The sequence below is a fragment of the Pogona vitticeps genome, chromosome 2, assembly GCF_051106095.1.
Source record: "Pogona vitticeps strain Pit_001003342236 chromosome 2, PviZW2.1, whole genome shotgun sequence".
Classification (NCBI taxonomy): Eukaryota; Metazoa; Chordata; class Lepidosauria; order Squamata; family Agamidae; genus Pogona; species Pogona vitticeps.
In genome coordinates, this window is record NC_135784.1 from 181,606,945 (window position 1) to 181,679,033 (window position 72,089).

General features: G+C 45.9%; 1 long non-coding RNA gene across 1 annotated transcript; it reads right to left on the minus strand.

Annotated features, from left to right (window-relative positions):
- Positions 1-10,295: 10,295 nt before the first annotated feature.
- LOC110081763 (uncharacterized) lies at positions 10,296-52,772 on the minus strand. Its single transcript, XR_013542313.1, has 3 exons — positions 52,632-52,772; positions 18,178-18,302; positions 10,296-10,914 (listed from the first exon to the last, which is right to left on the minus strand). It is a non-coding gene; the product is annotated as an uncharacterized LOC110081763 (long non-coding RNA).
- Positions 52,773-72,089: the final 19,317 nt, after the last annotated feature.

Below are 72,089 nucleotides of genomic sequence, written 5' to 3' on the forward strand. Positions count from 1 at the left end.
GTCTTCGCGGCCTAAGCCCCCCTCAGGCTACGGACTGGGCCGCGGACAAGTGGTTGATGACCTCTTCTCTACAAAAATCTAGATGACCATAGATACCATGGCCTTAATAGTGCCAGTATGCATCTGGGCCAGTGTTCATGCAGAAGGCAAAAAGAGCAAACAATGTCATGACAATTAGCAGTCTATCCACTCTCAATGAACTCAGGTGGCTTTTGCGATACTCACGACTGTCCTCTCCTTTGGAGTTTTACCTGTCCATTGCAAAGCAACTTGAATGAGAACTAGAGAGGGGGGTATTTGTATACAAATACGAATACCCCCCCACAGCTGGAGTTAACGTGGGTCCACCCCCTGGGGCCGGACTGTCCACTCACACATCCAGTGGCGAGGTGACCTCACTCACCTTTCCAATCACTCCCGGAGCCCTGCTCTCTTTCTGCTCGGCGAGCAACTCAGCAGCTGTACAGGGAGACTCGTCCTCCCTTCCCTTGCCTGGACTGACTAGGACAGCAGGGCTCCGGGAGTGATTGGAAGGATGAGTGAGGTCACCACCACCAGATATGTGAATGGACAGTCTGGCCCCAGGGGGCGGACCCTCGTTAACTCCAGCTGTGTGTGGGGTATTTGTATTTGTATACGAATACCCCCATCTCTAATGAGAACTCCATTGTGCAAAGTAGGAGAGAACAATCACCCAATCCCTTTTGTTTCCTGGCATGGGTATCTCATGCACTGATCCCTTTGGACACTCCACAGGCTGAGCACATGTTGTGGGAAACCTCTCCTTTGCATCTTCCTCAGCCCAGTCAGCATGGGTGTCCTCTTACGAATCATTCTTCTCTTCCAGCGTCTGTAGAGGCCACAAGGTACACTCAACAGTCGATGGTTTGACCTCATTGACAAAACTCACCGACAGCGTTGAATGTTCCACGAGACCCTTTTTTTTTTGCCTTTTGTGGACGTCTGAATGTATGTGAGAGAGAAAAGGAGAGAGATGTTAAAATGGTTACCAATTTTTTTAAAATATACTGTTGTGGTGAGGAACCACCTAAATGTGTTGGACCACAATTCCCACGGTCCCCAGTCACACAAGAAAATGCTAAGTGAAGACGACAGGGGTTGTAGGTCAACACATCTGGAGGGTGGCAGGCCAGAGAAGGCCGACGTATGTGATGCCATGAGGCTTCTCTGAACCTCAAAGCCCATGCACAAAGCGGAATTAAAACGATGCCACGTACTCTTATGGTGAGAGCGAACAAGACCACACTGGGCAGCATTAATATGCCCTCGTTTCACTCTGCTGCCTTTGTTGCTTTGCAAATGGGGAAAAACTCCTCTGCTCATCCTGTTTTCTGGTGGAATTTGGGTGAATGGAAGGAAAGGTCAAAAGTAACAGTCCAACAAGGAAATGCAGAAGTGGCAAAGGGCTTCTTCCCCTGCTGTGGGATTTCTCCTTGCCACAGAGCTCTTAAAGCCACACAGGAGATCTGCAAGAAACAAAAGGAGAAACCCTCTCCCCCACCCCACCAAGCAGGGGAATCAGTATTTTGCCACCACCTTCACCTTTAAGCAGCATTGGCGGGAAGCCTTTTGCTACTTCCAGTTACAGAGGCTACAAAGGCAGCTAGTTGGCTGCTTCCATGGGACAGACAGCGAATGTAAGGAGCCACTCGCTCTTCTGGCCACAAATATGGCCCCTTCTGGATCACGGTCACCCAACAGTTTGTGAATCGGGTCATACAGTAAGTTCTATTTCAATTATGTTGGTTACAGCCTAGCAAGGAAAACGATGGAGCACCAGCGCCAAAGTCAGGTGTGTTGGTCCTGCCTTGCTGAAGGTTGTTAGCACCCCGCTGGGGAAGGTAGTGTAGTCCAATGGGCACCGTATTGGCCTGGCTGGCTTAAAAGTGAGCCGGTTCAGTTCACTAAATAATCTCGGGTCAGGGGCTTTTCTCTCAGCCTAATCTGTTTTACAGATCAACAAGAATCATCCCATATGAAATGGGGCAATACTGTGTGCCAGAAAGGAAAGCGTGGGATACAAATGGATCGGAAGCCATTGGGCTGTAGGGTTTAAGAGGGTTGGGCTGCCCTTTGGGAGACCCAGCCTCAAATCCCACTGTTATCCTGCATTCCCAGGGAGACCCTAGGCCAGTTACTCCCTTCTTAGCCTTTCCAACTTCACAGCACTGTGGCATCAGGGTAATACTGGGAAGAGGAGAACATCCTCTTGACAAAATAGGAGAAAAAAACAGGTTTGAAATGTGGTTCATAAGTAGTGCCCAGGGCAGAACAAAGTGGAGAAGAACAGGCTGAGTTCATGCAACAAAGCAAGCAGGGTGGCAAGAGGGACGGATCTGCCCTGACACTGTGACGTCATCAGGGACGAGAAAGGCTGGCTCAGAGACCATCTCAGGAAGCTGTTTTCTCCTTTACTTCCTTTCTTACAGAAACAGGGACTACATAGTCCCATAAACTGGAACAGATAAAACAAAAATCCTGCCCTCCACCTCTCCTCTTTAAATAGTGTGTCGCCATCAGTTTCCTGGACACAACAAGATTTTGTGGATAATAATTTAAAAAATGGCAGGTGTGAACAGCTGACAGCTAGAAACAGATCAAACGGACATCTAGAATCCTTCTGCTGCTTCTGTCATGGGAAAAGAATCTCCTTTTTCTGTGCTTCTGTGTAGCCTTGGGCAAGGAGCACAATCCCATAAGTGCCCCCATGAAGAAGAAAGGAATGATCAACCATTTCAGGAGCTTAGTGACCTTCTTGTTTTTATCTCCTTACAGATAACTCTTAACTATCAAAGGGCAAAAACATAGAATACAGTGGTGCTTCGCTTAGCGATTGCTTCGTTTAACGATGAAATCGCTTAGCGATGACTTTTTCGGAGCAATCTTGCGCTCCGTTTAACTATGGTTCCTATGGGCGATTTTCGCATAGCAATGTTTGGGACCATGCTTCGCAAAGCGATGACAGTTTGGGTCCCCCTGTTTCGCTTAACGATGGTTTTGACAGCCTCCTGTTGGCTTTTTAAAAAATGTTTAAAAATGTTTTAAAAATGTTTAGAATGCTTGAAATCATAAATGCACTTAATAAACCCATTGTTAAACTAATCTGACTTTGTTCCGACTCTTTTAAAATTTGTTGTAATTTCCCCCCCCCCATTGAGATGCATTGAATAGGTTTCAATGCATTTCAATTGGGGAACCGTGTTTCGCTTAGCGATGTTTCCTATGGTGATTTTCGCTTAAGGACGGCAATCTGTTCCCATTGGAACGGATTATCTGGTTTTCAATGCATTTCTATGGGAAACCATGTTTCGTTTAGCGATGAAATCGCTGAACAGCGGTTTTTGGGGAACCAATTATCATTGTTAAGCGAGGCACCACTGTATTCTGTAAACAACAACAACAACAACAACAACAACAATAATAATAAGAAGAATAAGAAGAATAAGAAGAATAAGAAGAAGAAGAAGAAGAAGAAGAAGAAGAAGAAGAAGAAGAAGAAGAAGTTGGGATTAGTAGCTAACATGCCTTCCTTCCATAACTAGCGATTTAAGTGCAAAATTGCTATGGCACCTTCATTCTCTTCTGGAAAATATTTGCATGCTGTTGTCCTTTAATCCCCTCCCCCCTTGTTTTCCCTGAGTTGTTTCTGTCATTTCTCATCAAATACAGCATCTGACTCATCTGAAACCTGGAACACAAAGCTTGGAAATGTTAGTTTTTTGGACAACAGTTGAACATGTTATCTCCCACTTGCCCCTTCATTAAAGATTTTGGATCCATGCTTCCAATCGAATCCAGAAATTGACTCTTTTGCATTTTGACCAGTAGGAGGCAATTATATCTAAGTGCTTGACCTGAATGATCTTCATTGACTGCATTTTTATCCTACCCATCCAGTGACAGAGCACCATTCTGGGCGGCTGACAAGGTAAGGCGGCTCAATTTATGGCTCTGGGGCCACAGGCACGTCCTTAAGGCTGTTTTTGTAGACCTAACTTCACTGCCAGTAAAAAAAAAAGTACTATTGTTCCAGGAGCGGTAATTCACCATTTAAATAGGTTGCAACACGCCAATCACCCCACTCCAATAATTTAACACTGTAAAAAAAAATACACATTTTGCAAAACCAGAAGTAGACTTCCAGTCATTTCAGATTTAGTCCTCTCTCTGTGTGTGTCTACCAAGTTTTACCCATTTATCTTCTTCATTTGGGCACACCCCTTTCCTTTATTTCCCCTTCTCCATGCAGAGAGAGGCATGGAGAATGCCTCTGTTATTTTCCACCTGGGGTTGCACAGGTTTCTCCCTGGCTTGTGTTTCCCAATGAGAATAGGAATGGGGTGGAGAACCTGGCATAAGGAAGCAGAGCTTATTGGCAAAAAAGACGGGTTACTTACCTGTAACCATGGTTCTTCAAGTGGTCATTCTGTGAATCCACACAATAAGGGTTAAATCAGCGCCTGCGCTGGTCTCCTCGGAACATTCGAGAGCTCTGTAAAAGAAACATTGTTAGAATGACCTACACTGCGCATGCTCCGCCCACCCAACGCTCAGTTCCATTTATCCGCCCCAGATAACCAGAATGTCGTAGGCATACAGGGACGGATAGTGGGGAGGTTGGGTGGGTTTGTGTGGATTCACAGAATGACCACTTGAAGAACCATGGTTACAGGTAAGTAACCCGTCTTTCTTCTGCGTGGTCTTCTGTGAATGCACACAATAAGGGTGATTAGCAAGCTTGCTTACCGGATGGTGGGCCGTCACTGAAAGATAGAGGTGAGGACTGCTCTTCCAAAAACTGCTTCCTTCTTGGCTCTAACGTCCAACCTATAGTGTGATATGAAGGTGGACGCACGTGACCACGTAGCAGTCCTGCAGATATCCGGTAGGTCGACTCCTCGCAGGAGAGCCATTGAGGATGCCACAGCTCTAGTAGAGTGGGCACGCAATCCCTCTGGAGGAGGGCGATGCTGGACCTCATAAGCTAAAGAGATTGTAGAGACTATCCATCGTGATATTGAAGACGGAGAGGCTGGTAGACCTTTCTTCTGTCCAAAGAAGCAGAGGAATAACTTGGGGGACAGCCTGAACTCTTTGGTGCGGGCAACGTAGAAGGACAGCGCTCTCCGAACATCAAGAGTGTGGAGCATGCGCTCCGTGTCACTAGTCGGATTGGGAAATAGTGTAGGAAGAATCAAAGGTTGACTGAGGTGGAATTCTGAGACGATTTTCGGAAGAAAGGACACATCTGTGTGCAGAACGACTTTGTCCTGGAAAAACTGCAGAAAAGGCTGGTCAGCCCTGAGGGCCGCTAACTCGCTGGCTCTGCGGGCAGACGTGATCGCCACTAGGAAGGATACCTTGAGAGATAGTAGTTTCAAAGAGCACGTGGCAAGAGGCTCAAATGGGGGCCTCATCAAGGCATTCAAAACAAGGTGGAGTGACCATTGAGGTATCAGCGGCTTGTTGGGAGGTCTGAGGTGTGTAAGACCCTTGAGGAAAGTTCTCACAGTTGGATGAGAGAAAAGCTGGGATGAGGGAGAGCCCCTAGGTTGAAAGGCCACGATCGCTGCAAGGTAAACTTTCAAAGTGGACACGGACAATCCGAAATCAAATAGGTGACGAAGGAACTGCAACACGGTGGAGAGAGACGCCGGGGACGCCTGCCACCCCTTTGACTCAGTGAATTTGAGGAAACTCTTCCATTTGTAAGAGTACAGCGTAGAAGTTGAAGATTTTCTGGATCTGTCTAGTACCTCCTTGATCTCCGGGATATCCTCCACGCTGTTAGACGTAAGGTATGGAGATCCGGGTGGCAAATCTTGCCGTTGCCCTGAGTGAGGAGGGATGGGAACGTCGGAAGCCTGACCGAATCCACTGCTATGTCCCTCAAGGTTGGGAACCACGGCTGGCGTGGCCAAAACGGTGTGACGAGAATCGCCTCCGCTGCGTAAGTCCGAAGCTGCACTAGCACTCTCTGAATTAGAGGGAACGGAGGGAATAGATAAAGCAGGCCGATGTCCCATGGGATCATAAATGCGTCGCCGAGAGAGTTGTTTCCTATCCCCGCCCTGGACGCATAAACAGGGCACTTGGTATTGTGGTGCGTGGCAAATAGGTCTACCACCGGAGTCTGCCACCGGAGGCAGAGACGATGAAATACTGCCGCATCTAGCTCCCACTCGTGCATCTGGCTTTTGCGACGACTGAGTTCGTCTGCTAGAGTGTTGTCGTCCATGGCTATGTGGACTGCGACAAGGTATATGTGGTGTATCATGCACCATTCCCAAAGGGTCACTGTTAGGTAGAGTAACGACTGGGAGTGCGTGCCACCCTGCTTGTTTATGTAATAAAGGGCAGTGGTGTTGTCGGTAACGATTTGCACGCCGCGGCCCTGCACTAAGGGAAGGAAAGCCTTGAGTGCCTTGAACACTGCTAGTATTTCGAGGTGGTTGATATGAAGGTTCCGTTCCTGGATTGACCAGAGAGCATGGACGCGATGGGATCCGCAGTGAGCCCCCCACCCCGTGGGGCTCGCATCTGTGGTAACCTGAACGGTGAGACGCAAGGGACGGAACGGCCGTCCAATCCGTAAATGCGGGGCATAATCCCACCATTGAAGTTGTAGCGCTAATTCTGGGGTTACCAGTAGAGGCTTCCTGGGGTGATCGAGTTGGGGATGGAACAGAGAGAGGAACCAACTCTGCAATGATCTGAGCTTGAGGCGAGCGTGGGCTAACGCAGGTGTTGTTGACGACATTAGCCCCAGAAGATGCTGGGCATGCTTGGCCGACACCGTGTGGCCCGGTCGAAACTTCTTTATTGCCCTGTGGAGCTTGAGTATCCTGTCCGTAGGGAGGAAGATCCTGCCCTTGCGGGCATTCAGAGTGGCGCCAATATACTGTACCACCTTGGATGGGCGCAGACGAGACTTCTTGAAATTGACCCTGAGTCCCAGATTGTCGAGAAGGTGAAGTATAAATCGCGTGTCCCTGAGTGCTCTGCGTCTGGACCGGGCGACCACTAACCAATCGTCGATATACGGAAATACATGAACACCATTCAACCTGAGGTAAGCTGCCACTGGCGCCATGCATTTCGTAAACGTGCGAGGCGCCGTCGCTAACCCGAACGGTAGAACAAGGAACTGATATACACTGTCCTGGAAGATGAATCTGAGGAATTTGCGATGGTCTTTGTGAATCGTTATATGAAAATAAGCGTCCTTTAAGTCTATGAGAACAAACCAATTTTTCTTTTGCAGGAGATGAATGATGGAGTCCAAGGTTATCATCCGAAACCGGCGTGGTCGGAGGTAAGTATTCAGTTTTCTTAGATCTAATATGGGTCTTATGCCGCCTCCTTTTTTGGTGACCGCGAAATATCTTGAGTAAAAACCGTTTGCCAAGTCCCGCATGGGTACCTTTTGAATGGCACCCTTCTGCAAAAGAGTTTGAACCTCCTCTTCTAGGACAGGATCGGATGAGGTATACCGTGCCTGACCTAAAGGGGGATATTCGATAAACTCTAGACGGTAACCTGATGAGATAATGTTGAGAACCCAGGAATCGTTTGTTACAACTGACCAGTTTTGGAAATATGGCTGAAGTCTTGTGTCCGAGTCAAAGATACTGCTTATGTTTCTTAGCGGGGGGTTTATAGGACTGTCGCCTCTGTGACGGCTGCTGCGAACGGTAAGTAGAGGCTGCGGAAGGAGGTTGTGACGGTCTTGATTGAGCCGGACCCTTAAAGTGTCGGAATTGCTGTGGGTTTTGGCTATAACGCGGTGGAGACCTTTTCCATTGATATCTGCTAAACTTAGGCTGTGTTTGGATGTAGTAAGATTTAGCTGTTTTCTTAGCTTTATGTAGATCCTCCAGATGACTGTCGGTGTTCTGACTGAAGAGACCGGAGACGTCGAATGGCAAGTCCTCCACCTTGGACTTGACATCATCCAGGATAGTAGCCGCACGCAGCCAAGCGTGTCGGCGCAAAGTAATGGCTGTAACGAGAATCCTAGCGGCTGCTTCAACTGAATGCCTTGTCGCACTCCTCTGGTGCTTGGAGACAGTCTGTGCCTCCTCATAAATGTTGAGAAAGGCCTGGCGATGCTCCTCCGGAATCAACTTTAGACCGGGAAGGATCTTGAGCCACAGTTGTTTATGGTAGGCTCCAAGAGCCGTTTGATAATTGTCCAAACGAAGCATGAATGTTATAAGTGAATAAAGCCTTCTACCAATTATTTCCAGTTTCTTGCCCTCTTTATTGGTTGGAACGACATGGGCTCTGCCGGATGGTCTAGAACAACTGGTTTCCACTATGAGAGAATTGGGGATAGGATGCTTCAATAAAAACTTTGCGTTGTCCCCATAGATCTTATACATGTTCTCTGTGCGCCTAGGTAAGGGTATAGCGGCCGATGGGCGCTCCCAGTATTCCTGGATGATTTTCAGGAGAGCTGGTAAAAGGGGGAGACTAGGCGGGGGGGATCTCCCTTTGGCAGCCTCCCCGAAGAAGAGGTCCTCCTCCGGAGGCGTTGGTTCGTCAACCTGGAGCTTCAAAGACTTGGCCAGCCTAGATAGCATCTGGGCATAAGACGAAAAGTCTTCAGATGGTGACGGTTCATGCGGGTCCCCTGTATCGGACCCAACAGTTTCCCCAACCGGTAAGTCGTGAGGCTGTGGTTGTGTGGGAGGTTCAGAATCAGAGTCGGAAGACTGGGGGAAAAAGGGGTTTTCGTCCTCCGACGATGAGTCATGATGTCTCTTCTTGCCCGATGGTTGGGTAGCAACAGGGGGTGTAACCCCTGGATGTGGTATAGGTGGGGGCAGCGACGCCACGGGGATAGACTGGACGGGTGGAGCAGGTTGAGCTTGCCCTGGCTGTTGAGGATGAGACCCAACTTTCCTGTGGCGTCGACGTCGATGTCTCCTCGGTGTCGATGAAGACGACGCTGAGGATAAATAAACATACTTGACTCGGCGACGACGTCGATGCCGATCCGACGACGTCGAGGTCGACGACGAGGGGGAACGACGACGACGACGATGTTTTCGACGTCTATGCGTCGACTCGGAGGAGGAAGAATCTCCGGAGGTCGAACTGTATCGACGTCGAGAGCGTCGACGCCGCTCCCTGCTGCCTCTCCGGGGTGAGCGATCTCGATCCCGAGAGCGGTGCTTCTTCTTTCCCAGCCTATTGCCCGGCGAGGAAGGCTGTCGGGAGGGCACCGGAGATGTAGACTGAACCGAAGAAGCCCGCCCGGTGGATACAGGGCTGAAAGGGGCTAAACCCAAGCTTGTGGTAGCTTGCACAAGCTGGCTTGGCGTAGGTGAAGCAATGCCAAGGGGTAACAGTGGTTCAGTTTGGCGAGAACGCGGGGGAGAAGGCACCCCTGAGACAGAATTCTTGTCCCTCGAAGAGTCTTCAATGAGGGGAGAAGGAGCCCTCGTAGTCATAGCAGCGGGCTGCGGGGTTGGGTCCTTAGGTTTAGCTGCTGCCTTCCCCTTGTCCTTTTTTCCCGCTTTGGCCGAAGGATCAGCCATTTTAGAAGCGGCTGCTCGTTTTGGCCCAGAGGTCTTCTTGGATGGCTTTGGTATGGGCATATCCGCAGAGCCTGAAGCAGGGGGTTGGGACGGAGGGCCTTCGGAGAGAGAGGTAGAGGACGAGGCCGGTAGCTCCATAGCAGCCGGAGTAGAAGCCGACAAAGCAGAGTTCCAGAGATGGAGCTTTAGTCTCTGCTGCCGCGCCTTGAGAGCCGCTTTAGTAAATGCCTGGCAATGCCTGCAATTTTGGGGAGAATGGGATTCCCCCAAACAGAAAAGGCAGGTGTCGTGGCCGTCCTGGAAGGGGATCTTAGCAGCGCACACGACACAGCGACTAAAGGGCCCAGATGGTGGTGGAGGCATAGGCCCCGGGAGGGTAACGGCCAGCAGAGAAAAGGCGGGAAACAGAATAACTCACTGCGCGAAGCGCGGAGAAGTCCGAAACGACAAGGAACCAAAACGGTAGGCAGAAGAGAAGTCCAAAAACAGTCCAAAAGTCGAAGAATCCGTATAAAAGACTAGTAATCGTAGGAAAAGCAAGAGCTCAGCCGAGAAGAACCACTTCGCACGGCGGAGAAATGGAACTGAGCGTTGGGTGGGCGGAGCATGCGCAGTGTAGGTCATTCTAACAATGTTTCTTTTACAGAGCTCTCGAATGTTCCGAGGAGACCAGCGCAGGCGCTGATTTAACCCTTATTGTGTGCATTCACAGAAGACCACGCAGAAGAATACATGCTTTGCATAATTTTATACGACCATCTGTGATGTATAGGAGCCAGGACTTGCAGGATCAAAGCCCTAAGATTTTCTGTGATGGCATCATCCACTACTCACCCAACCCACCCCCACTTTAGGCTTCTCTGCTTGCTTGGGAGTTTACTGCAATTCTCACAGCAACTGGGAAAGAAAATGATTTGCACAGGAACAATATACAGGTGCAGGCTGTTCCTGTTGTAATGCAAAGTATTTGAGTGTGATTTCACCCTGAATGGGCAATTAAAAGCCATTACCTTTAAAAAATATCTATTCCCCATTTGCTGATCCAATTCAACTGCCTGCATTTTAAGACTTTTCTTATGGGAAATAGGGGCACCATCAGCTATGGAGACTGTAACGATGGGGATCTTCAAATTTACCATGATACCACTAAGTGCCATACAGAAGATGAACATGGAAATGAGCAGCAGGAGAGGGATGATGTGGAAGTCTTGAGCTGTCTCTACAGTACAGCGTAGTTTCAGTTTTCAAGGCATTCCAGCAATGGAACTTCTGCCAGTTCTTCAGGCAGGGATTTTCCATGAATCAGACAGCCAGACAGAAAGGCTGGCAAGGGAGACAGAAGAACAATCTGCACACAGAGAGAGAGAGACAGATTACAGTACATGCATCGCCCATTATCATCACAACCACCATCTCTTCCATCAAATAAATAGCACTCTGAAGCTGCTCAGCCAAAGGGGCGCCACCTGTTCTCCACCTGGTTTGCTCCCCCAGCGGCAAAAGAGGAAGTACACAGAGGAACTCTTGCCAAATATATATATATCTATCTTCCAGCTCTTTTTCAGACAAGGCCATCCAAGAAATGTTGCCACTGAGCAGCATCACAGGAACAGACTTCCTATCTGGTAAGGAGTACAGTACCTAGAATGGAGAAGAGGAGGGAATTTCTAGACTACAAATCCCAGAATCCCCTAGTTAGATGGCCAACTTTGAAAAACTGTTAAGCTTAACAAAAGATCTTCAATGTGTTCTACTCTGTTTTGTTTTATTAAAAACATTTCCTCCCCACCTCCTTTCTCCTAAAAAATGACCCAAAGGAGCTTGCGTCATTAAAAGCACATTATTAAAAGCTAGAAACAGTGAATTATTCAAACGTTAAGGAACAACTAATAATATTATATTAAAAATGTAAGGTAAAAGCATTACAAAAACAGATTTAGAAACAACAAAATATAAACCACAGTCTCTTAGCAGGTGGATAAAACTAAATCTGATTTTTAAAGAAGTTAAATTGTGATTTAAATTGGAATCCACCCTGTCTCCTAGACAGTTGGTCACTAAGGAAACACCTGCCTAAACAGAAAGGTCTTTGCTTGCTTGCAGAAGGACAACAAAGATGGGGAAACAGCCTGGCCTCCTGTGGGAGGGAGTTCCAGAGTCTGGGAGCAGGCACAGAAGGCCCTCTCCCATGTTCCCACCATAGGATCTAGACAGGCCAGAAGTTTTAATGCCCCAAACAGCGTCTCTGTCCTCTAGTGAAGGGGGCCATCATGTTTTGACACCTCCCAGCCCACGTTTCTGGAACAGCTGTGGAATTAAAGTTTGCACCAGAACTAACCAGTTCCTATCTGAATCATTTTGAAAGGCTTATTTATTTTATAGGGAAATAATGTATATTAAGGTGTATACGTATATAAACTGTATCTTGATGATGATGATAATGATGATTTTACTTTGGACAGACCTTGAAGCAGTCCCTATATAATAGGAATCACAATAAATTTAAGACTAAATTTCTGGATTTTGAGGTGGGTTTTTGGAAAACAGGTATCAAACATTTTAATTATATGATAGTCATCATCTCCCACATATTAGAAAATGATTACCCTATTCCCGGATCTTACATTGAGAAGGGACTTGGCCAAATATCAATCACTCAGGAAGGATAGATGAGAGCTACTGTTATATAGGATTAAATCCAGAACTGACCATTCCCATCACTTACAATGTTTTCGCTTAACGTCGTTAAGCGAGGCACCACTGTATGAAGTGGAGTGGCCAGTTAGGGTCTGTACTTGTTCAGCGTTCTTTTCAGCAACAAAGAGAACTGTTGCTCTCTGTTTTAATGCTGTTGGCATGTTTTATATTAAAACATTAACTAGAGTAGACCAAAGGTTTAAACACTTGCTGCAGGCAGTTTTCAACTAGAAATTTTATAGTGTGCATTTTTTGGGGTGGGGGGGGGCAACAATATACCATCCAGGGATTGGTTGTGAAAGGAACTGACAGAAATATTGGAGCTCATCAACAGGAGGACAGAGGGAGACCTAAAAATACAGAATGTTAGTTCTTCTGTTGATGACCTGGGGCAAGCTTTCCCCCCCTCATCTTGTTTAAAAAATTACTCAGAATAACTTGAATGCATACATATTGTATGAGGAAAACCTTGAAATTGAAAGACGTGGTAGTTTTTGATATTTCCTTGTTCAGGTGTTTTACTGTATGTTATTGTTTATTTAGCAAATTTTGTTATTGTTGACAGCTACACATAGACACTTGTTTACATATTGTTTATATACACATGACTTGTTTTTACGCTAGTCTTTGTCTCATTTTTTTTAAAAAAGAGAATAGAAATCAGATCATCAGAAACTTCTGTGTTTTATCTTTCTTTATCTTTTGCATTCTCTGGCTCTTGTGGATGCGCACCTCAACATGGTGAGAGGGGTTGAGTATGTCAGAGACGTTGAGGGCAATGCCATCAAGAGCCAGACTCTATTACAAACATGGACTTCTAGGAGGGTCACCCAAGGCAGAGTGGTCACACCTGAGACATCAGAATAAAACACATTCATTCTCTTCAGGAAATAACAGCCACATGAGCACAAGAGAATGGATGGGTTCCAGTGGTAATGGGGGGGGGGGCACTCCTGAAAGGCAACTACTGGCAGCAGCAGTAGTGGAAGGTGACACAGGTGAAGGAGCTTTCACAGACAATGGTAATGACACTCAAGCTAACTCTTGTTAGTACTATGCAGTAGAAGGCAATGGTAAACCACTACTGGTGTGCACCAAAAAATTTCAGAAGATTAGTCTGTACTTTATAGACCACAGCAAAGTCATTGACTGTGTGGGTCATGAGAAGCTACACATTGTTCAGAAATAAATGGGGGTGCTTCAACACTTGACTGTCCTCATGCGTGACCTGTATTGTGGACAGGAAGCTATCACTGAGACAGAATATGGAGAGACAGAATGGTTTCCTAGAGGCAAAGGTGTCAGACAAAGCTGCATTTTATCCTCTTATCTGTTCAGTCTGTACACAGAACATATCATATGGAAAGCAGGACTAGATTCAGATGAAGGGGAACTGAAAACTGGTGGAAGAAACATGGACAATTTAAGATATGCAGACCATACCATCTTTCTGGAAGAAAGCAGCTATGACTTCAAATGACTTCCGATGAAAGTGGAAGAAGAAAGTGCCAAACCAGGACAGCAGTTGAACATCAAGAAGACAAAAAGCTTGACTTGTGCAGAACTGCACAACTTTAATGTTGACACTGAAGATAATAAAAGAGAGAAAGAATGAGTATACCTTGTCAGTCATCAATCCAAATGGATACTACAGCTAAGAAATCAGAATACTAAGACTCAGAAGGGCAGCAATGAAGAAATTGGAAAAGATCAAGTGTAAGGAAGTGTCACTGCAGATCAAGGCCAAAATCATCCACACTTTTGTGTACTCGACCACCATGTATGGGTGTGAAAGCTGGACAGAAAAGAAAGCTGATAGGAAAAACAAATTTATTTGTTTGAAATATGCTGCTGGAGGAGATTTCAATTCTTGTGCTATTTTGCAGAGAAATGGGTTTACCTAAGAATAACACACCGTTCCAGGCTATGCCTGCTGTAATGAAAAGCATTTGAAACTAATTTTGTAATTAAGCACTCACCAAGCTTTAATGAAAGATCTTCAGATAGTGGAAATGCAATCTTTTAGTTGCCAACAAGACTAGGGAAGAGATGATAAACAGCTATATTCTCCAGCTTCCTCTACACTAATGTGGTGTAATAGTTTCCAACTTTGGGTAGCCCAGGTTTTCTTGGACTACAATTCCCAGAAGTCTTCACTACTAGATGTACTGGCCAGAGTTTCTGGGTGTACACCTGCTGTAGGACAATTAAACGCTATAGTGCAAAAGTAATAAATAAATTTAGAAAGCTCTGTGGAGAATCCATGCAATGAAAACAAATACTGTGTGATTCAAGCACTGGGATGATCTATTCAAACCTGCAACAAAAAGATCCAGAAAGACCCAGAGCAGCCTCAGAACACCAGGAACTCATAAAACTGCATGGAAGAGCGCTTAGAGAAGACCAGCCTTTGGACAGCCTGCATAACCCAGCTTGACCAGCAGATGGCAGTGGCAATTCTCCAGATCCCAGACAAAGTCATCAGCAAGAGGAAGGATTTCTCCAAACTCCTTGTAGATATTCAAGCCATCAAGCTATTGTTTTACTTCATGAGCAACACCACTGCTTAGCCTTTGGGCTAATGCTCCACTTTTATTTATAGGAAGTATTTTTTTTAATCCAGTTGTTCACCCAGAAAGTCTTCTGGAGCAGCTTCCATAAAAATAAGAATTATGCACCACGAAATCAGTTTTAATTTATGGCAACCCCTTCCAGGGTTTTCTAGGTAGAGAATACTCAGAAGCATTCCCTTCTTCTGGGGGGCACTCTGGGACTGGGCAGCTTGCCCAAGGCCACACAGGCTGGCTCTTCTCCTCTCCAGTGAGGAACTGAACTCACAACCACTGGGTCTGCAGCTAGATATCTAACCCACCGAGCTACCCACCCAACTTCCACAAACTCAGTTAAAAAAATGACTGCCTTTGCTCACAATCTAAAGACACCCAGTGCAAAGGGTGGATAGCCTTGCTAGCTGGGACATTCTGGGAGTTATTGTATGAGAAGTGGCCTTTCCCACCTCTAGTATTGTGAAGAGGTTTTTGTCCCTTTGTCTGGAAGATGCTAGGTACTAACTTTAAATATGGCAACACTATGCTTCACTGCTGAGCCTTGATCGGAATGCCTCTGATGTAGAGGGACAGATGGACAGACTGAACCCTATCAGGAGAGGAAACACTGACAGTCTGACTTTTGGTCTGGTACTTGCTGCCACACTTTCTCCTGCCTACCCATCTTTGCTTCGACTTCTGATGATCCAGAGGGACCATTGTTGCTTTGGTTGCAAAGACAAAGGTAGCAGCAGACACGGAGGGAACACAAAGGTATGGCAGAAGAGCAAAAACCATCGAGGGCTGGGAAGGCTAGACATCCCAATAAAGACTGTCTGAGCTCAATCTTCACAGAATGCTAACCGACTGATGGAGAAAACCGAAACAGAACAGGATCATCAGGAATGGCGTGGAGTATCACGGAGGAATGATCAGCCGGCAGGAGTCTACGGCTAGATCACAGGCCTAAGCGGTCTAGCCTCCGACTTCTCAGATCGGCCAGCCCGAGGCCCACAAGCAGAATAGGAAAGCAATAGCACCCTCCTGCTTGTGCCCCCCAGCAACTGGTACTGTACTAAGATGCATCCTGGAGCCACTGCATAGCCCTCCTGACCAGCCACCACGATACTTCAATCCTCCATTAATTTGTCCAACCCTCCTTTAAAGGTGTCTCAGAAAACAAAAATCCCTTTCCTTTTTAAAATATGCAAATAGGCACACAAGAACCTGAGGCAGATCGGGAGCACCTCGTGCAGGTGTTTATGTCAAGAGGGGGTGTTAATTAATTCTGCCCCTGATTATTCTCCCTTTAAATTAATCCCTCGCACAGGGGGCTGAAGAAAGATAAACTCCATTGGCTCCAAGTTTTACACCCCCTACTCACATACAGCAGGCCAAATCCAGACTGGGCCTATATGGATTATTTGTGAGTAAGAAAGATAGGAATGTTTAGTTGTGTGCCACACACAGTTAATGTTTTGAGTGGAGGTTGTCACTCCTGTATTCAAGCCCCATTTGCCTGAACCAAATTCAGTCCAGCCAGCCAGGAGCCCGAAAGCAGCTACTGCGTTCACTGCTTCTAAGCAACTTTGGGCTGTGAATGGACATGGCCATTTTGGACAACGCTACACTGTGCTGAATGCAAAACATGCATACGTATAATGCAAAATGTGCTAAACACATATTTTACAGACAGAAGATGGTAAAACGTATTCTCCATAGAGACAATGGGCTCTTCACAATCAACAACCAAATAATGCTCAGTGTTTAGCTCCCAATGACCAATCACCAAACAAAAACCAGAAACATGTGAATTTCCTTCATGAGAGGACAATCAATTGTCCTTTACCTCTAAAGGCAGCTCTGCCTTCAATGGCGAAGCTGCTATCTTGTCTGTTTATGCACTCTGAGATTAAAGGTCATAATGGCAGCCACTCAAGGAAAGATTCTTAGCTTTGGAGACTTTCAGAGTAGAATTAAAGCCATCTACATCCTTGCAGGTTGAGCCTCCAACCCAGCTGCTCAGCACTTCTGTCAGAAAAGGTAAAGATAAAGGTTCCCCTCGATAATTTGTCCAGTCATGTCCAACTCTAGGGGCTGGTGCTCATCTCCGTTTCCAACCCATAGAGCCAGCGTTTGTCCGAAGACAATCTTCCGTGGTCACGTGGCCAGCGCGACTAGACACAAAACGCCGTTACCTTCCCACTGTGGTAGTACCTATTTTATCTACTTGCATTATGCATGATTTCGAACCGCTAGGTTGGCAGGAGCTGGGACAAGTGACGGAAGCTCACTCCGTTACATGGATTCAATCTTTCGACTGCCGGTCTTCTGACCCTGCAGCACAGAGGCTTCTGCGGTTTAACCCGCAGCGCCACCACGTCCCCAGAAAAGTGGCAACTAAATCAAAGCCTAGAGGATGAGGGGGTTCCTCCACTTGCTTGCCTGCATCTTCCAAAGAGGGGGATGTTAAGATCCTAGAGCAGTGGCGGCAAACCTTTTTGGGCCTCAGTGCTCACACTGAAAAACAACAACAACAACCCAGCAGGTGGCGGGCCGCCGCCGCGGCAGAACCAGAAGTGGTGGCGGTGGAACCGGAAGTGGCAGCAGAAGGGGGAATCCCCTTGAGACCCCACTCTGGATCCACTGCCAGTGCCAACTGCTCCGTATCCTGACCCGCTGCCTGTCGAAGTGCCAGCACCGCGGCTACAGCCACCTCCTGAGGTTTGGCTGCGGGGGGGGGAGGGGAGTAGTGATCCGGCGACTTACGGCTCGCGTGATCACAGAAAGGGCTCTGTGTGCCAACTGTGGCACACGTGCCATAGGTTTGCCATCCCTGTCCTAGAGGCAACTTCATGAAAAGCACAAATACCAAGGATTGAAACCAGCCTTCCCCACTGCTTGAGTTCCCCAACATCTAGTGCCTTCTGGGTATCTTGGGCCACAACGGGAGATGATTAGATTTTTGACTATGGAAGGTGCCAGGCAAACACAACCAGGCAAATGGGGCATGATATAATGCAACCATTATTCCAAGCAAACAGTTTGCTGTTGAGGTCTCAGCAAGACCACCAGCCACTGAAGCTGTTTCTCCCCCCCATCTCTCATGAAAAGAAATGTGAGCTCCTCAGAGGCACCGAGTTGGGGAAATATTTGATTTTTGTACTGCGAATCCCATAATCCGTGCTGTTTGTAGAATTCTGGGAGTTGTAGTCCACAAGCAAATGTTCCCCACCTCTGGCAACAACCATGTATATTTTAACTTGGAGCAGTTTTGCCATTTCCCATTTTCCTGACTTCACAATGCTAGCCTGCTCTCTCCTAGACCTCCTGCCCAACAAACATGTTAAAACATTTTGTGTACTCACTGCAGATGTAAAAGACCATTCAGAACGGTGAGTTTTCTCCTTCTGCTTGTACCTCCCAAATATTCAGAGGCTCGGGGATTCTGGAGCTTGTTGTCCCCAAAAAAAAGAGTCAATTTCTCCAAGTTCTGGAATAAATAACATTTAATTACGTGCTGTGATATCTGTTCCAACTTACGGTGGCTGTTTCCAGAATTTTCTAGAGTACTGTACTCAGAGAGGTGTTCAACCAACAACACTATACTGACAAAAACACAGTTACAGGAATGAATTCTGAGAGGACAACTTAGTTTTATAAGAAGGCAAGAACCTTCCATATTCAATGGATTTTAAATGGGGGGGAGGGGGATTCAACTGGCCTATCTGAAGGTGCCATAACGGTGACTAATGAAGCCAGGGAAATGTTCTGTCCCTTGCTTAGAAGGAGACTGGAAAGAACCAGACTTGCGCGGGGGGGGGGGAATAAAAAAGGAGATGGGGTAGGATCAAAAGGAAGATGAAAAGGACTGCCAGTGGCCTTTTATTTCCTCCCAGGCCATCTGTGTGTTCACATTGAAACCCAAGGTCCCATCAGAACTGAATAAGAAAGCATAAAAGAAGCATAGACTGAATGAGGGAAGAGTGTAGGTTGCTTGTCTAGACAGAGCCGGTCCGATGCCATGAAATCTTTCATTTAAAGAAAAACCCACACACTGCAATTTTCTCTTCTTATCCTTGACATCATGTGTCCAAACACTCAAGACAGTGTTCAAGAGGGGTGGTAGGGACAGGGGTGAATAAATTCTGAACTGTACTCTGTGAATGCATGTGCGCATGCACACGCAGGCGCAACTCTCTAGTCTGGAACCAGCTAGAGCTGCTGCCCAGACATCTCTGTGGGGGATGCTGACGAGATGGAAGAGTGGAGGGAAAAGATAGTTCCCCGCCCCCATTTTTCACTGCTGGACTATCCATATACAGTACCCCTAAAGCAAAAGGATAGCCCTCCAGATGTTGCTGGACTGCAACTCCCATCAACCCTTGCTGAGAATTGTCCAGCACTATCTGAAGGGGCCCACAGGGTCTACCCTCACACTACAGGCTTTAGAGTTGGGCTTGGTTGCCGGACCTGTAGGAAGACCGAGGGGAGAATTTCAATGCCAATACATTTTATTGCCCTCTCTAGCACACAGAAACAGGAGCACGGATCCCTCTTCATTCCTCTTGAAATGTGTGAAGACCCACCAGGAAGAGAGGCATGTTTTTTTTAAAATTACATAATGTAAGTCTCAATTCTAATCTTCCTATGCCATCCTAAATATCTACTATAAAAGCCTCTGATGTCCGCATTCTATGTCATAATGCCACTGCTTCCAGCCACAGGCCCAAATGAATACCCTTAAGAGCTCTTAAGCCAAATGGATCTTCTAAATTTTCCATTTATTTCTTATCACCTGTAACCCTGCCCATCCTCCCATGCAAGGGATATCTGCCCATAGGAGAACTGTACTGGACCACTGTCCGGGCAGCATCTGGTGCCCCATCTCCCCCAGCAGCCAAATGACAGGCCAGCAGTAAAATCAGGCGTTCTTGTCCTTCTGGTGTTCATTTTGAGCCCAGACGTCTCCTCTACAGACCATGAGATGAGTTCCTCTTCCATCTTCTCTAGATTAGGATGGGCAACGTTCGCATGCTGATGGAGACAGCATTTTGCTTCACTTTCTTTCTTACATTTATTCATTTATTTATCTTATATGTCACCCAGAGTAGACTAACATTTGTATGCTGCCCCATTAGTGCAAAAGCACTACTCTGGATGGTTCAACAAAACCAAACATTAAATGTAAATAATAACAAAATGGCAACCAGCCCCTCAAGTGTGTCAATTGTCCCCTAGTGCTTGCCATGGACTGTGCTAGGCCCCAAAATGGCCCCCTCTACCTAAACATTCGCCTCTGGTTTGGGTTGAGGAGGGGCAGTCTAGGCTGAAGATGTCTATATTCTTTAATGCAAAAAAGCTCCACTGAAGGTCTCCCAGCAGCAAACGATAACATCTTTCCCCCCCTTCCTGAAAAGCTTTTCTGACCTGGGAAGAGCTGGAGCATCCGAGGGGGGCCCACAGAGTGTGGGCCCTCACAGGCCACATTTGCCCACCCAGATCTCCTTTGGCAGCCCCACAGGGTTTCTCTTGAGGACAATATTTTCTTTTAAAAGTCCAAACACTTGTACTTCCATATGCCTAAAAACATTCCTTGACTCCCCACTCATCTTGTTTTCATCCCAGAGTGAGAGGAATCCAACCACGGATGGGGACTGACTGGGCTACCTTTCCTTTACCTAGCATAGCTTCAGTTTACTCAGCTTATAATCACTGCTCAATGAAATGAATGGCGAACATTTTCCAGATATGGGAAGTGCCTTCGTAGTAATTCTCAGGCATAAGACTCACTGATCTCAAGTTACTCCTGAGCAGACATGCATCGGCTTTCACTATTAATGTCCCAGGGCTTTGTGCAGGATATAAGTAAGCACTGGGGAAACTGCAATTCAAAAAAGTAACTTTCTCAAGTCTCGAGGATTATCTAAGCTCAGGTAGAGATACTGGCTCACTTACAGTACACACTGGAACCTTAAGCTAAGGAAACCAGATGGCCTAGTGATTAGAGAATGCTGGGCCTGGGCCTTTGGAAAACGCAGGTTTTCATCCTTGGAAAGCTTTGAAACTCAGTAGGTGACCTTGGGCTGGTCATTCCTTCTCAGCCTGAGCTACCTCACAGGACGGCTGTTGTGGGGATAATGAAAAAAGAAGAGCCATGCACACCATACTGACTCCTCTGGAGGAAAGGGAGAATATAAATGTAACAAACATCATTAATGATGATGATTAGAGTTAGAATGGGTGTTTTTTTTAAAAAAATAAACTGTCCGGGGAGGGCTGAGGAAGGGAGAACCTGATGCCTGTGTGATCAGAAATTTAAACTAGGGAGGCCTTTGGTGTGATCGAGCAGGGCTCTTTTTATGTTGCTATGCTAACGAAGGTACTGTAATCAATTACCACAGGGGATCTATCATTGGAGGAAAGGGAGGCCCATCTCAAGCCATCAGTCATGGACCAGGATTGTTAATCACACAATATAACAAGGGGTAGGAAACCTTTAGCTTTCCAGGTGTTTGAGAATTGCAGCCTCGGCAGTCCCACCTCACTGCTCACCCTAGCTGGGGTTTTTGTGTAACAGACCACAAGACACCTGCGGCTCTCCCCCCCACCTCCCCCTTCTGCTTAATATCATCTGCAAAATGAGCTCCTGTTCCACAACCCCCCCTTCCCCCATCCTTCCTATTCCCCTTGGTCTGAGCTTCTGGGAGAGCACAAATCTACAACATTGCCTGTAATCTGCCCCCCCTCTCCTCCCCCCCCCAGAAGAGTGCCTTGGCCAGCTAAAGCATCTCCCCCTCCCCAATCCCTTCCCACACATCTCTCATCGATTTGCAAAATCTGCTCTCAGGTGTCAGGCTCTCTCGAACTGGAGGTTTGACACTCAAGGTAACTTCTGGCTTTTAATGAGCCGCTGATAAAATTGGCATGCATGTGCGCACTTGCGCGCACACACACACACTCCTCCTCTCCCACACTGAATTCCTGGCAAGCGTGGGGGAAAGGTCTCTGCCTGGCACTCTTTGAATTAAGAGGCAGTGATTCAGGAGACCTGCTCTGGATTAATCAGCAGGGGATGCGTTTCCCCCCCTCCCCACAGCCTAGGATTTGGCTATTCTGCCGACAGCCAGACAGCCAACCCCCGTTTAATGTATTCAGCTCCAACAGCAAATGAGAAAGAGGGTAAGGAGCTTAGGGAAACGCTGCGCCTCCAGTGCCCCAGTTCTAAGCAGGCCCCCTAATCCCCCAGAGCATTGAAAAAGAGGGAGGTGCCCACTACTGGGTTGCTACAGCGCCAGTTAAGACTTTGTGGGGGGTGGGGGTGGGGGGCAGGGGGAATGGAGATGGCTCTACAAGGCTTTTCTGATGGGCAAACACACAGGACATGACGCACCAGCAGTTCTCTGAGCCACAGATGGGGAAAGCTTGTTTGGACCACCGTTGCCAGCGTTTCCCCAGCCAACGCAGCAGTTGGCAACATGCGGTCCAACCAAAGTTCACATCTCCTCACGATGCTCTTCCCTGACCTCCTGAGCTGCAGACGGCTCCCCACCCCTCTGCTCCAGAGAGTTCAAAGGGTGTTGCTCCGTTTGCCCGCCTGCTGCATATGTGCCGCCTACTTCTGCATTCAACTGACACAGGTTTTTGTACTTTATACCCTCTTTATATATATATAAAAACAAGCTGGAGGCGACAGAGGGACATGAGGACGGCCAGGCCTTTGTCAAGGCACTTGCAGTTCTCTGGAGCCCAGCGTAGGCAGGCTGCTTTTAAAAGGCCACGTCCATTATCTGCACATGATGGATTCCTGCACTGAGCAGGGATTTGGAGTAAACGAACTCCAAGCCCCCTTCCTATTCTGTTGACAAGTTTAAAGATTCCTTAATCCTTACAACAGCCTTACACGGTAGGTTAGTATCGCTGCTACCCTTCTCTCAGTAGGTACAGCTTGGTTAAAGATACCTGCTGATTGTGTAGCACAGGCAAATGGTGGGTTTCCTGATACATAATGCAGTCGTCTAGCTAGAGACTGGAAAAGTTACTTTTCTGGACTACATCTACTGATCATACCACTTGAGATTTCTGGGAGTCATAGATCAAAATGTCATTTTTCCAACTCTGTTTTCAGTCCAAGGGTAGAAAATGGGTAGCCCTCCAGATGGCAAAAGACTGCAACTCCCATCAGCCCTAACCAGCTAATGGTCAGGGATGATGGGATTCGCAGTCTAACAACATCTGGAAGGAAACATTCCTTTCGAATGATTAAATCCTGCCTCACTTTTACTGTTCGTCTCAATCCCTACATCCTTTTGAAAAGATCCAGTTCTTCGATTCTGCAAGGCCATTGCCACATCTGACACACATACTTTACTACACACACACAGACACACGGACGCACACACGCACACCAGGAAGAGAAACAGTAAACAGGCAACCCTGATGCAGCTCAGTCATAGGTCAATGCCAGTTATGCATTGGTGACCACCAATAAGAACCAGACAGAAGGGAGAGCATTGTCACCCCAATGAACAGTTCAACATAGAACAGGCTGCTTAGGGCATATTGTCAAATCCTATATGCTTCCAAGAAATATTTGAGAAGACATTTTGTCAGCGATGCCTTACCCCGCCGGCAGGGTCCTTTCCACAGAGTTTTCTCTACTGAAAAAACTAGGACTACGAGAAGGGCAGAGTCTTGCCAGAACAGGACTGGGGGAGGAAGGAGGGGGGCACTGTTCACCCTTCTAAAGCTGCAGGCCCTGGGCTAGTGAGAAACGTTGCCAAGTGCAAACCTTCTGGGACTCTCCACCCATTCTGCACATCACACCGAGGCAAACCCAGATTCGCCACCGCCTATAAACTCAGCAGGGAGCCCATTCCCCGGCCGGTGCCTCAGTGTGATATATATGCGCTCGTAAGCACATGCTTCCTGTAGGCTTTTCTGTATCCACCGTGTGACTGTAGACACACAGCTGGAATCCCACAGGAGGAGTAGGAGGAAAAGCTGCTGGAAGTTAGAAAGTGTGATGGTTCAACAACTTCAGGCAAAACAAAAAATGATGATAATATCAAGTCTCCCTCCCTCTTCCTCCATTTTGCACAAAATTTGGCCCCTCTGGAAAGAAATGGGCTTTGGGAGCTTTGTTTTAAGCACTGATGACGTTCAAGGTATATTTTCTGGGCCAAATGCTGTCTATGTTGCTCTTCCAAACTATCTGACATTGGGATTTGCTTTATGTGAGGAAATTCCCGAGGGACAGCCATGTTAAGCTACAACAACATGGTCACATAGCGCAGGATCTGCTGTGTCAAACAGGTTGAATTTGCTGCTGCTGTTTCCTGATTATTATTTATTTTTATTTTATTCATTTATTTATTTATTTTATTTTATTTATATGCCGCACACTCTACCCAAAGGTCTCTGGGCGGCTTACAACAATTAAAATTCAATACAATAAAATATAAAATGATTAAAATACAATTAAAATACAATTAAAATACAATTAAAATTGTCATCATCAAGACCCACAGTTAATGTTATTTCAATTAAAAGCCTTCTGGAACAGGAAGGTTTTGACCTGGTGCCAAAATATCATCAGTGTCAGCGCCAGACGAATTTCAGTCGGGAGGGCGTTCCATAGTCTGGGGGCAGCTGCCGAGAAGGCCCTTTATCTACAAGCCATCCCTCTTACCTCCTTGAGGGATGGCTCTTTCAAAAGGGTCCCCTGGCTAGATCTTAACAGCCGGGTAGCTCATATGGAAGGAGGCGGTCCTTCAGGTATCCAGGGCCCAAGCCGTTTAGGGCTTTATATGTCAAAACAAGCACTTTGAATTGGGCCCGGACAGCAACTGGTAACCAATGTAAATTATACAGAATTGGCTTGATGTGCTCTCTAGCGGCCCCACCACTCACCAGCCGTGCTGGTTATCTGTGACAAAGGCCAATTTGAATCAGTCCAGCACGTTTTGCTCCTGGAGTTTTCTTCCCTGCTATTGGGAAGTTCTACTTTCCTCAAGCCAGAACAAGTTGAACTGAGTTGTCCCTCAGTGATCAGTTGTTTGGCTTCTCCAAAACAAGGGGGTGGTGGTGGAATGACTATGGTTGGTATTCTGGTGACATACTAAGCTGGGCACGGTGTTTTGTACACTCACTCCCATGATCTTTCTCCCTAGCAGTCTTAAAATATTTTATTTTAATTTAAAGCAAAACAATTGAGTTAAGCATTAGATCACTTTATTACTAAACTGATCACCTCTGCATGGACAAAAAAAAAGAGGACAAAAATTGACACGGAATAGAAACAATTCCAATGGACTACAGGAAAACTACTATGTTTCCACAATTAGTATGTGTTTGGACATTATAGAAAACTTTGGGAAACCACCCCCTTTCCCTAATGCTGTGCAACACTTTATAAACAACCCACCAGCATTACAGTGAACCACACAAGAAGAGCTGAGGATCAGCAGAGGGCCAGATCAAAGGAAGGAGGGCTATGGACTGTGGCGCAGATCAAAACACATCAGATTGAAGGGCCAGTGCAGACACTGGCACTAAAATAATCCCACAGTCTCCGTTTCATCACTGAGTCCAAACAGAACTGTAACACAGGCTGCAAAACAAGCTGCAGTGTAGTCGCAGATTTAGTCTGTGGTAGTAAAGCCAAGGATCTTGTGACACCTTAAAGAACAGTAGGATTGCATGTATCGTAGGTTTTCATGAGCAGCAGCCCACTTTTTACCCCAACAGATGAAGTGTAGCTTCAATTAAATGTCCATCTGCTGAGGCTGTCCTCTATAGATCTGAACCAGTGGGCTGCAGACCACAAAAGTCTATGCCAAGTAAAACTTACTAGTCTTTAAGGTGCTACAAAACTCCACTGTTTTATATCCGAGGATCCTGAGAGGAGAAAGGTGACAGTGAGTGCATGGCATGCTTGCTTGAGAATCTCTTTTCCATGATGGGCTAGGAAGAGACCTTAGAAAGTTCCTTTTAAAATACAATTCATTATGTGAGCCCCAAACGTAACTCAACTCGATACCATTGCAATGTTCCCCCCCCCCCCACTCTAACTTTTTACTTTATTCATTGTATTACTTGTTGTTTTCTTCCTCTGAAGTTCTTCTGGAGGAAAAAACAAGGAAAAAATCTAAAGAAGCACAATTATGTTCCAAAGTTTGAAAAATAAGCTACTCAAAATGCCCCCTCCCAAGAATCTTACACTGCCAAACATTTTCGTCCTCAAAAGAAAAATGGGGGGGGGGGGGAAGCATCAGGTCAGCATTGCTCCTTTCACGGGGAAGGACCATAGCATGATTGACATACGCCTTTTGTATGATCTTTCTTTCTCCAAAGGGAGTGTCTGTTGCTTGTAAAACATCATTTCTGAACAGAGAGCCTCTGACTATAGGCACACGTTACATGACTTTCTATGCCTCTTTTTTGGTGTTCTTTCTCCTGAAATAAATTCAGTATCTTCCAAGTCCAGAGCCTGAAAAAGTTACATGCTGATCCGAAGGAGCTAAGCGCTGCCATCCAAAACAAAAGCCAACCAACAAAAAAGTATTCCAGGCTTTGGTTTAAACCCATGTCTCAGGAGCTGGGACAAGCTCCCATCACTTGTCCCAGCTCCTGCCAACTTAGCAGTTCGAAAGCATGTAAAAATGCGAGTAGATAAATAGGTGCCACCTCGGTGGGAAGGTAATGGCGTGCCGTGTCTAGTCACACTGGCCATGTGACCACGGAAACTGTCTTTGGACAAACGCTGGCTCTATGGCTTGGAAACAGGGATGAGCACCGTGCCCTAGAGTCGGACACGACTGGACTAAATGTCAAGGGGAACCTTTGCCCCCTATGACATCAATGCACATCTTTCATAGCAGTCGCACACCAGGGCTCTTTTGCTCTGGATGTAAAGGTCCAGTCATTAGAATGTGTGGATCGGCAAAAGATTCATTACACCAAGATAAATTATTTTTTTAAATGATATTGTGGGCAGAAGCATGCTAATCTGTCTACTCAGAAGTAAATCAGCCCCTGTGCATTCTCCTGGCTTTAGCACGCATATGAACACAGTTGCCTGAATTGCAATAATAAATGCACTTTATTTTTATGTGCCTGTTAAAACCTTGTAAGCGCAACTTGAAATTATACATATACCAGCTGTCCCGGCATTCATGAGATATGACTGAATTAATTTACCTCATATTTTATTGTGCAAATGCATTTCCAATTTATGCAAACATTTTCAAAATTTGACAGACTGCACCGTCAAAGCAGTTCTTTGAAACAGAGCTTGACAAGAGTTTTTTTTTTTAAAAAAGAAATCAAATCATTCAAAAGCATGTATGTTGCCCAGCCATGCAAAAAGAACTCAGCAGAAGCAAAGGGATGCATAAAGTAGAGCCGACATCTCACGAAACTCACAGGCTGCTTCTAAAAATAGGCCACAAGAAGCCCAGCCCTGGCTCTTAAGAGAGGGCTAGAGTGAGGGTGCTGAGCATCCTGGTGCCAGGCCAGGGGTTGAGCGAAGAGAGCTGCCCTTTGCCCATCCTGGAGTTTTTTTCCAGAGGTCCCCACATGAGAATCATGGCCCCATCAAGACAGCCTAGGGCCAGATCCTCCTCTAAGGAGCACAGCCCTCCTTTCTTAGTGCCCCCCGCCCGGGCTGCAGATGGATCCACAGAAGCGTACAGACAAGGCAGCCAAGAGCCTCCAGCGCAAAGATGCTAGCGTGCAGATCTGTTCTGACAGGCGGAAGCCACTGAGATGGTTGCCCTTGGCTCTTGCTGCTCAGGGCTGAGCAAACCCCCCCTCTTTTTTTTGTCCTTCCCCTTGTGTGTCACCCGCCCTGCAGGAGCCTGGCTGCCATTTCCCACAGACTCCCAGAAGGGAAACCAGCTGCAGCTTCTTGGGCTTCTCAACCACACAAAAGGCCTTGCTTCCTCCTCTCAGTTTTCTTACACAGACACAGGCACAGAGAAATGGCATAGAACAGATTTTTCTATAGAGGGGTCCCCTTCCATTTCAGATGCTGGCTCCTGCATCACTACATGTATGCGCTGCAGGCGCCAACATCTGAAATGGAAGGGAGCCGTCCCATAGAAGATTTATTCTACGCTGTTGCTATTTGCCCTGCCTTCTACCCAGAATCCCTCTCACTCCTTCTTGCTTGCTCTCTCATGTGCTTCCCTGAGCATTTTAGATGCATGCGTGCACAAAGCAGAAGGCAGCAAGGAGGAGCAGACACAGATTTGGGTAAAGCACAGCCCTCCAGTTCTTGCTGAACATGGGCTCCCATCAGCTCCAGCAAGCGCAGCCAATGGGGAAGAACCCAATGACATTTGGAGGGCTCTGCTTTCCCCGACCCCCCCCCAGGACAAAAAGGAGTCATGTAGCTCGCCTAACCTCGACCAGTGCAGGAAGCAAAATGTGCGTGGAAATACTGTACCAAAGTGGTCCACCTACCCTCAAGTCCCCAGATTAGGCCTGAGATAGTGGTTAGGCAGTAGTCTTCTCCTATTCCACTTTCCAAACCCAAGATCCTGATCATCCTCATTCCCATCATCCCCCCCTCACCTCCCTTAGAAGTAAAGGCCTGTCCCCACTGCTGGAACAAAACCATGAAGGGTTTTTTTCCCTTTCTTTTTCTGGATTCAGTCTGCAGTCACACGGACTTTAGCCCAAATCCAACGCTTTGGTGGCGGTCTGCGTGTCCTCACCGCCACTGCCATCGTGTGTCCTTCGTGCTGCAACCGCTACTGCCGTCACAACGTCTGCCTTCTATCAGGTACATCCCGCTTGGTCAGAACGGGGGTGGGGAGAATATAAAGGGAGGGGGGAGGATGACGAGGGGGGGAAGAGGTGACGGTAGGCGAGGACGGGTTGAGGTGGGCAAGTGAAGGGGAATAGTACTGGGGAGCATAGGGGCGATCAGGTGGGCGGTGAGCGAGGAGGGATGGTCCGGCAGGTGAAAGGGCAATCGGGTGGGTAGGCAAGTGAGCGAGCGAGCAAGGGTGGTGACTGGGCAGGTCAAGGGGCAATCAGGCCGGGGTCAGCAAACCAGCGAAGGGGTGACTGGGCAAGGGGTGATTGGGTGGGCAGGAGAGCGAGCAAGCGAGGAGGGTAACCTCGCAGGACAATGAGGGGAGGGGGCACAGGGCAGGCTCTGGCTTTTTTTTTTTGCAAGACTGGTGCTTTTATTATTTAAATCCTGCTACCTGGTATTTACAAAAAAATGAGGCAGAGCCACTGGATCGATTCCACATCCACTGCCAAACAAACAGACCTCTGGCAGGGGAGGAGAAAAACTCCGCTGGCACAGAGCTTCATGCAGGCACCTCGTGTATGCGAAAATTTAAATTGGGCTTTTCTAAAGGAGAACCCGGTACAACAGTGGGTTTTATTGTCAGTGGAATTGTGCCCTAAGGCAACCAGAAAGAAGCTGGCAGACAAGTTCCAAGAGAAGAGGTGTATCAGTAGCTATTAACGGTGACTGAAAACCCCTGAATTCAGTGGCAATATATATGTGCCCCCCCCACCTCTCGACTGCAGCAAAGCCACAAGAGGAAAAGGTCACTCAAGGACTCCTCGCAGGCTTTCTGGAAACCATTTCTGGCCACTAGATATCAGACTCTTCAACCTGTTCTACAGAGAACCCCTTCATAGTCTTATATCACTAAAAACCTGCTTTTTCTCTATCTCCTTATCTCACCGACATCTGACATTCCCATGGGATTCCCTTTCCATACAGGATGCATGTTACCATGCAAACCAAATGGAAGAAAAATTATACTCCATCAGTAAGGATGTGCAGAGGGAACTTTCCAAATCAGAACTGGAGCAGAATGTTTTGCTGTTAAAAAACAAAAGGACAGGATGACTGCCAGCTTCCCACCTTCCCATTCTACAGACAGACAGCAAGTGGACTGGTTCTTACTCAGCATCTTCCACCCCAACAGTAACACCAGCAAAGATTGGAAAAGACCAAGTGGCATACGCAGCTGTAGCCTCCCAACAGATGGAATGGTTGAAGTCTTAGGTTTCTGATGTAGCTAAGATATTTAAGGAGTGGATTTATTCATGCCGCCCCCTCGTGAGTTTCCATGACTGAGCAGGGATTTTGAACCTGGATCTCCTGAGTCCTAGTCCAACACTCTGTCCAGGACTCAAGTTTCTTGTCATAAGTGAAAATGCCTTGCAATTTCTACCATCCCAGGAAACAGGAGCAGCTCATGGACTGAGCAAGGGGGCACTGGCTCCCCCCCAAATTCTGGTGAGTGCTCGCTTTACTTCAGGTCACAAACCCCAGAGTTTCATCTCTGTTTTTCAGCCAGAAACTAAATTACTAACAAAGATATACATGAATGTTCCCCCCCCCCTCACAATAGCCTTTAAGCGGGCCATTTCTTGGTTCACATCGAAAACAACCTAATGATGCTTTTGAAGTAGAAGCATCGGCCAACAGGGCACTACTGTTGCTCAGGGTCCACCGAAATGTGTTCACAATCCTCACAGTCTTCAGGAAGAATCCTTGTGTGCCTGCCTGCCTGCCCCCATCAGGGCTACTCCCCTCTGCGGAGATGTCACAGCCGTGATCCAGTCCGGCCTGGCAGGTCACTGCAGCAGACCAAGCTGTCCTCTGCTGAAGCGAGAAAGGCAAAGCTGCCATTTGGACAGGATCTGGTATTCATGTTGTCAGTTCTGACTGCTTGGGCCTGCGTCGCTGTTATGGCTGTTGTTGTTACGGCTGTTATTACGGCTAACAGCATTTCATCTTAGTTTAAAACTTGACAGTGATGATGATTTTAACCCCACATTCCTTTCACCTGACCAAAGCACAGATAAGACTAAACATATCAGCTCTTACATGTAATTTTTTTTGAGGGCTGGGGGGGTACTGCATGGAAGAATATGTCCTCTTCCATAACTCTCCAAGTGGTTCCCAAGACTTTTCACGTAGCAGATTGCAAGCCGAATTTTAGATGCACCGGGCCAATTGGAATTGTCAGTCCCGACTACAATGGGGCCACCGAAAGCATGCGCCTTGTTCAGTTTCCTCTTATGTAAGCCTGCTGATTCAATGGGTCCCCACTAGCTGGTGCAGACAGCTGCGTTTAGCCCACACACAGAGAGCACAAGATAGCCTCCTCTCAAGGTTCATTCAAGAGCATTTCCCTCCTTTGTTCCCATTTCAAGTGTTTTTTAACAATGAAATCTACTAAGTGGGAAGAGGCACCTATTCTACCTTAGTCATTTTCACCACTCCATAGACTTGAATAGATCCAGCAGATATCGGTTGCAGTTAAATCACTCTTCTCCATCCTGTTTCTAAACTTGGAACGTTTCCTGTATTTATAAAATTGCAATTCTTAGACTTTTTCTAAATTCCCCCAACACTTTTTGAACACTTATCAAACTACCAGTCAGCACCTTTGTATCAAATAAGATAAATGTCACTCTTTATTGTATTGCCAAACTATAACTGCGGCAAGAGGTGAAACATACAGTTAACCATGTGGTGTACAAAGCAGTTCTACAAGGTGAGCTGTTCTGAATGGGGAAAAAACGATAGAGAGGAAGGCAGGGTTAAACAGCCCTGTCACTTCAGTCCCACACAGCTTTTAGGAAACTAAATAAATGTTATAAAATGGACTTCCCACATAATATGTAATTTGGCTCCTAACCAGATTATAAATCTGCTTCTTCCTACTGCTTCAGGTGGGAAGAAATGCAGAACTTAACACCAGGGGGTGCTCAAAGCCAGACAAATGGTGGAGGAGGGGGGGATATAGCAAGTCAACACATTTCTTCCGTTTCTGCTGCTATTGTGTGTGTGTGTGTTGGCTGGGGGGGGGGGGGGAAGGAACAAAAGAAAACAGGTTTCTTAGCAAATTAGAAGATTTGATGAAAGGGACGAAAGAGGGGACAGTAGATGCCAAACAAAACTTAAATGAAGTTGTACAGACTTTAGAATCGTCTGTATTAGACATGACACCAGGTAATATGAATGTAGTAGAGAGTTATCCAGTGACCCATGCAGCTTCCAAAATTAAAAAGCATTATGACAAAAATCTTAAGGAGGCAGAGATACTGAAACCAGAAAATTTTATGGTGAAAATATGGGAAGTGAAAAAAATGGATATTCTGTCAGATGGGCTGAAAGACTGTTCAATTCAAAAAGAAACTGAACGATGGGATGTATTGTATAAATGGCAGCAGCTACCAGACAATGTTGGAATAACATAGAATAAAATTAAAGTTAAATGATAAGATAAAAACAGGAGGGTAATCAAATTGTGAAAAAGCAAAAAGTTGATATGTATTAGTAATATGAATTGATTGGATGATGTTATACTTTATGCTCTCCTATCCCCCAAAACCTTTTTTCCTTTCCTATCCCCTCTTTCTTTTTGTACCCTCTATCCCTGTTCCTAAATAAAAATTAAAAATTAAAAAAAAAAAAAGAAAAAAAAAGAAAACAGGTTTCAAGTTCTGATTTGCATTTTCTCTAACTCCATGAAACTCATTATACATGCCAAAAGCTCCATATTCAACCAAATCTGTAGGCCTTATGACTATGACATGTGGATACCTGCCTGCTGAAAGAGCAAGCCAGAGACTCTGGAAGAGACGTGGCTTCAGTGACCTGCATCACTCATTCATCCTCCTGATAATTAGGTGGAAATAGACGTTCACTCAAGCTAAGGAAATACACACAAAAGGGCCTTGCTTTTATCATACAGATGGATAAAAGCAACTTCTTTTTCTTGTTAGATGTTCACGATCTGGCAATGTAGACATTCTTAAAAAGGACACCTAACCCTGCTTGTGGTTTGCATCCACATACACTCAGTCCTACATATGTTGCAAAGCCTCTTGGCTGCGGTACATAAATGGCACCCTTTTTCTCCGGCCGGAACCACGTCCCTGGTGCACTTGAAGTCTTTGGAAGAGGAGTAAGCCCATGGCTGGAACTGTGCTCCACTTCTGCAAACCATCCTTTCTATGAAAGCAGAAGAGGTTCCTCTCTTTGCACTGGCCAAAGGCCAACATTCTCACAAAAGACCCTCCTGGGAAGAACAGCTGCAGCACCCCGACCGCTCCCCACCCACCCCATCCCTATGAATTCGTTCCATTCGAGTTGATGTCACAAGGGAAGAAGCAGAAAACAGGAAGGGAACCCGACGCATTGCTGTCGTGTGTGTGTGTGTGTGTGTGTGTGTGTGTGTGTGTGTGTGTGTGTGTGTGTGTGTGTGTGTGTGTGTGTGTGTGTGTGTGTGTGTAAAAGTATACAAATAATACAAAAAAGACTTAAACAGGTATTCTATTAAAAACAGTAAATAACATCAATACTAAAAACAGATTTAAGAGCAACAGAACACAGCCCTCCATTTGGACTGCAGGCCAATTCATGAAGCTTCAGTTGGCTCGTGCCAACGGGGGAAAATACCAGAGCTTAGAAACATGACTTTTGTTGGGCTACAATTTCCAGAATCCCCCAGCAAATGGCCATATTGGCTGGAGGATTTTGAGAGCTTTGTTGCCCAAGATAAGCAGTTTCTGAAACTTTGGACCAGAGTATTTTCCTGTCTTTCTCCTACTCTGTACAGACCCTAAAATATCATCTGCCTGCTATTTGCCTCTAAACTAGGTCTGTCCACTCTCTTATCACAACTACAATTTCTCTTTCTGTTTGGGCTCTATTTTTCACTGTTTTCTTCAATATTATCCTACTGACTATACAAAGTAACTGTGTAATATATTTTCCTCCGTCAGCAGAGCTTTTGTTTTTAGTGGTATTTCAAGTAACTTTTTTGTTATTATTATTATTTCTGTGACCACCTGTATCAGTCCCTTAGGGTCATTGCTGGAAATGTTCAGATGACTTCCCTTAAGATGCACAGCATGGTACAGGGGTGAAAATTACTCCTTTTGCCTCCTTTCTGCTCACATCCGTACGAACGACAACTGCAATCCTTAGTGGTACTGTAGTTTTAGAAGAGGTAGCCACATGGGTCTGCTAGCACGTCAGGCAAAACCAAAACCGAAATAAAAGAAGACAAAAATATTGTGGCACCTTAAAGATTAACTGCTATATTTTGGTGGGAGCTTTTGTGAACAAGACCACTTTTTCAGACTGTGCATGCACACTCTGGAAAATCTGCTAGAAATATGAGCTTAAGCCAAGCCTAACAGATTCCAGATGGAACCAGGACCAGCTCTATCATGAGCGAGACTGAAGCAGCCACCTCGTGAAACTTATTTGGGATACAGTATTATGAAAGGGCAGCATATTATTAATTACACCATTTGTTAGTATTGTTTTTTTGTTTGTTATTGTTTTATTTTTGTCTTGTTTTTATTTTTGTTTTATGCTACGGAAAGAGATCTGTTGCCTTGGGTGCTGGACAAATTGACCAGCTTTGGATAACATGTGCCAACATTGTGCAGTGAGGCAGAGAGCCATTTGGTACCCCACCTCTGGCATCACAATATCTTGCTACACTGTGTCAGAGTTTTCTGCTTAAAAGCTTGAGCAAGAATCTAGTGTTGCAAATCTTTAGCCTCGGTGCCCGTGAATTTGAATGGGGACCACTTACACAAGCCAACTCAAAACCATGTCCACATTAGGAAAACATTATGTTAGGGCTTGGACGATATGGTTTTGAGAACATCGGATTGCTTCAAGTCATGCAGCAATTGTCCTAAGCCCTGCAAGCCCATATGGCGGACATGGGGAGCCGAGAGAAGAGCTACAGTGTCGGCACAGATGGCCCAGTTCACACAACAGAAGGAACCCTCTCTACCACAACATGGCATAATCGGCTGCTTCCATACGTCCTGTTTGGAGATAAAATATGGAAATGGTAGTGCAGGAATGTACGGCTGTATCCCCAAATTGCTCCTCTTTGGGTGTTTGACAGAGAACATTTCAATTTCATTCTAGTTCATGTGGTTCATTAAGTGGTTATTATAATCAGGACAACTTTGGGCAAACCAAATACTGGACTGCTGGATTGCTCAGTGGCTTCAGTGTCTGGCTGTGGAGCCAGAGCTTGGGAATTCGATTCCCCCACTGTGCCTCCCCTAACAGGGTCTGGGCTCGATGATCGAAGTGTCCCTTCCAGCTCTGCAGTTCAAAGATTATATATTATTATTTGATGGGGAGTTCTGCTAGTTACGTTTCCATTAGCCAAGAAGGCAAACAAAATGATTTGAGAAATCCCTGTCCAAAGTGTTCCATCAAGGAGAGAACCTTAAACACACAGCACATACAGCACTTAAATGCTGAGAAGCATTTAAGGGAACATTTTTACTCTACACAGTTGTGGCAGTTTGATATCGCTGTAATTCTCATGGCTTCATCCTGCAGAATATGTTGTTTAGAATTTTCTGCTAGAGCGCTCTTTCGCACACCCTGAACTACAATACTAGAGCGCTGTAGCAGAAAACTCCGGGTACATGGAACATCAGGAAGAATTCTGTGAGGGCAGGACCTGTTTGGCAGTGGACAAAGAATATGAGAAACACAGTTCAGTAATATTTAGAGACCCATGTTTGGGAACCAATAGCATCAGGCTTGGGTGTTTTATAATTAGGCAGAATGAGCAAGTCATCTTAGGTTATCAGTTACTGCTAGAATAGGAACAGCAGCCAAGGGGCAGAAGTCAAAACACAGGCAGGCCGCTTGGCTCATTCTTAAGTAGGCTTACTGCCCTTACGGCATTGTTTCATCAACAGAGCTGGAGTCAGACTCATTTGCCACTCCACTCTGCTTCTAAGTGTGGCCCATGCATTAAGTGTTCAAACCTGTACAGCCAGGCACCATTGTTTTGAGTTGATAGAGAGGCAAGCTCCAAAGTGTTTTCCTACTGCTAGCTCTGCCATGATTATGCTGTGAGCCTGTAAAAGTTTAAAATATATGAATCCATTCCCTTTTCCCAGGAAGAGTTTGAAGTCATGGTGAAGAGTGATTGTGGCAAAAATGCAGGCACCTACTGGACAGAGACCATGACGTCACCACAAAGACGTGAGGTGCCGCCACCCCTTCCTGAAATAAACTTTTCATTCATTTTTCATGCACGTGCCAGAGTATCCTCACTCTGCCATGCCAGCCACACAACGCTTGTTTCCTGCATTCATGGGACCACCCACACCTTCAGTTCTGCTTATTCCCACGCCACATTTAAGCTTGTTTTTTTTTTTAAAAAAAGGAGCACAATTTTAACCTTCATTATTTCTTTGTCCTTTTCTCCTTCTCTTTCTTGTGAATGCAGATTCATTTATAAACCTGCAATGAAGTGCTGCATCTGTTTTGATAAATTATGCACTTTTTAGAAAGGAGAGGAGAACACGGGAACTAGGTAATCCTGAATCAAATGCATGGGTTACTCTGCAACTTCATGGCACTGTCACTCCATTCCTTTTTCTGTTTCCAAAAATATTTTTTTAAAAAATAAGAATTTAAAAAAACATCTTAGACACGAACCCCTACTTTCCAGCACTGAAGGGTACATTCTGTTTCAATTTTGTAGGCAGCCTCTGCTACCACCCCCAAGCAGTGCAGCTACTACTCTCTTCCACGCCTGTATTGATTCTTCCCTCCTCTCCACTGCGCTCATGCGCTAGCATGGAATCTTCAGCAGACTTGGATGGGGTGGGGGGGGTGAGGGGGAATCCAGATGCAAAAACATACTGTATTTCACATTTTCACCAATGCATGTAAGAGCTTGAGGTTTTTTTTAAATCCACAAACAAACCAAAATAAATCTGGCTATCTCTCATTGCTACAGAAGTTCTAATTGAACAGTGGTACAATGTAACAGGGAAAAACACAGGGCAGGGTCGTTAATAGATTATGTATCAAATGTTACACCCTTAAAATGAAAAACAGGCAAGGTTGACAGTTGTCTCCTTTCTACATTACGTGTGGTGTAAGAGAGAAAAACAAAGCCAGAGGGATGCGAGAAATTTCCAACAAAACCTACAGACTGGGTTGAATTGCAGAACGTTGAAATCCTTCTTTCCACCTCTACAGGTATGATCCATTCTATTAGGAAACCCTGGTTCCTTTTAATTAAAAATATTTTAAACAGAGTTCCGAAGTGGAACTATGACAGTACCTATGGACTCTCAGGGATCCTACCATGTTTCCCCGAAAATAAGACAGGGTCTTATATTAATTGTAGCTCCAAAAAAAACACATTAGGGCTTATTTTCAGGGGATGTTTTATTTTTTGTCATGTACAACAATCTACATTTATTCAGATATAGTCATGTCATCTTCTGGTTGCTGCACAAGGGTGGAGGACATGGTTTCACTTAACTGGGGCTTATTTTGGGGGTAGGGCTTCTATTACGAGCATCCTGAAAAATCATACTAGGGCTTATTTTCAGGTTAGGTCTTATTATCGGGAAAACGGGGTAGGGCTGAGCAGAAATCAGACCTCACCTCACCCACAAGCACATGACGTTTGGCCTCTGCGTACTGAACATGGTGACACACATGGGGAAATACATGCCTCCTCTCTTATTGTGTTACTAGCAAGAAACCAATATAATACCTTTGGGTGTGCAAGTGCATGTGTTGGTGTTCCCAGCAGGAAGAGCCTAGAACAGCTACATTTGGACTACAACTGCCAGCACGAAGCAGGACCTACTAACATTTCCATGCCCTTCCACAGGACAAGCATCAAGCGATTCTTGAAACATGCAGTAACACAAGGGCTAGCACTCCCGAGGAAGAGATCCATAAAGGCGCTTTTAAGGCGGTTCAATTATTTAAAGCGTTCGCCTAAGTAGTTCCCCCCAGAGCAGCTCTTTGGAACAGCGAGTGCCTGGAAACCGTGCATGTCTTCATGGCTCTTTCTCTGCACGTTTTTGTTATGAAATGCCCACACTCACATGCACATTGCCTATCCATGAGCAATGAAGAGTTCAAGGCAGTCTCCCTGCAAGTGGTTTCCTCCAGTGGAAACAGTGCCAGAGTGTTTGTTTGCAAGTGCACCAGCTGAGAAAGACTGCTGAAATTTTAGCAGGCTGGCTGACTCAACCTGGCCCGTAAGCTTCCACCGCAGAAGCACACAGCTCGTGGAAGAAGTCAGATCAAGACTCCGGGGACTGGAAATGACGGGGTGGGGGGACAATTTTACCACATTGCCTATGCAAAGTGGCTGACTACTCCTCTGACATGGATTCTGGCACATCAAGGATGGCCTTTCTGATTATGATTACGTTACCCCTCCCCGAAAAATAATTACAGCCACCTGACTACTTCATTTATGTGTTTATTATTTCAACTGATATACCATCCCATAACACAAAACGCTCTGTGAGAAAGGGAGTGAGAGTGGTCTCCCTCTCACTGGAGTGCTGTCCCTCCTCCGTACAGCCGAGAAGGAGGGACAAATCCTGCCTTGCCTCATCCCCTAAGAGAACAGAGCAGCAAGGGATAGAAACGAAGGAAATAAAAGGAAGAACACAAAAGCTAACCGTTGAAGGGACTCAGGGAAAAATGGCGGGAATAGAAGACAAGAAGAGGGTGGAGATAGAGGCGGAGCAGAACTGTTGCCGCCAGGTTGGGAGTCAGTCCGGATGGAGGATCCCTGGACCAGAGCGTGGGAGAGTAAGGAGGAGGCAGACTATAAGAAAAGAAGGGAGATTCCCCCCCCCCAAGATCATTTTATTGGGGAGAGGCAGAAGCTGAAGAGTGGAGGAGAAAGCTGAGAGAAGAAAAGGAGAAAGTGGAGAGAGAAAGAAGGGAAAGGCTGGGATGGAGAGTGAACGAAATGAGGAGGATGGGATACACAGGGAGAGCCCTGGAAAACCCCACACACATCTTGGATGTCCCATGTGGGTGGATGGCCAGGATGACGACATCATGCCCCTGCTGGAAGCTGAAGCAGGAGGGACAGTGAACCCGAACTTGTCAATGGATTTGGCCTGGTCTATGGAACTCTAAGTGAAAGGAACGCGTTCCTGGATGACGAATGGAAGCCCCTTGCTGATCTGTTGTCAGAAGGAGAGCAACGCTGGAACCATTTTGTTGATACTGGTTCTTTGTTGAGTTCCCCAATAAACATCACACCTGTTTCTAAACCACAAAAATCTCCTGGTTTCTTTGCACAAGGGAAGGAGCCGAAAATCGAACCCTCACACACTCTCTGGGCAGTTCACAGAATAAGCATACAAACCACTGAGAATAATACAGTGTAATATACAGATACCTATCATTAAACAATAAAATCAATCAATCAATCATCTGAATTAGCTAGACTTGTCTTTAGATAAATAAACAATTTAAAGCGACGCTGGACATCACAGGGAACTAGCCCTAATAAAAAGCAGCTTTAAACAGCTCTGTTTTAACTAATGTATTAAAACCTTGAGAGGGAAGGTGTCTGGGGAATGTCTGCTGGAAGTTTATTCCAGAAGTGAGGGGCCACAACCAAGAAAGCTGGGGTCCTGATATTTACTCTTTTGGCTTCCTTTGGTGGCACTTTTTTAAAAACATCCTGGACTGAGAAGAGCAGGTGGGACCAGTAGCTGTTTTGTAGGAGACGTTCCTTAGCTATGGAAGGAGTTCCCAATCCTGTTTATTGGGAATATCCCGATCTCCTGAAATTGTGCCAATCCAGGATTGTCGGGTTCATCCCTGCGAGGGCTCCCATCCCTTGCAGAGAGGCACAGAAAGGGCAACTTCCACGAGATGCAGAGACTCTTTTATCCCTGCAAGACCAATGGGAAAGCAAGACTCTCTGCAGCCTCATAAGGCAAGTCCTCTTGTCACAGAAAGTGACAAATACTGTACCACAAACAGGGCTTGCTGGCAGACAACAGTGGCTCAGTCAGCAATTCTATGTTTTTTTTTAGGAGAACAAAAGATACACACTAACTCTATAAAGCTCCAAGCACATATCCTGTGTAGGTGTCCCATAAACACAACTAGCAGATTTTCCCTCCTGTGGATTTCATTCATATCCTTCTTTCTCCACAGCTATTAACAGCAAAAAAAAAGAGAGAGAGTGATCTGGATGATGGAACAGAATCGGCAGATGCAAAGAAGCTTCTCTGTTCCCTCCCAGAGATCCTTATGTTATCTTGAGTCTAGAGGCGGGAAGAGGAGGCAAACATGACATACAAAGCCAAATACACGAGATTCCTTTCTCCTCACAGGGACAATCAGGCAAAAATTCTCCATTTAAAGATCACTGAGATGCATTCGTATGTACACGGGGTAAATGTTATGTCTGTAGGCACAAGCCATTCCATAACTCCAAAGTCAACATCACACTGGGGGGGGGGGGGGAACACGGACGACGACCCATAGTGGACAAGTTATTTTTTTTCCACTGCCAAAGCAACAAAAAGTCTTATTGTGACACCTTAAAATGCAGGCAAGTTTTATTTGGCATAAGGTTTCTGATGTGCTCTGATGAAGAAGCTACAAAATGGCAGAAAGCCAAATATGACTTTTTATCCTTTAAGAGACCAGTCTGCTTTCCTTGAAGCACAACAATATAGCATTCCCTACTCACCTTTTTTCTTCTTTCTGGTGGCTAAACTGACAACCCAATTTTGGAAACTACAATCCAAAAAAAGTCATTTCACCACACTTCGCTAAAAATAACAGAACAGCCTTTCTTTACACCATCTCCTTATACACGCCTACTTAATGCCTGGTGATCTCATTGGAAGTTACTTCTACATGAGAGGATACAGGATCGAAGCCTTCAAAGAATCCATGCCTCCCATTTCACAAACTCTGAAAACCACACTGGTAATGATTCAAGTTTTACTTGCCAGATGTGTACTGTATTCGCAGCCTATAGAAAGAGCTTCATCTTTCAAATGTTTCATACAGTGCGTATCTATTGAGGTCATATATAATATTATTTATTATTTGAAGATAAAATGGTCCCATCTCAGGCACTTGTGCACACATGTACAGCTGTCCCATAAGGGGTGGCTGCATCTGGCAAACTGAAATCAATGTGCTTGTAGGTATGAGGGTGGGAACGAGGGGGGAAGGAGGCAACGTCCTAAATAAGCCATCTTTTGTCACATGAAAATACAGCTTGTCCCTTTAAATAATCCCACAGGGCTCTAACCAGGGGCCTATTTCCCCTTTTTATAGCAAATTTTGGTGGGTGTGTTCCTTTAAGTAAACCTCCTGGAACTATAAATAAAACTCTGCAGAGCGGTAATGATAGCTCTGTAGCTGTCGAGGTCCACACCAACTCCCCATTCAAAGTCCTTATTCACCACATTGTTCCCCCCTTGCTCTAAAAATAAATCTCAACACTGCCTGGAAGCCGTGTTGCGGGAAGGCAAGCTAGGAAGAGCCACTGATAGGAGCTAGAGCTGACGATGTGCCTCTTTCTGCTGATATTGCTCCAAAATTTTTGCCCCAGCTTTGGCCTGTGGAGGCGGCAGGTGAAAAGGAACCTCTAAACCCCTCGGCTTGCAACGGCCATGTCTTTCTTTGTAGGAAAAGCAAGTTTAAAAGGTTGTGATCTGGACACAGTTCATGTGCTGGACAAAGGGGTGAAGGAATGTCTTCCCAAATTTTCAAAGAGGGTACCCCCTCCTCTTCTCGACAACTACTTATACAACTACTGATCCACATTTCTTTTCGTCAGTGAACATGTCGGTATGTTTTGTTTTCTATTTTTTTGGAAGAGTGCAGAATGCAGCAGGAAACCAGGAGCCGGAGAGAGGGAAAGACAGACCGACTCCTATGAGAAACAGAAAGCAATGTCTGCCATACAATCTGGCATGACGGGGCAACCTCACATGGAAGGAAGCAGGTTATTCTGGCTACAGGAGCATCACTAACCTGCCCTTTCATAGGGTGTCAGTCTTTTCACATCTAGGACCTCTACCTTCAGCAGAGCAACTAATTTTAAGATCTTGCACAGCCTACTTCTAGGCAGTCACCTCTAAGCACTATCAATCAAAAGGCACTATGCAGCTATTTGGTGTTTTAATCTTCAGAGAATTTTCTACGGTGACAAAATGATGGAAGACACAATAGGGAAATATGGAAGAGTTACAAATGGAAGATAAGACTGCCTCACACATTCTATGAATGAAGCAGGCTGACTGTAACGCCTTGCATACAATCCCTGAATTACAGCAGTCCAATGCCATTTTTACTGTCTTGACTTCATTCTATGGAATCATGGGATTTGTAGTCTTGTGAAATACTGAAATCTATCTCCTATAGTTTAGGGGAGTACCCTAGCAGTCCCTAGCAAAGAATATGAAGTTCCTCATCAAACCACAAACCCCAACTACTGCTCTCTGTATCTTATTTTTTGCGAATAGTTATTTTTATTGTTGTGCATGGGGTTCTTTCCTGCTGCCTTTTAAAAGGACAGTGGTGCCTCGCTTAACAATTTTAATTGGTTCCAAAAAAAATCGCTATGTGAAAACATCGTTAAGTGAAACGCCATTTCCCATAGAGATGCATTGAAAACTGGATAATCCGTTCCAATTGGAACGGATTACCATCCTTAAGTGAAAATCCCCATAGGAAAAAACGTTAAGTGAAACCCATTGAAATGCATTGAAGCCTATTTCAATGGGGAAAAAAAATTCACAAAAAATTCAAAAAGACTCAGAACAAAGCCAAATTAAGTTAACGAAGGTTTTATTAGGTGCACTAACGATTCCAAGCATTTTAAACATGTTTTTAAACATTTTAGAATATTTTAAAAATAGCAAAAACGGGGCTGTAAAAAAGAAAGTTAAGCGAAACAAGGGGACCTAAAACTGTCATCGTTAAGTGAAGCATGGTCCTGAAATCGTTAAGCAAAAATCACCCATAGGGAAAATTGTTGAGTGAAGCATAAGATCACTCCGAAAAAGCCATCATTAAGTGGATTTTTCGTTGTACGAAGCAATCGTTAAGTGAGGCACCACTGTATACGGTGATTTTATGCTAATCTTTTTTTTATATAGTTTAGCCTTTGAGAACAATTTTTTTTAGATTTTAGATTTTTTTGTAGCTACTCTGAGAGCCATGGCTGAAGAGAGCAACCAACAAATAAAGAGTAATTCTAAAAACTGTAAATGCATGACCCATTACTGAAATAGTGGCAGTACCACTGAAAATCTGCTGGATCTCTCCTTAAATAGTTATGATGTTCAAGCAAAGCTCAAAGTGTTGCCTTTTTCTTCTTCTCTTTTTGGATGACAACTCTCCAAATCTTCCAGCCAGCGTGGGTGAAGGATTCTGGGACGCATCGTCCCAAAAAAAGTAATGCCGCCACGCTTTATACAGTGCAAGGATGCAGAGGGGTGGATCTTTATGTAGTTCGATGTACCCATCTACCACACATGCACTGTCAAAAGCATCAAAGCTCTGCCGTTTCTCTCCCTCACCTTTACCAGAAGGGGTGGGAAGCTCAAAGCTTTGTAACAGCAACACCTGTTATCATGACCCAGCATTCCAGCTTTGCAAGGAGGGGAAACTCCAGCCTGCAGGCAGGCCTAATCTGCTCCCCAGAGGTTCCTGAAGCTTCCCAGCCACCACAAGCCCTTCTCACATTCTCACACCCCTCCTTCTTGCATGCTTCCTGGCAGGAAAGAGTTAATCTGACATCTAATTAGAATAGTCTGCAGCTTCATCTAGACCAGACTTTGTCTTCAATAAGAGCCAGCCAAACACTCATATGCAGTGGGGGGGGGTTGAGGAGGGGGTGGCTTTTCCCCATAGTTTGTCCCCAGCAAACCAATCAAAATCTAAATGTATTATCCCACCCACCCCTTACATAGCTGCTTTTAATGGTGCCTCTGCTTTCCAGAAGGATAGTGCCTAGCATGACTGTCTTTCACCCTTCTCGCGTTGTCTATTTGTTCTGGAAGAAAGAAGTACATGGGAGAATCATATGATAATTACAAATGGAAGATGTTAGTTGTGATTGCACAATGAAAGCCTCGTCAAGAAAGTTTCTTTCTTTCTTGAATACAACTCAAAATATTGCTCAGCCAGCCCAGCCACTGACCATGTTGGTTTAAGGATTCTGGGAACTGCAATCCAAAGAAATAATCTTCTCTCTTAAGCTCTGGGAGTAGCAAACCTGGTTGGTTAGTCATCAAGGCCAAACAGGCATGAAAAGCATTTTCAAATTGTAATGTGGGCTCCCTCAAAACCAGTTGAAAGTGGAGAGGCATCATAAAGCAGACTGACAAAGGTGAGAAAAAACATTTCAGGTGAGCTATTTTACAAGCACCTTCACAGCAAACAAAAGTGATGCAGACTTCACTCCTACAAGCAGGTTGGTGCAGACACGTCCTTCCTCCCTGTGGGATCAGCTTTTATCCTCCTTAATGAAAACAGGAGATCGCTGGCATGAGGATGAACCTGGCCCCAGAGGCTCATTCTGCATTCAGCTGGACAGAGCAGAAATCCTCCAAATGGGGGCTGGCATTTCTTTAAAAATAATCAAAACTTCAGGGGATCTAAAGACTTGCACCTCTCCCCCTTTAGAGAATGAGCTCATAAGGGTTTGTCAGAGATGGCGCAAGAACTCTGTGAACCTTGGAAGCAAAGTGGCTCAAGCAAAGCCCAACAGCTGCTTTGGTGACACCAGGAGGAAAAGGTTCCGTGTCACCGAGACCCTCTACTTTTTTCCAGGACTCAGACCTAGAAGGGCCATTTTTTCTAGCTCATGTAAGTCAAACAGACAAGCCCCTTCTGTTTCACTCACTAGTATAGTCCAAACTCTGTTTTGTTTTCCAAGGACACTAGCAAAGTGCCCAACTAACCTACAGGGGCATTTGTAAGACTGCAAATACAGTGGTGCCTCGCATAGCGATGTTAATCGGTGTGGCAAAAATCGCCGCTAACCGAAAACATTGCTATGCGATTTTAAAAACCCCATTGAAACGCATTGAAACCCCTTCAATGCGTTCCAATGGGGTAAAAACTTACCTTTAAGCAAAAATCCTCCATACGGCAGCCATTTTCGCTGCCCGGTAAGCGAGGAATCCATCCCAAAAAAGAGTGGGTGGCCATTTTTTTCCGGCGGCCATTTTGGAACCACCAATCAGCTGTTGGAAAAAAATCGCTATGTGAAAATTGATAAGCGAAACAGCTTACCGATCATCACAAAGCGATTTTTTCCCATTCAAAACATCGTTATGTGATCGCTTTTGCGATCGCAAAAACCTAATCGCTATGCGAATTTGTCATTAAACATGGCGCTCGTTAAGCGAGGCACCACTGTACTTCACCAGGATCAGAACAGGCACCCAAGGAGACTCTACCTTTTGATCCTGAGAAAATCCCCTCTCTGAACTCTGGAGCTGCTTCAGAAGGGAGATCCTCACTGGCACACCAGCACAGGATTTCCCACCACTGCACATAAGGGCTGTAAGCAAAGGGGTTTTCCCAGAAGCCACAGGAGGGAAGGAAAGAGTTAATTCTCTCTCCCCCATCTGCCCCAACCTGTAGGATGGTTACCTTCCTTCTCATAGCCAAGGTGATGCAATCTGCATGCTTTTTAAAAATGCACATTAAATGCAAAGAATATCGAAGATCAGGCATTGTTCAGCCTTTACCATACATGTAACACTGCAGCAGGAGACCAAAGTGCAGATCAGACATCAGAAAAGGTCAACAGCCATACTGGCTAAGTTGTAATCCCAGAAAAGTAACTTTTCCAAATTCTGAGATAGACAACTGATTTTTAGTTAGCAGCACTGTTTGCCTTGCCTGTCCACACCATATACCAAGATCGATGCCTGTATGTGCGGCAAGCTGCCCAGCTAGAACAGCAGATCAGCTGGAGCTTCTGTGAAAACATGTCTAAGGGTGCGAATACACTGGAAAGCCGAATCACTCTGATTTGACTTGCAACCTGTGTTACGTTTGAAATCGCAGTTAGTGTTGACACAGGGGCTGCCGATTGATTCGGGAGTTCATTGTTTATATTGCATGCGATGCAATTCACATCCCAGCTGAAAGCTGTTGTTAGCCGCTCAGAGTGGTATAATTATACCAGATGGGCGGGATATAAATCAAATAAATAAATAAATAAATAAATCCCTCAACCCTTTTTCCTTCCTTCCTCTGGTCCCACCTCTGCCAATCCTTTAATGGAGCTAAAATATGGGAAATAATTAATAATAAACAAGGAACTAGCAGTCAGGTGATCTAGTGCTAATCTCATATACAGTATATAATAATAATAATTTTTTTAAAAATTGATGGCCGATTCAGGGAGAGGAAAGAATGCAGGATATATCCCCTTCCTCCCAGTCTTGAACATCACACCTCAACTGCCTATGTCAGCAAAACGCCACCTACAGACATGTTCCCTCTCTTTACAAGAATGTATAATGGCTAACCACATGTCAGTTGTGAATCGTTAGTTTGAATTGTTCCAGCCTGAAAAAGTAGAAGCCCATTCAGCCCGGGGGGGGGGTTGCTGCTTTGGGAAGCTGATTTGAATCAGCCACTGTCTGATGTGGTGAGGGGAAAAATCCTTTGAATTCACCCATTTTATAAGTGGGGCCAGTCCTGTGGTATCTGACCATGTACTTGCAGCCTAAGAAACAGGCAATAAGAAGCAAAGACTTAAAAACAAACACACACACACACACACACACACACACACACACACACACACACAAGTCCCAAAACACACTGAAGCCGTAACCCTCCACTCACCTAATTTGGAGTATTAATCCCCACAGAGTTTGGCAGGCCACTGTCTGAACAGTTGAGTGGAACATTGCCATGTAATTTGCCTTGGGCTAACAGTAGCCATTCTCATGGCCCCACTGCTGTCCTCTTCAACTGGATCTTCAGTTCTTGATTCTTACCACGCAGCCATAAGGGCTGAAGTCCCTTGAGCACAAACAATTTTCTCCCATGCAGGCTGACTCAAAAGCAAACTCATTCAAGGGAACTTGTACCCTGGCAAGTACATTCAAAATTCGATTGCCCTTATTTATTTATTTATTTAATTTATTTGATTTGATTTGCATCCTGCCCATCTGGTCTATGCGACCACTCTGAGCGGCTAAAAAGCAAAGCAAAGCAAAGCGTGCTGCTTATAGACTGCCCCATAGTGCTTCAAGCGCCCTCTGGGCGGTTTACAAGTGAATGATGCAGGCTACACATTGCCCCCCCCCCCCCCCGCGAGCTGGGTTCTCATTTTACTGACCTCGGAAGGATAGGAGGCTGAGTCAACCTTGAGCCTGGGATTGAACCCCAGGTCGTGAGCAGTTTTGGCTGCAGTACAGCGGTTTAACCACTGCGCCACGAGGCTTACATTGTCTGGGTGGGACGGCAACTCCATTCATCTCCATTGGCTATCCTGGCTAAGGCTGATAGGAACTGCGGGCCAAGGACATCTGGAGGGCCACACTTTGCCTATCTCTACCCTTAATAGTTTGTATCTACGCTGCCTTAAGGGATCACTGCTTCCCCTCTCATACCAATCCGGCTCCTCCCAAAGATCAGGAGAAGAGACCATTCTCTGGGTCCCATATCTAAGGTGAGCGCATGGTTGCTTCTTCTTCCTCTTCTTCTTTACAATTAACATTTAATTAATTTTTTTATTTGCAATCATGAGAGAGTGAGGGAGGAGGAAAGGAAATCTGATTGATGAGGACAGCCAAGCTGATGCCAAGACAGATGGCCTTCTTAGTGCCTGCACCAATCCTATAGAAGAATTTCCCCATATAGTACACATGGTCTTTTTCTTGGATGCCTTTCACCAGCTGGTGAAAATATTTCTATTCCAGCTGGTTTTGAACAAGTTGTCTGCCCTTAGTTCCAATGTTCTTTTAAAAACAGTCTCTTTGTGTTTCCACGGCCTTTGCAGTTCCCTGCATTTTTCATTGAACATATTATCTGATTATTCTATACCATGGTTTCAAATGTGAGCTGCTCTGAGCAATGCATTCTGAGCAGACACCAGAATGCTGGGAACATACATTTCTATAATGCTAAAGTAATAAAATAAAATATTATTATATATATTTTAGATATTTCATACACTCCATCCTTATTTGTTAGCTGTGAATTTACTCCAAAGAAATAAATTTCAAAGAACTGCTTTTCAGGGTTATGTCCTCAAAAAGGAGTGTACCAACCAAGGCGCAGTCCAATACATGCTGCAAACACTCAAAGTAGCAAGCAAAGAAGACACCACGAAGCTGCTTTGAATGTAGATGTAATCGATAGTAGCTTTAAACAGAAAGGGCTTTACGGCTTGCCCATGCAAGAGAGGCAAGGTGCCTGCCTGCCAACGAGGATGGAGCCCCATGCGCCTGCGACCAGTCCGTGGGAGGCTGCATCTCCTGCGCATCTGGCAAGCTATGCGATCTTCATAGCTAGGGCCTGAAAATATAGTGTATGATGCTATATACAATATAGTATACTGCATACTTCATGTACTGTTCTCCTGCCCTCCCAATTTAACACAAAACAGAGAACAAGGAAGATTGAGATCTTCTGGATATAACCCCTGTCAGCATCTCCAGTGGTACCCAGCACCCAATATCTTGCATTCCAAGATGGCCAACAGACAAGCCATCCTTTGAACCTTGGAGGAAGGCAATTTCAAGTCAGGTTCTTCTTTTCTGAAGCCACCTTAAAGTGAAATCTCCCTACATCACCAAAACAGACAGACAAAACCTAACCAATGCAAGACAACAATTATATTGTATACTTCTGGTTTCATGCTGATTCTTGTTCTATGTGGTACAACATTAGAACTCACATGTGGCTACACTGGGCTTGTTTTTGTTTGTTTGTTTCATCCCTACTCATACTCTTTGCATTCTTCTTCTTGGGAAACAGCCACAGAAATACGTATCTTTGCAACCTATCGGGCACACCTCTGAGACACATGAAGAGCAACGGTGCTTCTGAGAACTGTGCCAGATCAGCATCTTAGCAGTCCAGCTTTCTGCACATTACACAGAGAAATAACTACAGCTATTTCATGCCTCTTGGAAATCTGTCAGGCAATATCATGTGAGAAAGAAGTTCTCAGAAGCTGAGCGTTGCTATGTTGCTTTTGGACAACAACTCCCAGAAACCATCAGTGGGGGGATTCTGAGAGCTGTAGTTAATTCTATGAAATACAGGTGGTCCAGTTACTCTATCATGACACTGCTGGTATGGAAACATGCTAGTCCCAGTATTTTCACCATCTTTCTTGTGACAACACAAGCCTAGAAATAGGAACCAACATTAGGGGTCTGCTAGGATTCACTCTGCCACATCTTTCTTGAATCAGCCACACAGCTGTACCAGAGGGCAGAAGAGACCACCCCCATTGCACAGTTCCGACCACACCACCAGTAGCAAATCACCACCAATGAAGGTGAGCTACACCTGATTTAAAGTGATTTTGGGGTGCACACAACAAAGTCATGTGCACTCCCAAATCCCCAAAGGAAGCCTTTGGTCAGCAGTGATTTGCCACTGATTATGACATCATCACCACTGTGCAAGTGGAGCAGTACCACAGGATTTCAGCTGATCCACAGAAGGCCACAGAGCTCACACCACTGCATTTTAGCTGAGGGATCTCTCCAGTGCCCATAACTTGCAAGGTTAACTTGCAACATATTAATCACAGTGGGAAGCAAGCAAGCCACATCAAGTGAGAGCAAAACTTCTTATTGGTCACCTGGTCACTTTCTAGAGCCATTCTACCAGCTCCTAATCTCCCTATTTACAAATGGAGAGCATTAAAGCACTTAGCAGAATTGCTATGACTACTTAGTAGCCCAGGGGTTCTACCTAAGGCAGAACACCAAATACTACTCCCACTTTGGATGCAACACTAGCCTAGTTATTTGATTGGTCAAGGTGGAAATATCTCACCAGTGTTTCTGCTTGGGAATTCCATTCCAATAATAATAAATGCAACAACAGTGATTAACTGGAATTTCATGACAGCTCAAATTAGCTACCTAAAGCAACTGCCTCAACTCTGCTTAACAAAAAGACTGGCCCTGTTTAGTTAGCAAGTCCAAATAAACTATCTACAGATTCTTTGCAATCTCCTTCAGCCACCATTAGTTCCTGTCTTGTCACGACTTCCCTCCCTTTATCTACACCTGGTTAGCGGCGTTTTCTTCCCATAATGTGGCGGATGCCTCTCACAAAGAGCAGCTAAGCACGAATAACTGACCCTCTGTGCCAGCTTTGCTGAGCAAAGTTGGTGGGAGAGTTGGCACAAAATCCTGAACAGAGCTTGAATTACAACTCTCAGAATCCCCCATATTGGCATGGTGTCGTCTAAAGCCAGACCTTTTCTAAGCTCCGCTCCTGAGCCCTGGTACCTCTCTTTGTATAAGTAGTGTGGACCAACCTACACAAAAGTACTCAGGGGTAAGAAGCCTCATTGCAGTCGATACAGTGAACTCGGGGGGGGGGGAGGTGGATACAGAAACACTGACTGAAGGGCCACCCATCCTCTCCTGTTGGCGAAGTAATAACGGAGATGGGCCATGGAATGTTTAACACTTACAGCTTGCAAACCAGCTCCCCTCAGCCTCCACCCAACCACATATACCCACACCCTTCACCATGACATGTAAAAAATTGACTTCGGCTCTCTTAACTTCAGCAGGCAAAGAAGACAGCAGAGCAGCCAACACCATTTATATGACCCAATAATTGACATTTTCACAAAACAGGCGAGGTTCAGCTAAGACAGCAGCAAAAGCACAAACAAGACTGGCCCTAACCATTTTGGTAATTCAAACCCCACCCTCTTCTCTCCCCCCCCCCCAACTGTATCAAGAGCCAGCATGGTACAGGGGAAAGTATGTTGGACTCGAGAGACCTGGGTTCAAATCTCACTCAGCCATGGAATCTCATGGGGTTGCATGTCCCACAATGATATGCTACTTCTTAAACATCTCACACCTTCTCTCTTACACACCCAAGCACTATTAGGATGGTCATAAATTGAAAGCAACTAGAGGGCACATAAAAAACAGCAGCTCCATCACAAGATCCAAGAAGTGCATTTGGCTATAGTCTCCTGACCTAGCAGATGCAGGTGTAAGTCACCAAGCCCAGCCTATTTTTGTCCCTGCTGCAGGAAATCCTAGGGCAAGCTTCTCCGCTGCCGGACATTTTGTTAGCATCCAAAGAAGTCTAGAGGGGTACTTCTCGGTGCTTTTTATGGGACAGCTATTCCCACAGTTTGGGGGGGGCAGCAATTCTTGAGCCTGGCTAGTACTTATGTTAGGGTTGCAAAACCTGTTTGGACTACACACATCCTCCCTCAACAGGAGCCATGCCGTCTGGGGTAGACCGGAGTTAAGCATTCAGCAACCTCTGAAGGGGATTGCCTGCTCCAACCTAGAGATTTTAGGGAGGGCAGCTTGGAGAGAGAAGGTGGTCAGCCCAGCACCACCCTTCTCTAACCCCTGGTCTTCTCCTTCGAAGTTGACGACAATAAGCTAGATTTGGCCCTGAAGGCCTTTGTGGACTCCTGACTGAGGAGATGGAGAGAAGGATGGGGGTCCAAAAGTACTTCCTAGGCCTCAAAGGCTTCCATGATACTTTGGTGGCACAAAACCTGGGGGCTGAGGGTGGCATCAAGTCATGCTGTGGAGGCCTCTGACAGAAAAGGGGGAGGGCAGAACCTCATTTCAGAGTGGCTGAAGGAACCCTTTCTCTTGGACCACAGAAGCCAATTACAGGGCCCATTTCTCTCCTTCCCTGCCCCAACTTTACATAACATCGACCCTGCCCATTTTGAGTGGGCAGACGGAGGCCACAGGCAAGCCTAACATTGCCGGTACAAATGGACTACAAGGCACTAAAGATCGTGCTGAGATAAAGAATAGATTTTTCCTTTTTTTTTGTCAGCCCCAAACTGGTTCCTGTCTAAAGCTTGCCTTTTTTTTCGTTTAACCTCGAAAAATATCTCACGGATCTCGTGGCTTTTCTTCTTTTTCAGGCAGAGGACATCAAAAGCAGAAACGGTCTACAGTATTTAGCATGGGGGAAGAGAAACACACACCCCCTTTTTTTTTTTTGCAATCCGTCGCCTCCGCTATGCCGCCCATTTTGTATGCGTTTTGTTTCCTCCGACGCACTTTCCTAAGTTTGCGATGAACCCAGATTCCCCCCCCCCCCCAAATATAATGCATCCCTATCTTTCGGTTCCCTTAAAGGGAACAGTGGTATTATCTAGCAAAATCCAGCCTTTCCTCGCCTTACCTTATGCACGAGGTGTGCATGTGTGTGTGTGTGTGGATGCGGGTGGGCGGGAGAAAGTTTGATGAAAACGAGATCTGAACTTTCAAGCCCGTGAACTTCTGGAGGGAAAGCGCGGACTCCGCCTGGGCCACTCAGACCCGCCGCGTTAAAAAAAAAACAAAAAAAAAAACCCACCAAGGTCTCCCTCCCCCCGCCGTTTTCTCTCTTTCCCCCCCTTCTGTCTCCCCAGCTCTCCCCGCCACTACTTTGCCCTCCTCCCCCTCCCAATGTCTAGGGCTGATCATGACCAGGCGACGGAAGACCCGGCTCAGCCGCCGCCGCCGCTTCGCCTTCCCCCTTGATCCTGACCGCAGACATTGGGGCGGGGGGGGAAGCAGGGGGCGACGGCGGCGGCGACCTCCCCCTCCCAGCCACCTCCGCGCGGGGGCCTGGAGGCGTGCGAAGAGACGGACGGTGGGGGGGGGGCTGAACACACGGGATACAGGACGGACACCTCCCCCGCCCCGCCCCGCCCCCGGCAGGCAGGCAGACCGACCGACCCACCCGCCCGGCGATGCTTTAAGCAGACAGACAGTTCAACCCCGGGGTGCAAAAAAAGAGACTTACTCGCTTTGATCTCTCGCTGGCTCTCGCCTGGGCGGGGCGGGGGCGCTCCTCGTCCGTCTGGAAGGCGCTCCGCTCGCTTTCCCTTTGTGTGCCTTCTCCCCCCCTCCCTTCCCCTCCCCCTCCCGGGTCGCGCTCGGTGTCACTTAGAGAAGAGCTGGGGGGGGGGAGAAGAAGAGAGATTTTTCTTCCTTCTGCAACTGCCGGGTCCCCTCGCCCCGCGGTTGCAAGCTCAGAAAGACGCCTTTCCCCCCGCGCAGAGATGGAAGAGAGTCCGAGGCGAGAGGAGGCGGCGGCGGCGACCGAGGTCTCCCTTCGCGTCACCCGTTTGCGAAGAAGCGACTCGAGGGGCGCCCAAGAGAAAGTTGGTGGCGCTCTTGGGGGGGGCGCGGGCGGAGCCCCGGCAAAGGGGGCGCTTTCTCCTTCCTTCCCGAGCAAACCTGCCTTTCTCGGCGGGGAAGCGGGCCAGGAAGGGCGGCTCCTCCTGCTGCTGCTGCTGCCGCCGCCCCCTCCCTCCCCGGGTCCCTCTCCTCAACAGGCCGTCTCGCCTCCCCCTTCCCGAGGCTCCTGGGACCCGAGGGCGCGCAGTGCCTCCCGCTGTCCCGCGCCGGACCGGAGTGGGCGAACCGTGACCCGGCGAGGCAGGTCGGAGTTGCTGCTCGCCCGTGTGAACCCTCGCCAAGAGGGGCGGCTCGAACCGGGGTGCAAGGCGCTGGCGCCCGCAGGAGCCCACCCTTGGCCAGGCCCCTCTGGATCCGGGCCCGGCTTCAGGGGGGGCTCCCCCACGTGTCCCCCCCCTTGCCATCGGGCACCGAGATTCCCCCCCCTCGCTCCGAGTCCGTCTCGCTTCCTCTCGCTCTTCTTTCCCCTTATACCGAAATTTATAGGCGCCTTGCCTCGACCTCCCATTTGTGGGCAGTTTTCAGGAAAGAGAGGGGGGGTGGGTCCGGTCGAGGCCGACGGTGCCTCCCCATTGGCTCTTGGACCGAGCCCAGAACTCTTCTCATTGGCTGCCAGCCCCGAAGATTGATTTTCCTTCTTTCTTCTTCTCCCCTTTTTTATTTTTTTGAAGAACGGTCTTGGATATCACAGGGAAGATTTTGCAGACAAGCTCGCCAAGTACCAGACATTAACCCCCAGCACGCCGGACACACGACGAGGCGGGGGGGGGGGGGAGAGGCAGGCCGGCTAGGAAGCGGGGGCGCGCATCGGGGCAGCCCGCCGTTTTCCAAGGCGCACGACGGAAAGCGCTGCCTCCGTCTCACGTCCGGCCCACCCACACCCCCGAAGGGGCTCTCCACCTGTTACCCCCGACGGCCCCCTCCCCGCAAAAAACACGCCTTCCCCTCTTCCGGCCGACCTTCTTCCCGTGGCCGTGAACTGCGCCCCCCCCCACAAAAAAGAAGCAGGTGAACCTGGCCCGGGCGCCGCGGAGAGAAAAGAGAGACGGAGCGAACTCCGTTATCTGCTCTAACGCGGGCTGCGGCTAGGAAAGCTGCAGGATCGGGACCCCCCAGCTGAGGCGAGAGGTTGGATCCCCTCCTGGGGTGACCTCGGTGAGGAAGAGAAAGAGACTCCCGTCGCCTCCTATTGTTAAATCCGGGGGGGGGGGGAGAGAACGACACGTGGAGCCCGGCCGTAGGGCGAGAGTGCGAAGCCGGGGGGGAGGTTGGTGAGAGGGGGAAGGAGAGGAAGAAAGGCCGCGCTCGCCGGCCTGGCTTCTTCCGACTTTAGGGGCTTCGCCTCTTCTTTTGCCTTCGGAGGGTCCCCGGTCGACGATGCCGCGCAACCCGGATGGGCCGCCTCTGGACGCCGGCACTGGCTGCAGCTTGAGGCGGGCCCCTCGACGTGCTTCAACCGAGTGATCCGCCGGCAGGTCCTCTTGCTGCCAGGACCCCAGGGAAGGCTATGGGAAGGAGCTGTGGAAGCAGCGCCTTTTCCCCTTTCCTTTTCCCCCGCCCTCCCACATCCATGGCACCTGGGCAAGAAGCCTCCCCCAGGGACTTTATGGCTTGGGTCAGATCTGGCTGTCTTCCCCCCCCCCCCCAATCCCGCAGCTGGCCCTCTCTCTTCGCTCCCTGGGTTTTTCATCTTTTCTTTCCCCCCTCTTTAGAGAGCCAGTGGCAACAATGGGGTTGCGAGGCCCAGGTGACAATCGCCTGTTTAGCAGCGGCGCAATCACTAGCGCGAGGAACGTGGGCGCGCGCCCACCGGGTATTGTCATCATCAGAGTGCAGCACCCATCATTCGCCATCAGGGCTGATGGGATCTGTGCAGTCTTGCCCCTCCCGTGCGCTTTTCCATCCCTGGGTTAGCCTATGGGACTAGAACGGCATACAGTAGATGTGGCTTCAAATTTTTACTCCTCCGCCGGCGAGTAACTTTGGCCCACCCTCTCTTAAACCAAGCTGCCTGGCAGGAGGGCTCTCAGGATCAAATAAAGCAAGGGAACCAAGTTCACCATCTTTGGGGGGGGGGGAGAGACAGGATGTAAAATGCCACAAACCACACCTGGAACAGCTCAGCCCAGCCCTGGGCTTTCCAGGAGCAGTTCACACATGCATGGACAACACGTGATGGCTCTAACCATCCATGAGTTGAAATTGAACATGTGAGGCTTTTTTTTTCACTGAAAAAAACACAGCACTGTCATTTCATTTGATCGGCTCCTGTGCATTTGAGTTTATCCCAATATGAAGAAATTAAGCCCTTCTCTTTCTTGTTGGGTACACCTTGGAGTTTTGTATTTACTTCTTTTCATACATGCAGAGACCCTATAAGTCTCTTGGCAGAACAAATATGAAATCAGTTGGAAGCTGGTTTAACTATTACTGCTACATCCACAGACAGATCCATGTTATGGCTGATGATCTGAACATTCACCTAAGAATACAGAAGGCGGGCTCTCGTCCTTTGCAGGCTTCCTTTTACAAAAAAGACATCTGGTAGCAAAGAAGCTTTCCAGCAGGAGAACAGGCCAGGAAAGAGGAAAGGGTGGGGGAAAAAAGGCAAGCTGGAGAGAAAGGCTACAGTAAAAATAATCGTCATTTAAATTTCTTTTTATTACGAAGATGATGATGGATGGAGCGAGGTGGGTATCAGCCACAGGAGTGGGGTGACAGAGGTCTGTTCCCCCCCCCACTAGATGTTGTTGGACTGCAGCTCTCATTGGTTCTTACCAGCAGAGCTAGTGGGTGAGGGATGATGGGAGTTGTAATAAACAAAATGCAGGGCTACGTGTGCTCTTTCTGTGCACGGCAACAATAGGAGACAGAGCTAAGGAAGTGTACACCAGCAGGAGCTAAGGATGGAGCAGAGAGCAAGAGAGAGGAAATCAAGGAGAACGTGAGTAAGCAGAAGACGTGTTATGGAAAGATGTAGAGGTAAATAGTGCTTGCCCCATAACCAGATCATGGAACTGAAACAGTGGAAGACATTGTATACCTTGGTTCAAATCATCAGTCCAAAGGGAGATGGCAGCCAAGAAATCAGAATGCTAAGACTTGGAAGGGCAGCCATGAAGGAATTAGAAAAGATTGTCAAGTGTAAAGGACTGGAGAACTAGGTCAAGATCATCCACACTCTTGTATTTCCAATCATCGTGTATAGATGTGAAAGCTGGACACTAAAGAAAGGTGACAGGGAAAAAATGTTTAAGATATGGTGCTGAAGTAGATCTTTGCCAGCGGACTGCCAGAAAGATGAACAAGTGGGTCCTAGATCAAATCAAGCTTGACCTTTCTCTGGAGGCAGAAGTGCTGGATAGCTCAGTGGTTTAGATGTCTGGCTCTGGAGCCAGAGGTTGGGAGCTCAATTCCCCCACTGTGTCTCCTTGACAGGAGCTGGAATTGATGTTCCATAGGGTCCCTTCCAGCTTTGCAATTCTAAGGTTGGTTGTGATAATAATGATGATGAGACAGAGGCTGACATACTTTGGGCACATCATGAGAAGGAGGGCTTCTCTGGAAAAGACAGTAACGATGGGAAAGGTGGTGGTGGAAGGCAGCAGGAAAAGAGGAAGACCAAATCCGAGATAGACCAACTCCCTTAAAGGAAGCCACATGTTTGAGTTTGAAGGAGCTGTTGAGGACAGGATATGTTGGAGACCTCCCATTCATAGAATCACCATAAGCCAGAGATGACTTTATGGCACATAACAACAGCAAACAAATCCAGGAATAAGGCGTGACAGTTGCTAAACCAGCCTGAAGGTATTTTATATTCCAAGAGTAAGAACCCTCTTTTAATCCTAGGTACAATAAGGCAGGTTGCCAGCTGCTCAAAAATATACAGTGTGGTTTGCTCTTATGCCTTCACAGCTGCCTGGATGTGCAGAAATAAGTAGCTCAAGCTTTTCACAGCACAAGGAGAGAAATATTTTTGCCAAGGCTGTCTGACACTCCATCCTACATGCTCTTGTTGGAAAGCATGCCTGACCGCTTTTCAAGTGGTACACCCAAAGAAGTACCCTAGGATTATGACATGTGAGTTGATTCCAATATACGTTTATCTGGAAGTTCATTAGGGCTTTTATCCAAGGAAATATACGGAAGATTAGAGCCTTAGTCAATTAACCATGGGTTATAGTCAGTCGGCAAATCCATGGAACGTGGGTAGACTTGCATGTGAATAAAAGAATAATTCTACAAGTGAAAGATGATGGCTTATTTTTATTACAGTAATGTGAGAGTGGACAGCGTATAAGCTTTGGAGCAACTTGCCGCCTTCCTCTGAATCTCAAAAATCTGCTGCAAATGTCAGTTCATTCTTTTGGCAAAAATGTTCTATAACCCATTCAGCATCTTGTTGGGCAGAGAGGAAGACAAGCTCTGGTTTAAGGAAAGGATCCAAATTTCTCGGAGCTGGGCGTACTTGGTAACGGCATTGGTACCCTCCGTGAGGGCATGCTTGGCCAGGCCCCTGGACAGGAGAAGGCACTCACACGGTCTGGATCTCCCACAAGGTGTTGGTGGTTTACTTATCATAATGAGAGGGGGAGAGGCTGGCAAAATGAAAGAGAAAAGAGGATGGCAGGAGTAAGTGAGGAAAGGGGAACACCAGAAGGAGAAATGGGGGAGGGGGAAGGAGAAAAGGGAGGAGGAGAAAGCAAGGAAGGTGCAGGGAACCCCATCCACACTATAGGTTGAGGCCCTGCTTGTTACTGGCACACCTCCCCTGACAAATTACCTCCAAGAGAATGCCGTTGCTGATCTAAGAAAAGGGTTCCCCATTTTTCATTTCAATAAGGCACTCCTGTATCCAAGCAGGTATTATTTCAAGGGAAATATTCCCTTTGGTGCCCAAAGAAAATGGAGGAATGGAGAATACACCTTCAGAGATGGCAGCTGTCACTCACTCACTCACTCACTCACTCTCTCTCTCTCTCTCTCTCTCTCTCTCTCTCTCTCTCTCTCACACACACACACACACACAGAGAGAGAGAGAGAGACAGAGAGACTTTCCATTGTAACTCAAAGCGGTCATCCCTGAATATCTTTCAGAGAAGCCAGCTTCTCTTCAAAGCGTAACACATTAAAGGTGCAGTGTTGATAGATAGATAGATAGATAGATAGATAGATAGATAGATAGATAGATAGATAGATAGATAGATAGATAGATAGATAGATAGATAGATAGATAGATAGATAGATAGATAGATAGATAGATAGATAGATAGATAGATAGATAGATAGATAGATAGATAGATAGATAGATAGATTTCTGTGGGATTTCACTATGAGGTATCAGAAATCCTAATAACAAGTAGTTCAGATTAAAATGGCTTGTTGCAAATCTGAAATATGGCTAGTGACACTCCTTGTATATACAGTACAGTATCTTACAGTCACCAGGTAGCCTGCTAAGGCAATGGGGTGTAAACGTGGACAAGTTTGCCATGAGAACCTATGTTGCTTCCAACTGCTGTTGCATTTTTAAAAATGTTTTGGAGCATATGGGACATTCTGCCTTTTTCTTCAAGTAGCCCTAGTGTAGTGTGCTAATTTGGTCTCCTGTTTAAATTTTTGGCAAAATCTTGTTGCTTGGTGTAGTAACGTGCACTAGAGTAAGCTACTGAATCAGTAGGGATTTGCTGAGTCAACCTCTCCACAAATTCTATTGATTTAAATGTACCAACTTTAACTCTGATACACTATGCTAAAGTAGTCAGAATTAGAGTAGACCCATTTTAATCAATTGGATGTACAAAGGAGTTGTTGGAATGGCATCCTTCAGTCTCGAGAGACTATGGTAACGTGCTCTGTATGGAGGACTTTGAGAGTGTCCTCTCCTTATGTTGTAAGCCGCCCCGAGTAGACATGGTCTGGGGGGGGGGGTAATAAATTTAATAAATAAATAAATAAATAAATAAATAAATAAATAAATAAATAAATAAATAAATAAATAAATAAATAAATAAATAAATAGAGCACGAAGCCTGGGTAAAATAATATGGAGGATAGGCTGTTACCCAAGCAGCACCTCTTCACGTCACTGAAATAGTCCAATGGAAAGGCAAGAGCCAATACAACTGGTTCCAGCGACCTCGCAGGAGTTGCCAGAACGACACAAATTGCCTCTGGGACTCCGGCTCTGGATTTTGCCTCAAGGTTAACTCCTGAAGCCTTTTCCATCAGTGGATATAGCCACAAGGCAGTGGAGGTTTGGAATCAGAGTTTTCCTTTTCCTAGATGGGCTGCCTTCCAAGGCTGGCGAGCCCCACCTACCCACACACCAAATCCCAATTTTTTCAATAAGTCTACACTGTGCAACACGATCTGGGCCTTTATTGATTGATTAGATTCCTATCCTGCCTTTCTCTCAGTTGTTGTTGTTTAGTTGTTAAGTCGTGTCCAACTCTTTGTGACCCCATGGACAAGAGCACGCCAGGCCCTCCTGTCTTCCACTGCCTCCTAAAGTTTGGTTAAATTCATGTTGGTCGCTTCAGTGACACTGTCCTACCATCTCATCCTCTGTCGTCCCCTTCTCCTCTTGCCTTCACACTTTCCCAACATCAGCGTCTTTTCCAGGGAGTCTTCTCTTCTCATGAGATGGCCGAAGTATTGGAGTCTCAGTTTCAGGATCTGTCCTTCCAGTGAGCACTCAGGGTTGATTTCCTTCAGAATGGATAGGTTTATTCTCCTTGCAGTCCAGGGGATTCTCAAGAGCCTCCTCCAGCACCATAATTCATAAACATCAATTCTTCGACAGTCAGCCTTCTTTATGGTCCAGCTCTCACTTCCATACATCACTACTGGAAAAACCATAGCTTTGACTATGCGGACCTTTGTCGGCAAGGTGATGTCTCTGCTTTTTAAGATGCTGTCGAGGTTTGTCATCGCTTTCCTTCCAAGAAGCAGGTGTCTTTTATTTTCGTGGCTGCTGCCACCATCTGCAGTGATCATGGAGCCCAAGAAGGTAAAATCTGTCACTGCCTCCATATCTTCCTCTTCTATTTCCCAGGAGGTGATTGGACCAGTGGCCATGATCTTAGGTTTTTTTTTATGTTGAGTTTCAGACTGTTTTCTGCACTCTCCTCTTTCACCCTCATTACAAGGTTCCTTTATTCCTCCTCACTTTCTGCCATCAGAGTGGTATCATCTGCATATCTGAGGTTGTTGATATTTCTTCCTGCAATCTTAATGCCGGCTTGGGATTCATCCAGTCCTGCCTTTCGCATGATGTATTCTGCATATAAGTTAAATAAGCAGGGAGACAATATGCAGCCTTGTCGTATTCCTTTTCCAATTTTGAACCAATCAGTTGTTCCATATCCAGTTCTAATTGTTGCTTCCTGTCCCACATATAGATTTCTCAGGAGATAGATAAGGTGGTCAGGCACTCCCATTTCTTTGCCATAGTTTGTTGTGGTCCACACAGTCAAATTCTTTTGCATAGTCAATGAAACAGAAGTAGATGTTTTTCTGGAACTCTCTGGCTTTCTCTATAATCCAACGCATGTTAGCAATTTGGTCTCTAGTTCCTTTGCCCCTTCAAAATCCAGCTTGTACTTCTGGGAGTTCTCAGTCCACATACTGCTGAAGCCTACCTTGGAGGATTTTGAGCATAACCTTGCTAGCATGTGAGATGAGTGCAATTGTATGGTAGTTGGAGCATTCTTTGGCACTGCTCTTGTTTGGTATTGGGATGTAGACTGATCTTTTCCAGTTCTCTGGCCACTGCTGAGTTTTCCAAACTTGCTGGCATATTGAGTGTAGCACCTTAACAGCATCATCTTTTAAGATTTTAAATAGTTCAACTGGAATGGCATCACCTCCACTGGCCTTGTTGTTAGCCAAGCTTTCTAAGGCCCCCTTGACTTCACTCTCCAGGATTTCTGGCTCAAGGTCAGCAACCACACTATCTGGGTTGTCCAAGACATCCACATCTTTCTGGTATGCCTCTGTGTATTCTTGGCACCTCTTCTTGATGTCTTCTACTTCTGTGAGGTCCCTCCCATTTTTGTCCTCTATCATGTTCATCTTGATAGACTGAACAAGCCACCAAATCCTCCCTCCCGTAAAAATGTTACAGTAAACCTAAACGTTACTTGTTATGCGATGGAAAAAAATGATGGTGTTTACATCATTCTGTCAAAGCATTAAAACCCAGCAATGTTGCCCCCCCATTACTAACAAAAAAAGTCACCATGTTCAAAGTAATGTTGTTAGTACAATGCAATATTTCCAAATTCTGGCCTAGCTGCAATTAGGAGTTTTGAAAACACACACACATGCAGAGGCACAAAAACCACCTCCAATCTTCTGTGTATCAAAACAAAATGGCTGTTATTTAGGGTATGCCCAGGCACACATTCACTACAGTCTTGAGCATGACAAGTCAGTACCGTATTTCAGTGTGTCGATGTTGCTCTAGCATTTGTTGGGAAACCACAATGAAGGGAGAGGGTTCGTTGCTATGTGAAGAACACAGGGTTTGTTATTTGAACTCTTGGGTTCTGAATGCTTTAGCGATCCTGGCGTGCCGCTGGAGTAGTTCAACCTCTTCTTCTTTTCCCCGAGGCTTGTAGAAAGTGGTCTCTTGACAAAACCATGGCTTTTATACTGACAAAGTGCGGCATCTCCTCCAGCCAGGAGTTCTGTGAGATGAAGCGTTTCCCCCCCTCCCACTCACCCACCCGCAAGCCTTCGATTTCTGAGAGACTGTGCAAAGGAGGTTATGATAGGGAGAGTGAGCAATGTCATGTATGGTTAGAAGAATCCAGAGCGATGCATGATGGGAGGTGGCAGGAAAAGAAGCTGATGGAACCGCAGCCAGCAATGTGACTTTTGAGCGGGCCTGGTTTTGCCTGACATGCATCTGCATAAGATCACATCACCAGACTAACATGGAACAGCACATGTCGGAGATGTCAATATTCATCAAGCATTCAACATGACAATGTGTGGCTGTGCAGGTGCAGCTTGCGCAGCAGTTGCTACAGAGAGAGGAAGTGGGGAGGGGGTATTGCCCCCCCCAACCCTCTGCCATTTCTTAGCTCTTCTGAGACATCTCGGTAGCCGCTGTATACAGAATGCCAAGCAGCGGTAGCGCAGCCCTCTCAGAAGTAGTCTAGAGCAGCTCACCCCTTCTAGATATTTTGAGCACAGCTTCCGTCATGACTGTGTTTGCTGAATCTGAGGAAAGTTGCAGCCTCACCTATCGGAACAACACCAGGTTTTGGAAAGCTGATCTAGAGCAGCCATTTTCATCTAGGGGTCCTTGGCACATTGGAGGGGGGGGCACAGGCAGGAAACAGCTCTTCACACACCATCTTATAAGGCTCGTTGTGCAATTTGTGCAATCCGGATTCAGCCTACATTTCTTGCACGTTATGTTTATGGCCCTGGCTAAAAGCAAGGTTGAGAATGGCTGATCCTAGACAACCAGTTTCATCCAGAAATTGCTGAGATTACACCTGCGCTAATTAGTCAATTGGTCTGAAATACACGTTCCCTCATTTGTGCTAGAGCAGGTAAGACACTTTTTGCCTATACCTCCTTTGTAGTGGCTTCTCTCTTTGGAGTCCTCTCCTGACATCAAGAAATAACTCTGTCAGAGTAAATAATTCTATCACAGGTTTCAAAAAGCTAATCAAGGCATTTGTACTTAGGGAAGCTGTCGGAAAGGTGTTGATCACATGTTAAGGACCATGTGTTTATTGCTTTTCTAGCTTCAAAAGGCATTTATAATTTTAAAGAGGTATCAGAATGGACTGCTGTCATTCATACTTTCCTCACCAAAGGAACCTGTCATGTCAATTAATTAATCAAACAAATGATTCCATTTTCATTTATTCTTGCATACCTTCACAAACTTCAGATTCACAACATTGTCACCTTTTTGAGCTATTAAAGCAAGAATGTGGCACCACGTCTTGTCAGGACAGGCAGTAACACATCCGAAATTCAAGCAGCTTTTTCAAACAAGTAAGTATGTTTTTATTTAACTTCCAGACTCCCTGAGATGTCAAATTTGCCTTTGCCGATTGCAAATGGTGTTCATAGAATAATGATCTACTGTTTTGGTTGATTCATCTACTAAGGGGAGTTTGTAATCTGAATTTCAATCAGACTTGGACAACTGATATTGCTGGTAGAGTTGCATTCTCTTAAAACCATAGAATAATAGAATAATGGGGCTGGAAGGGGCCTGTTAGACCTTCGAGTAAAACCTCCTGCTCAGTGCAGGAATCCAAATCAAAGCAGATCTGATGGATAGCTGTCCAATTTTTCTCTTGAATGCCTCCAGTGTTGGGGTGCTAATCACTTCCTGAATTGGTTCCATTGTTGTACTGCTCTAACAGTTAAGGTTTTAACCACTGTGATCCTGCTGATATTTCATACTTCTGTTTCCCTGCTAGCTTAGGGTCAAACAGCTGCAGGACCAGCATAACACTTCCCACTTGACAGACACCACATCTGTTCTCCAGCCTAGCTCCACCACTAATGCCACCAGTACCAGTATACGACCGAGGCAGGCACCTCTGGTCTGCAGCCATGTAATGGTCATTCTCCCTCTGGCAGTTTGTGGGTTTATGTCACTCATAAAACTTGGTACATGATTGCAGTCAAGACAATAGGACCTGCATTTAGCTCTCTCATTTCCTGAAGCAAAAAAGAAAAGAAAAAGGGGGGTTTGATCCCCCCCCCCATACTGTATAAAGATCAACTCCTAGGTTGGCAGCCATTCCACTGGCTTGGCTCCCTTTTAGGCTAGCCCATGGGGCAAACTGAGGTCTCCCAGTATGGATGCCAAAGAAAGGGCAAGCAATGTAATTTGTTCTGAATACAATTTACTGCCAGGAAGAGAAAGAGAGAATAACTTGCCCTATCTTCTACCTCAGCTGCCAAAATAACTTGCCTGGCCTAATGTACGGTGGTCTTGGCATGGGCAGGAGGCACCCTTTGCTGCTATGCTTCTGGCAGAAAAATATCTCCAGCCCAGCCCTACTTCTCCTGCTTTGCATGGCTAATACTGGGAGAAATGATGTTCCCAAACTCTGCCCGCTGCCTTTCCAACTCCCAAAGCAAGGCACAGCCTTCTCTATCTCTGCCCACTGCGGCGTGGTCCGGGTGGGTCCATCCCTCCCTCCTCCCAGAGCTCGGAGTCCAAGACGGATGGTTTTTTCTCCTCGAAGATCCTGTTTTCCCACAACTGGAATGCCAGGCGGCCTTGCCTCTCCGGCCGCCCCCTCCCCAAATCTCTAACCACTGGACGCCCATGCTTCCCTTTCAGAATCATGCAGTAAACACATTTCTGCTGAAAGCAGAATTTTACGCACCAGTGGGCAACTGGGGCATGAGCGCGCTGATCCAAGGGAGCCTGGCATTAAAGAACCAGGGCTCATCTCCCTTCACCCTCTTCTCCGCCCCGGGGAGAGAGGCGAAGTATAGCAGCCACGGCTGCTGCCTCCTTTTTCCCCCCCTTTTTCCTTTTTTTTTTTTAAAGGGCAGTGTTGGTTGTGTCCTAGTTTCAGTCCTGTCCTCGTTTGTCTAGTAGTGTAAGCACCACTCAACTCAAAGGGGCTTTTCTTTGAGTAGACAGATATAGGATCACACTGTTTTTGCTCTCACTGCTGGTAAAAAGACATAACATGAAAGGGTCTGGAAGAAGGATGATGGCCCGCTTCTGTGTTGTGGGTTGCTTTCTTTTCCCAGTGGTGTGTGTGTGTGTGTGTGGGGGGGTCCTAAGGGTTGTAAAAGCATGCATCCCAAAAGGCCCAATGCATTTTTTGCCTGGCAAGACTGAAAATTATTATCTCTTGGCACTTAAGGGTTTCCAGGGGGGCTGCTTCCTTGGTTTAATTAATTGGTTAATCAGGTGAGGGTTTAGGTGTTTAACTGGCTGAATCTTGACATTAGATGTTATGTGTTGGCAGCAATTTTGATTCAGATACAATACTGTAATAGTTCACAGAAAGAGAGCAGTATATCTAAATCTACCCTGTTTCCCCGAAAATAAGACCTAACCTGAAAAAGAAGCCCTGGTATGATTTTTCAGGATGCTTGTAATATAAGCCCTACCTCAAAAATAAGCCCTAGTTAAGTGAAAGCCCACCCTCCACCCTCCTGCAGCAACCAGAAGAATATGACATGACTGAATTTGAAGAAATATAGGTTTTTGTACGTGAAAAAAATAGAACATCCCATGAAAATAAGCCCTAATACATTTTTTGGAGCAAAAATTAATATAAGACCCTGTCTTATTTTCAGGAAAACACGGTATAGATACAGACATATGTTTAGTCGGGGGTTTCCCCCCTGTTTTTTGTAGAGGTGTATAAAATTTTTACTTTTTTTTATAAAGAGAGTAGTAAAGATGGCCTTTCTTTGTAACAACAATATATTTCTTTGTCATTGTCTCTGGAGTCTGTTCATCTGTTGTTTTTTTTAATTGGGTGTATCTGTGGTGGGTGTGTTACTATTTTGCTCTATCACTGTAGGCCACCCAGAGTATTGTTTTGTCATTAGACAGGCGGGATAAAATCAGACAGACAGAAGACAGAGAGACAGAGAGAGAGAGAGAGAGAGAGAGAGAGAGAGAGACAGACAGACAGACAGACAGACAGACAGACAGATAGATAGATAGATAGATAGATAGATAGATAGATAGATAGATAGATAGATAGATAGATAGATAGATAGGATTGATTGATTGATTGATTGATTGATTGATTGATTTTAGTTTTGTTTATTAAGGTTGCAGGTCATCTTAAATTGCCACTAACATCTCCAAATGCATTCTAAAGACTATATTATCCTAATTTATAATAAAAGCAGGAACATAGGAAGCTGCTCTCGACTGACTCAGATTACTGCTCTTGTGTGAATTTCTGAAGCTGGCCAGGTTTTCCGGGGAGGGTTCTTTCACAGGGCAGGACTTGAACCTGGCGTTTTCTACATGCAAACAATGTGCTCTACTACTACTACAGCCTTTTCTGTGAGACATCTATAATATAATGGTAAATAAAGCAATTTATTTAAGCTTAAATTATGAATTGATACAATAAACTTACCTACCATATTATGGGACAATTAAAACACACACACACACACACAAAGCATATAAATGATTTTTAATGGACGTAGAGAAATCATAAGAACCCAGATCTGCTGAATGGCAAGGGCTTCGGATAGAAAGGACAAGCCTTCTCAGGCTGCCAACAGAGCAGAGCAGAGCTAAGGCTTCAGGGAAGGGAAGATTTATCATGATTTGTCAGGAGACAAAGCGTTGCAGCCCCTTCTCACAAAAAACAAACAAACTCTACACAACTTCATCCCTGAACTGGTGTAAGTCAGGAGAATCTGGGACACTACGGATGATTCACTACTTCATCCCCCCTTCCTTTGCTACTTAGGATTGATCTCTAAATAATTTACAGGTCAGTGTACCTTTGCTCCCTAGCTGGAAGTCTGGGTTGCCGAGTTATAGAAATAAGGTAAAGAGAGGACTAGTTTTTTTTTTCCTGGAGGATGAGGTGGGGACCAAAGAGTTCAGCGAAGTGCCAGAAATGCTTCAGGGGTCTCATGCAAGCTCTGTCCCAATAAGGGGCTCTGATGGTCTAGGAGAAAGAAATAAGGAAACTTGATGCCATGTACAAGTGAGGAATGCCTTGATTCCGCACAATTCAGAAGCCAGTGTTCTTTTCCCCTACCAATTGTCCCTAAAATAGGATAGTGCTGCAATCAGTGAGGAGGAGAGAGGGAAGAGATTTTTTTTTAAAAAAGCTTCCTCAAATGACAGGACACTGACTGTGGACTACATGTGTCCTATGGCCCATGACGGGGTGCATGATCGTGCTACCATGGAACAAACCTGGATCATAGCCTTGCTCCATGGACGTGTGATGAGAGATGGAGGTGCAGGTGGCCTCAGGGCCAGGCCAGATGACAGGATGTCCATCCACTGAAGAAGCCTGTGCTTCTGTTACCAGTCCTTTCAGCCTGCTTGCACTTCTGCCTTAGCACTCCTGTTTCTCTGGTGCCCTTCTTGTCAAGGCCATGAAACTTTGCCTTGAAAATTATGAGAATAGGAGTCCTCAAATTGGCAGGTGGTAGAGCATGCTGTTCTCATGAAACTTCTTTCAACCATGGAAATGTGTTCCACTGCACAAGAATTCCCAGCAACCTGGAGCAATAAGCTCTGATGGAAGCTGTCTCCATATAGAGTTTATGCTTCAGTTACGGATGCTGACGGAGCAGAAATTGAAAGCTTTTATGCAAACACCCCGGATAAAAGATTAGGAATGCTGAAAGACCAATAGGGGAACATACTGTCTGCCCAAGATATAATAAAGAGAAGGTGGAAGCAATATACTGAGGAACTATAAAAAAGAATTAAAAGAATGGCAGATTTTGGTGAAGAGAAAGGATTTCTCCAAAAAAGGAAATACCAAGGAGCACAGTAACTATAGGACTTGCATTAATTTCCCATGGAATGTGAAGATGAAGAAGTTGCAATTTTAGAAAGGGAACTGCATGCTGCTTTGAAAACTCTTAGAAGGAATATTTCACCAGGGATAGATGGGACACTGATAGAACCATCCCTAGTTTCAGAGACTGACCCTGTCAACTCCCAAACAGGAACAGTCCAGCAAATATGGAAAACAATACAATGGCCCACAGACTGGATATGTTTAATATACATTTCAATCTCCAAGAAAGGAAATACAAAGGAGCACAGTAACTATACGACCATTGCATTATGGAAACAAAATGATGCTCAAGGTGCAGCAACAATGGCCTTTACTTTATATGGAGCAAGAAATGTCTGATGTTCAAGTTGGATTCTAAAAAGGGAGAGACACTTATCTCCTGGCTAATGAAGTGCACCCAAGAATTTCAGAAGACAATCAGTCTATGCTTTATAAACTACAGCAAAGCCTTTGACTATGTGCATCATGAGAAACTATGGATTTTTCCAAAAGAAATGGGTGTGCCTCAGCACTTCATTGTCCTGATGTTTAACCTATATTGTGGACAGGAAGATACCATTAGGACAAAATATGAAGAAATAGAATGGTTTCCTATAGGCAAAAGTATCAGACAAAGGTGTAGTTTATCTCTCTGTCTCTTCAACCTGAAGGCAGAAAATAATGTATGGAAAGTTGGATTAGAATCTGATGAAGAAAAAAATTAAAATTGGTGGCAGAAACATGAATAATTTAAGATTCGTAAGTGACACCATCTTACTTGCCGAAGGCAGAAATGACTCGAAATGTCTTCTAATGAAAATGAAAGAAGAAAATGGCAAAGCAGTACTGCAGTTCCACATTAGAAAGATGAAATTCATGCCTTCAGAAGAGAAGTACACAGGTTTAATCTTGACATCGAAGAAAATGGGTTAGATTTTGTATACTTTGGTTTCAACTATCAGTGTAAATTAACACTGCAGCCAAGATATCAAAAGAGGGGGACTCAGCAGTGAAGACACAAGAAAAGATAATCAAGTGTAAATGTGTATCATTGGAGACCAAGGCCAAGATCGTTAGCACCACTGTACATCCAATTTCTATGTATGGATGTGAAAGCTGCACACGGAAGAAAGCTGGCAGGAAAAAAAATAAGAAAATTGATTAATTTGAAATATGGTACTTTGAAAAGACATTTGAGGACACTCTGGACAGCCACAAAGTGAAGAAGTGGGCACTAGACTTAGTCAAGCCTGAACTTCCTCTGGAAGCAAAAAATGATAAAACTGAGGCTGTCCTACTTTGGGTGTATCATGAGAAGGCAAGAATCGCTGGAGGGGACAATAATGCCAGGAAAAGTTGAAGGCAGCAGGAAAAGGGGAAGACCAAATACAGGATGGATTGACTCCTAAACCACAGCCTTGAGTTTACAAGAGCTGAGCAGGGCTGGACATTTTGGAGATTGCTCATTCATAGTGTCCCCATATGTCGAGGGTCACTTGAAGGTGTGTAACAACAACAAAACTTCCGGTAAACACTGTGACGTGATCAACTCATTCATAAGTCAGTAGCTACAACATCAATGAAATACTTTAAAATATCACGTAAGAGTATAAGAAGATCGAGAACATAAACAGATCAGCTTTGAACTTTAGACAAAAGCAAACTGCAGAACAGTAAAGCAGAGAGGGCACCACGTGATTCACTTTTATTGTTGCTGCCTATCATCCTCTGCTTGACAGCAGTGAGCTACAAAGAAAAAATAATGCTTTCTCATTCAAGGTGAGAATTGAGATAAAGCAACTCATACACTTTCCCAGCATCATAAAAAGAAAAGCTCCCAATTTTTCATCCTTCTCTGCAAAATGTTTTGCAGGTCCTCATTTGCTGTCACTATCCTTCCCTTTCCCTTGTCCTGGCGACGTCATAACTCAACCAACTTACTCATTACATGCTTTTATTTAGCACAAGATCAACTACAGGACAAACTCCTAATAAGCAGCGCTTGCAAAAAGATCCTTTATTTGCACTACAGCTTCTGGAATTTCTCAGCCAGCGTGGCCACTGCTTCTAACAACAGGAGGCTGAAAAACAAATTAAAACAATATAAAAACAAGAATAAAGAAACACAAACAAACAAAAGCCCTCCACCTTCTCCAGTATTGCCAAGTAGTTTTTTTTAAACTGTATTTGTTTTATTTGAGAGCCGTCTCTTGGTGGAATGGCAGGATAAATTTGGGGCAGGCATAAATAAATTGTCACATTCATGACACAAGGTTAGATTGAGCTGGATCACCCATGTGACTAATTAATGAAGAAGAGGCAGCAGATGGAACGACGGACGAATGGATGATGGATAGGGAACGGTACTGAAAAAGAGCCGCAGGAGGATCAGGCATGGGTGGATAAATCGCATAATCTATGGCCTAAATACATTTTTTAATCCCAATAACAGTACACCCTTTAAATCAATAGAGACTTGGTGAGTCAAAACAGAGATAAGTTTCATTGATTCAAAGCATCTAGTCTGTTCTAAAAATTGGATTTGGGCTTATGCGTTCCACCACCATCACTGATAATGTTTTGTTTTATTGGAATTGCCTGTTTTGCAATCACTGAGCAATGAGCAAATACGATAGGCAGAAGATTTACTAACAATATGTTCCTAATCATAAAGAATTGCCAGATTAATTTCACAATCCAATACGATGGCTCTTCCACCAATCCCACAGGCCGCTAAAGGCTGCAGGGGGAAAATTGCGCCAGGCGGCATGCATTTCGGAACACTTGCCTGTTTTAAATTTCATCTGGTGAAATTCAAGCTTTTTCTAATTTAACCCTCCTCTTGATTCAGTGCTGCATTCCTTCTAAACCACCCCTACTCCCCCCCACCCCGTACTAGCTGTGCTGCTGTACATGTGGCTTCCTCACCTCGCACAGTCGGAGAACAGCTGCAGCTGCAGAGACCAGCTGCAGCTGTATATCCGCATATTCAAAGAGAGGCCCTGTGCCCTGAACATACCACGCATTGGAAACAGGCAAGAAGCCGTTAGCCTGTGACCTGGGCTGGGTGTACAGGGAGAGAGGCAAACAGAAGCTGGCTGAAGGAGAGACATGGTAGGGTGGTAGGCGCGCCATCCGTTACTGGACATGCTCTGTGGTGCAGAAATACAGCCGAGCCCAGCCCCCAGAACAGGACTCCCTCCTCAACCAACTTCTCCGCAGCTGCTTAGGAATGGAGCCACTGTGGTGGAAACCAGGGCTATTTTTGATTCTTGGTGGGGAGGCCTTGCAAAGATGAACAGGCGCAGAGGTGGTGGCTGATTAGCATTCTTGCCGCTCTGGGCTGAGGGAAAAGCTTGCCTGGTTGCCTCACCCACAGAAACAGTTGGAAGGTTTAGACACCCAGACTTTGTAACTAAGACCAGAGTGGTGTGAACACTGCAGCTCAGACTGTGCTCTCTTTCTTTCTTTCTTTCTTTCTTTCTTTCTTTCTTTCTTTCTTTCTTTCTTTCTTTCTTTCTTTCTTTCTTTCTTTCTTTCTTTCTTTCTTCCTTCCTTCCTTCCTTCCTTCCTTCCTTCCTTCCTTCCTTCCTTCCTTCCTTCCTTCCTTCCTTCCTTCCTTCCTTCCTTCCTTCCTTCCTTCCTTCCTTCCTTCCTTCCTTCCTTCCTTCCTTCCTTCCTTCAATTAAGGAAACCATGTCTCTTCAAACAGAATGATGCCACCAGGGAACCTTTGGATCCCGTTTGGCCTTCATAGTTCCATTCAGTGGCATTCAGTTGAAATAGCTTTATAACGGTGGTCAGCTATTGGAACGGAAGAAATCCAAAGTAACTCAGTAGACTGAGCTTCTGGCACCAACAGGGACAAGCGATGACTGAACCCTCCCATAAATCTAAGGATTTTTTGCTAGGCATTCCACCTACTGAGACACAAGGGAGTGCTCTGACCAAGGTCCTTGTGTGGTATATATATTGACTCACACATGTTCTGCCAGCTACTCTGTGGGGCTATACGGTGAAGAGAAAGTCTTTAATTGCTGTTTTAAAGTAGCCCTTTGGCATGCTGGAAAAATCTTCTCTTTCTTTCTTGCATCTTGATTCTACCAAACTGTGCAGAACAATTCTTACTCTTTTAGGACTGTGTGATTTGGAAGGATGATTGTTGTATAGGCTTCAAGTGAATATATCACACAATTAAGGTACCACATACTCCTCCCCTAGGTCATAACTGTTTGTATCCTAGTTCTAATGGTTGTGTTGTTGTTTTTTTAAAACAAAGATCTAGAAACACAGTGATAATGCCACAGACCTTGGACTGGGTCAGGCCAGAATGTCCCCTTAAAGGCTAGCCCTCATCCATATGACCATCATTCAGGTTCAGAGGAAGGCGGGGGGATGGGAGGAAATTATGTTTGGGATCCCTCTATCTCAGATGTGGTTTAATATAAGAGGCCCCTTCTAACTCAAATATTCTATGATTCTATAATGGAGCATGATGATAAAACTAACGTCAGGAGCATGCAAACAATCCATGCATGTGAGCAGAG